The following is a 72,089-nucleotide window of genomic DNA, read 5'->3' on the forward strand; positions in this document are numbered from 1 at the left end:
CTGAAACATGTCAAAAATGCACCGAAAATGCATCAGAAACGTTTTTTCGTCCAGTGGTGCGTTTTTCTGCATAGGGTGCGTTTTTTGCTGAAGAAGCAAAACTGCAGTGTGTGCACATAGCCTTAATGCACCCCTAATCTTAGCTTCATAAACCCAGGATGTATTACAAAAGAAAATAATCGACACAAAGCAGAAAAATTAAGAATTTCAAATGTGATTTAGAAAGTTGCATTTGTTTTCATTTTATAAACAGCACAAGGACTACTTATATTTCCAAGATGACATAGCGGGATTACTAGAATCCTAACATTTCAGTAGTGTCCCGCATCATCCAGCGCAGCAGAGTAATCTACGGTTTTATCCTGTGTCTGTTTATAGTATAGTAAATCCGCGCCGGAAATACCAGAGGAAAACTTGTACTTATTTTATATAACAGCTATTTTTCATTGCATAAGGGTATAGTGTGAGGTTCCCACAAAAATGTCGTCTAAACTAAGGTTTACTTTAGAGCGAGAGTAACCCATTCATTATATCATGTATCATTCCATTTCTCGGTGTGGTCGGTAATTAAAAATACACATTGAGGTATATTCTGAGAAATGGCAGATACTCAGACATCATAAATATAGCTTGATATTTTAGGTTGCCATGAAAATACTGACTTACTGAAGTGATGCATGTGTAATGATAGAGGAAGCACTTGATAGCTATGTGAAGTAAATCCCAAGGATCTAGAAGCCTCTTCATGTATCCATTGTCATTACTTGTGTACAGATTTTGTATACGTTTTTACTGTTTTGTGTATACTGTTTTATGTATACTGTTTTATACTTGTTTTATACCGTCTGCTGTACCAACGAGTTCCCTCCTCTCTATGGTGCACACATACAAGTAGTGAGACCCCTAGAGGCCAAACAGCATATAACATATTGCAACAACCTCTTCTACACAGATATACTATATGTAGCATGTAAATACACCAGAGTTTGCATAGTGCCCAGCTGGTCCAACAGGATGAACTGTAATCTAAAACTGGTTGATGTCATTGATTATTATGGCCTGAATACCTGGATCACTAATGGGTCTATGAACCCAATCTTAGCCAAAAATCTAAAGTCGAGAAGTAGATTTACTGTTAAAATCACTATTTTCTAGTGTTCTTCTAGTCCATTAATCAAAAACTCTTCTCTGGTTTATAGCATAGTACATAACTTAAAGATTGCAGAGTGGTCTGATATCTGTGATCCCAGAGAATGGTTGTCTAGGAATTGGCCTACATACAGACATGTCTTGAGTAGAGCAGATGTGCCCATCCTGGATCTCTGCTCCATTAAATGTCTGAAGCACTTTTGATGGTAACTGAATACAGTGCTCTGATATTTTTGCCAGTCTCATAGACAATGAATGGAACAACGGTCGAACATAGGCTTCACTCTAGAAAGGTGTCACATGCTCCTGCGATGTCTGCTTCTGTCATCAGGCGCTACTGTATTCATTCTGCAGGCAGTGCAAACCAGAAGCACTCTTCAGCCACTAAGATTAGGGTGTCTGAGGCCTGTAGCTTACTTCAGTCTTTCAGTTTGAGTGTGTAAGTGTGGTGTCCGAGGCTTCCGTCACCACAGAGATGCTGCACCTCATCCAGAGGTGTGGTGTCCCATCCTAGGGTAAGGAGGGGGTCATCCACTGGTTCACACGACACAAGCACACTGACAGAATAATCACAGCTTTCCACTAAACCGTTGTTAGGGTCTAGGTCAGCTGGACTTGTATAGTGGCTAGCACCGTCCCTGAAGCTAGTCTTGGGGTGGAGCTTAGTGGGTGAGGTGTCTGAGGTGAGTGGGCGGATTTGAGTTGACAATTGACAGTAGTGTGGTGAGGAAGTGACTGGAGAGTAGAGACCCGCTTGGTGACACAGAAGAAGGGGATCCTAGAGACATAGGAGTGCGGGAAGCACCCGTAGCCTTGCTCCACAGATCACCTGGTGAAAGGATCTGGCCACAAAAATGGGGACCCGTTCCCTAGACTAAAAGAAACCTAACATACTTTTTAGTAAAACCGGGGGCCTGGGTGGCTGCAAGCATCCAGGGCCGAAAATCAGCATACAAATCCACTGGAAGGGGGCCACAGAGGATCAGGGGGCCAAGCAGGCAGAAAACCCATTGATAGTCCGCAGTCCCAGGCTCAGGGCACTGTGTGCAGAGACGCAGGACAGGAGGGCGCGAGTCAGCGCAGTAGAGATGACCAGGAAAGGCACATCTGAAGGGTGCACTGGTATTGACCTCTGAGCTGCCCGGGATCGGCGGGATCCCATCACGGTGGATCCCAGCATACTGCGGGTGATTGCCAGCTTACTGTACACCTGTGGAACTGGTGTGGCGCCCTGGATAAGCCAGGGACCACAGAGAACAACACCACGACACCCCACACTTCCGGTCAGGCCCACCGAAGTCAGACACAAACCCTTGTTGCCTTCCTCCAGGGGCTGATGTTCACACCAGGGGGTGGGCCAGGCGGTTGGTCCCGCCCACCGAGGAGTTCACAGTCCTGGAGGCGGGAAAACCAGGCAGATTAGTTTTGGAGGTGAAAGTGAGAGGAAGGAAAGTGGTAGTGGAGCAACTAACTGACAGCGTCCGGGTGTGTGGCCCGGGCGGTACAGCAAGGTTGGCAGACGGTGGTGACCGTCTGCAGGAGTGGCCTATCGAAGTCTACCGTAAGGACCGTGGACGGGCGGTGGCCAGGTGGTACCGGACCGGTACGCAAAGAGAAGCCAGCACCATCTGGCAGGGGCTTACGGACCCCGGCAAGGCTAGGAGTCGCCGTGAATTTGCCGAATTCGTTAGTGAAGGGAACCTCCTGGGTTTCCCAACAGCCAAGTCCCGACAGAAGGCAACAGTGCAACCAAGAGAGGGAGACACCGCCACCACCAAGGCAACCGTTTCCCAGGGCCAGAGCCTGCGGGCAAAAGGGGCTCCTCCAGACCATATCCAAGCTGGGTAGCGGGTTACCGGTGGGAACCCATTGGAACCATCTACCGTACATAGGTGCAGGGAAAGGCAGTCACCACCAACCTGCCGGGAGAAACAACACCGCAGCCGCCTGTGGGACCCGTCCATCCAGCCGTTTGTTTTACCGAGAACTGTGTCCTCATCATTGGCTGAGTGAGTATCACTGTGCCATGCGGCACAGCGCTGCCCCTGCGACCCTGCACCTCACCAGGCCCCGTAGCCCGCCTGCAATCCATCCCTACCCCATCACCGGGCCCCGGGACAACCAACCCCCTACCCACGAAGGGGAGAACTAACAACAAAGCTGCTCCCTGTCACCGCTCCCGAGATCCCCGTCTAGAGCAGCGGTGGTGTCACCAATATCACCACAACCGTGGGTGGCGTCACAGACAATAATCAAAACCCCCACAATCAAAATTCCCTTTTCACTCACGGGCGAGGAGCGCCGCTAGAGTCCCCGGGATCCGGCCCACCACTCGAGCCACCACCGAGCAGCAGCGGCAGCCGCAGCAGCAGCAGTGGCCGGACCCGAGCAGTGGGAGAGAGCAGAGTCCCCTCCTCCGCCCGCGACACTGGTACCATGAGTAAAGACTTTCACTGCAACCCCCAGTGTCATCTATGTCCTTCCTGCGCCCTCTCATTATGCCTGGGCCTCAAGCTCTATCTGGGGGGAGCAATATCACCTCAGCTGTGCCATCAACATCTGCCCCAGGGAATACACAGCGCAGTGGAAGCCCACATAGCCACGGTACCACAGGTGGCGTCATAAACTTGTACTTTCAACTACAGCTCCCATCATCACAATCATCATCCCTTTGTTATTGAAAGACACCACCAGTGTCACGGAACCGAGCCACGCTGGCGTAACATCACCAGACTAGTCCGGCCCGGTAACGAGTACCCCCCGGCCCTGGAGCTGGGCGTGTCATATGCTGTCCAGTTGTAGTAATCAGCTCCCTGCTTCAGTCAATTGGAAAGCGCCACAACCTACTAAAGTTCCCAGCATATTGCTGGAAGCTGCCACATATAGCCACATATAGCCTCCTTCTCCACTGGTTCAGTCCTGCGTGTTTTGCTCTTGTGTATTTGTCTACTGTTTTGTCCTTGGCCTGTCTACTGATTTTTCTTGCAACTTCAAATTTTGAACCTTCTCTGCCCTCATGTTCTCAATCCAGCTACTTGACCACTCCTACCAGCCTACACCACTGGCCAGCAGTCCCCTCTGTGGCCCAAGCCTAGGATCCTCTGCGTAAGTCCAGATACCTGAACAGGGATTAAAAGGTGAAAGCCAAGACAACCCTTGGGATCTGGTAAACAGAGTGGCTTGTGCTAAACCTGTCTATGGTAGCCATTATATGAGCTATCAGGCAACCACTGACAGAGTCACATTACGTGTTTCGGCAGGCCAGAATTCTCAGGAGCCAGATCTTGGAATCGCTGGGGTTCCCAACAGTCGGACCTCCAATAATCAAATCATCCCCTATCCATATTCAAATCTTATGATTTTGGTAATAACCCTTCAATAAATCACCATACCCAATTTTGTTTTAAATTTTGGTAGGCTCAAGGTAAAAAGTTAAATTTTTACACAATATTGGCCCTACCATTTGAACCTGAAACATCTGCTGCTTGTAGCCTTATCCTAGAATCCCCACTAGCAATCATTACAAGAAAGAAACTTGGCTAATAATCATAGATAAGGAATATAATCTCTTTCAAGATCAGTGATATGTAGCATTAACATGGACTAGAGCCAGTACATTAATTCACTCCTTTTTTTATACATTTCTATTAAATATTAAGGTGTCAATCATCCATACTGTATAACTGCACTGTGTTTTGAAAGCTTTAAACATCAAAGTATGAACTGGGGGAACATGGGTGTGTTCTCATGGTCTTGTCTCCAAGGTTCCACAACATATGTCTAATTTATTGAGTAAATGATACTTTATCTCCTGGAATGTTGGCCTGTAACATCTCTGCTAATTATTGTGAAATTTCAAGGCTATGTTCTAGATGTTGTGAATTGAATTAAGTATATAAAAAAAATTAAATTCATGAGATATTATAGGACTTTATTCTATGACACGTAATGAAGTCAAGAATTTACTTAGTCCCAAGTCTTGACTGTTTAGACTTGCAAATTCTGGATAACCACATACAGTAGAGGGACAGGGTAGGCTGATTAATGGATAGGCTGATTAATGGATAGGCTGATGAATTGAGCCACTAAACACTGAATCCAGGTGAGTATAAAGGAAATAAATAATGCTACTATTAAAATGTTCACTAAACTTCACCCCTTTCTTCAGTGGTAACCTAGTTTATCTCCTGTGTATCTAATTCTAAAATCACTGTGCCCCCAGGGTCATTAGTACATGTCCTAGAGTGGCCTGGATCTGCAGTTTAAAGTGTTTTTGCCCCATGATCCATTATATGTGCTTCAGCCTTCAGTAATCTTGGTTTTGATAAAGCTTTAATGTGATATCTCAGGTGTCACAGTGGCAGGTGATTATAAGTTCAGATCCTTAGAGGGTCTCTCCATGGGTTCAGGAGCCTCATATGGACAACTGGTCTACTGGTTGAGACACATTGCCCTGAAAATGATTCAGATTATTCTGAAAACATCTGTAGATAATGGAACAATAATTTAATTCAGGCTTTTATGGGGAACACAACTTTTCCCTTTTGGTCTTGAAGTGACACATCAGCCTATGCTTCTGATTTGTCTCCTGATTGTACAGGGAAAACATAAAATGTCTTGAAAGAGAAGCCCGTTTCGGGAGTTCAGTCTTGATGGATGATGGTAAATATCATTAACACTTGTGTTTGCAGAACTAACGCTGCGGTGTGAACGATGCAATAAAACAGCAATACTTGTTAAACTGTTGACACAAAGTTGGACCTCCTTTACAAATACTGAGATGAATGATGTTTCGCCAATTACATGTGTTTACAGTTTCATTATTGAAGCACAAGCCAGCTCTTTTTCCCACGACAGCCATTCTTGTAACTTGGTTACTCTCCATACAACCTTTGTTACAACGTCCAGTATTACCCCCTATGCAGCTTAACACACAAATAATCTGAATAGGGATTATACATATAGTTGTATGAGAGATTTGTACAACACCCATAGCCTGTTACACTGGTGGATACAGTCAGAAAAGGGCCCCTGTACAAGAATAAGACATACAGATACGGACTCTAGATTGTGAGCCCCAATGGGGACAGTGTTGCCAATGTATGTAAAGCGCTGTGGAATTAATAGCGCTATATAAATGAATAAATTATTATTATTATGGGCCCTTTTCAGTCCAACAGCTCATCAAAATGCACAATTCCACCTGCTTTGGAGGTATAAATGGGCTCCTTTTCCTCTTAAGGGCGCTTTACACACACGACATCGCTAGCGATGTCGCTACCGAAAGCACCCGCCCCAGTCATTTGTGCGTCATGGGTAAATCGCTGCCCGTGGCGCACAATATCGCTAGGACTCATCACACATACTTACCTTCCTAGCGACGTCACTGTGGGCGGCGAACAACCTTTTTTTTAAGGGGGAAGTTCGTGCGCCGTCACAGTGATGTCACACAGCAGCCTGCAAATAGAAGTGGAGGGTTGGAGACCAGCCACATTAATGACACGCCCACCTCGTTGCCGGCAGGACGCAGGTACGTTGTTGTTCGTCGTTCCCGGGGTGTCACACAGAGCGATGTGTGCTGCATCAGCAACGACAAACAACCTGCTCCCAGCACCAACAACGATTTTTTGAAAATGAACGACGTTTCAACGATCAACGATTAGGTGAGTATTTTTGATTGTTAACACTCGCTCATAGGTTTCACATGCAACGACGTCACTAACGACGCCGGATGTGCGTCACGAATTCCATGACCCCAACGACATATAGTTACCGATATCGTTGCATGTAAAGCCCCCTTTAGGCACCTGTGTGGCTGCTCAAGCTGCACCAATGATATGTCCGCCACTGACCTGTTATGCTCCTATACCATCGGAGTAGATATAGGGGCTGAAGAGGCTCTGACAATTATAAGGGCTACAGAGACCCTGGTGAATTAAACACCTATTACCCACATAAGAAGACTCAAATATAAATGATTGGATTGAAAATGGCCAAATACATAACTAAATGTGGGCCGAACATGGAAAAATATGACTAAAACTACTGTGATATAATGGCAAACATTAACAAACACTGTTAAAATCTCAAAAGTGCTACATGTTACAGTCTTACAGTGATAAACTCCATTTTTAGACACATAATGATTTAATATTAGAAGTGTCCATGAAAGAACGGGCCCTGGTACTGATTTTGCATTGGAGTATAGTGGCTTAAAATTGTGCCATGCTGTAATTCCATTTGCCTCTCATTTTACTCATAGATTTATTTTTCTTATAGGCAATACTGAGGATTTCTGCCCTAGAAACAATAATGCACCATACTGCAGTAAGTGTTTTTCCTATGGCACCATGCTTTAAGAATTTAGGGACGCTGCTTTCTGCTGCTTAGGCTTAGCCCACAAGACGTTGCAGTGAACTTGGGGCCTTCATAAAATAAGGAAATTAAGACAAGTTTCACACATCAGTGACATTGGTACATGTGCTATCTACCTGTCCCCACACTACTCCCCGACCTCTCCTCTCTGCCAATCCCTTGATTGGCTTCCCATTGCCCAACGACTCCAGTTCAAAACCCTAACCATGACCTTCAAAGCCATCTACAACTTGTCTCCTCCCTACATCTCTGACCTAGTCTCCCGGTACTTACCTGCACGTAACCTTTGATCCTCACAAGATCTCCTTCTCCACTCCCCTCTCATCTCCTCTTCCCACCATCGCATCCAAGATTTCTCCCGTGCCTCCCACATACACTGGAATGCTCTGCCACAACACATCAGACTCTCGCCTACCTTGACAAGCTTCAAAAGGAACCTAAAGACCCACTTCTTCCGACAAGCCTACAACCTGCCGCAACCCTCAGTCTGATATAGTGCCGTACAACCAGTTCTACCATAACCTACTGTATCCTCACCTATCCCTTGTAGACTGTGAGCCCTCGCGGGCAGGGTCCTCTATCCTCCTGTACCAGTCTGTGCCTTGTATTGTTTATGATTATTGTACTTGCCCCTATTATGTATACCCCTTTCACATGTAAAGCGCCATGGAATTGATGGCGCTATGATAATAAATAATAATAATGTGCTAGTGTGGTGTCCTGGACTAGCCAGGTCGTCACAGGTAACACACATACACCCCCACCCCCACTAGACAGTAACATTAGCCAAACACAAAACCCTTGTTGCCTCCCTCCAGGGTCTGATGTCCACACCAGGTGGGGCGGAGCCAGGGGGTTGGCCCCACCCACCGAGGAGTTCACAGGCCTGGAGGCGGGGAAGCAGTCGGCAGAGACACTGCAGCCGGCTGCGGGACCCGTCCATCCAGCCGTTTGGTTTACCGGAGACTTTGTGCATCTCTTGCTGAGTGAGTACACCCGTGCCATCCGGCACCGAGCCGCGCTGTCCCTGTAACCCCTCACCTCACCTATTCTGCCTCCCCATCACACCACCGGGCCCCGGGACCACCAACCCCTACCCACAGAGGGGGAAAACAACATCCCAGCTGCTCCCTACCATCGCTCCCGGGATCCCCGTCATCAGCAGCGGTGGTGCCCATCTTCACCACAACCCGTGGGTGGCGTCACGGACTAAATCCCCAAAACAACCCAACCCCCTTTTCACTCACGGGCGAGGAGTGCCGCTCGAGTCCCCGGATCCGGCCCACCGCTCGAGCCACCGAGCAGCAGCCACAGCAGCGCTAGACCCGATCGTTAGCGAGCGCAGCGCCCCGCCGCCCGCGACAACTTGGCGTCACGAACAGGATAGAACCGATCTACTTACCAGTAGAAGTGCGCCTTGTGGTCTCTGCCGGCGGCGTCCGGCCGAAAAATTTGAAGCGCCGCCATCTTTGGCTCTAAGTTTTCCCGCTTGAGCGTCTTCCCCGAGCAGGGAAGGTGCGAAAAGCGAAGCCCCGCCCCCAAAAAGCAGAAGTGCTAAAGAGAACCAAGGGGGGGCGGGTGAAAGCCTGCTAACGTAACCGAGGCCATAAAAGCAGGGACGCCAGGACTCTGCAAGCCATTTGGTTCCTGGAATACCGCTGCACAAGATGTCCCGTCCGTCCGGCACCGCTGAAACCCCAGAGCCCACGCCAGGAACAGTGGCGTGGGTGGAGGTCCGGACCGCACAAATGTGCAGCCACCTGCAGGCCCAAGTGCAGTCCCTCGTGGAAGAATGGATAGCCGACATGGCGGAAGTGGTGGCGGCCGTGCGGAGACGCGAGGTGGAGACAGAGTTGGAGGAGCGGGTAGGTGACTCATGCCTTTGTGTCCCTGAGGGACCAGTCGCTGCGGCTGAGGGACCCGGTCTGTGCCCGCTCACCCTGCTGCCTCACCCGCTATCCGTTTCGGCTGCTGCTGCCCCGCCACTAGGCCCGCTACCCCCACCACCGGCAGCGGAGCTCCGGCCGTCTGCCCTGGAGGACCAGCCTGCAAGCGATGTCCGCAGACGACCCGCACCGCTGCCATGGAAGATCCAGCGGGAGGTGCCCGTCCGCAAAGAAGAGCCGACGGCACCGGAAGTGGCCGCACCTAAGCCCGTCCCAGCTCCGGTAGTCCGTCCGGTCCAGAAGGAGGCGGAGGTCCAGCCAGTAAGGACCCCTGTTCCCAAAACCCAAACCTTGACTGAGGCTACGCCGGGTCGCCGCTGCGAGGCAGCACCCCAGGCCACATCACCGCGGGACCTTCCAAAAAGGGCGCCAGTTGTGGGCAGCATGAAGGAAGTCCCGCGGGGCCTAACCTGCGCGCGGGGGCAGGCAGAAGCCCCGTACTGGGATAGGGAACCGAACCCGCTGGGCCGAGAAATCGCCGAGAGAGAGCGCCAGAGGGCCGAAATGGTGGCACGTACTATCCGTGAAAAGGACCACCTCCGAAATGCCACCTTCCGGGTACGAGGCCCAGTGTACGAGGGGCAGGTCCGGAGAGTTGACCCTCACCGGGGGTACGGCTTCATATACGAACCGGGCCTGGAGGCCGAAGTATTTGTAGCCCACAGGGATGTACATGCCCATCTGCCGACAGGCCTCCCGGGCCGAGGCCTACTTCCAGGAGACCTGGTGGTCTACACCCGACACTGCGGGGAGAGGGGCTGGTATGCTCCCTCGATGTGAAGGTGAGGGAAGGCCGCAGTTTTCAGGTGCAGTCCCAGTGCCCTACCCCACCTTGCTGCCAGGATGTCGAGGTGGAGGAAGTCTATGAGGAGGTCGACCTAAAGTAGAGGCAGCGGTCCACCGTTGCACCCTGTTGTCCCCCGTTGGGATCCTCAGCAAAATGCATCAATCCGAATCAACCGAGTTTTCATCCGATTATCCACTGTGATTACCCCGGCCGTTGCCGGCAAGTTGTCCCCGGAGGGACCCTGTGTGTTTACTACCAGCATGATTAACTGCTCATGGACACGGCCGAGAACTTGCAGGCCACCCACGAACTAGTGGGTTTGTAAATAATGTTGTGGGATGGATACCGTTGCCACCTCCGGAGAGGCAGATTGGAGGAAGGGCCCGCAGCAGAGCAGGCTGGGGCCCAGCCACCACCTGGACCGTTGGCCATCCTCCGGGGGTCAGGGGTCCCCCTTTGATGTGGGGCCCCCTGAAGTGACTGTCAAGTGCGAGTTACCGTACCCGTTCCCGCTCGGGCAGCCTGAACCTGGACTGGGGTAAAGGGGTGCTGCCCACTTCTTAGGAGCAGCATCAAGGCTAGGTTGCTTGGGTGGGAGAGCGGAAGACATCCGTCTGTCCGTAATAAAAATGTTATATGTGCAACGTTTAAGGTGACCTGAAAAAAAATGCTTATGTTTTAAATGTTTACCATTTTACCTGTTATTTATATTTTTGCAGTTGAAAACTAAAACCGGTGATGGACGGGCAGCCCGCGGACGGTCTGCATTTCACCAAGGGGGAATGTGGTGCCCTGGACTAGCCAGGTCGTCACAGGTAACACACATACACCCCCACCCCCACTAGACAGTAACATTAGCCAAACACAAAACCCTTGTTGCCTCCCTCCAGGGTCTGATGTCCACACCAGGTGGGGCGCAGTTGGCGCGGTTGGCCCCACCCACCGAGGAGTTCACAGGCCTGGAGGCGGGAAAGCAGTCAGATAGAGTTTGGAGGTGAAAGTGAGAGGTATTGTACTGCGAGTGTCTGGGTTGGAGCCCAGGCACTGAGAGCAAGGTTGGCAGACGGTGATGGCTGTCTGCAGGAGTTGGTGGAACTCCACAGAGCCGTAAGGACCGGGGCTGGGCGGTGGCCCACCGATACCGAACTGGGGAACGGAGTGAAGCTAAGCACACACAGGCAGGGCCATCGGACCCCGACCAGGCTTGGAGCCACCGTCAATAGTCAAATCCGAATGTGACAGGAACCCCCGAGGTTACCTAACAACCAAGTCCCGATTGAAGGCAACCGCTCACCTTGAGGATATACAGCCACCGCCACCGGCTAGAAATCCAAGGGCCAGCGCCTGCGGGCAAAACGGGCTCCTCCGGTATCTATACACTGGGGAGCGGACTACCGTTGGGAAGCCATTGGAGTCAACACAGTACACAAAGGTGCAGGGAGAGACAGCCACCATCACCTGTCCGGGGAGAGACACTGCAGCCGGCTGCGGGACCCGTCCATCCAGCCGTTTGGTTTACCGGAGACTTTGTGCATCTCTTGCTGAGTGAGTACACCCGTGCCATCCGGCACCACGCCGCGCTGTCCCTGCAACCCTGCACCTCACCTACCCTGCCTCCCCGTCACACCATCGGGCCCCGGGACCACCAACCCCTACCCACGGAGGGGGAAAACAACATCCCAGCTGCTCCCTACCATCGCTCCCGGGATCCCCGTCATAAGCAGCGATGGTGCCCATCTTCACGACAACCCATGGGTGGCGTCATGGACTAAATCCCCAAAACAACCCAACCCCCTTTTCACTCATGGGCGAGGAGTGCCGCTCGAGTCCCCGGATCCGGCCCACCGCTCGAGCCACCAAGCAGCAGCCGCAGCAGCGCCGGACCCGAGCGTTAGCGAGCGCAGCGCCCCGCCGCCCGCGACACTAGCCATTATTTTTGCATATAGATCCCATTTCCCATTACAATAAATTGTACGTTTTCACGTGTGCTTTTTTTTTTACATACCAATTGTTTGTAAAAAACACTGTTGTGTTCTGCTTTAATCTGTATTGCAGAACAAGGTCACCAATGCAAAATGTCTCTGGGAAAAAGAAAATCACGTCATCCATGTGCTGTTCCTATTTAACTGTTTAATGGGCATGGGAAGCTAAGAATTTTTCATCTTCATGGGAAAAAAACAGATAGCGCAAAGATTGTCAAACGTGACACATTGACCAAAAATGGATACAGCACATTGAAAAAACCCCCCCACAAACTGTTTTTCACATAAGAGAAAAAAACTAATGTGTGAAACTGAACTAATTGGTAGTAATGTTCAAATAGAAGCTAGAAACAATGGCACAAAGTGTGATTTATTTATCATAATGGCCTGTGTGGCATAAAACATTTTGAGGATCCCTCCACAAATGTTACACATATTTCACCATTATGGGAACCAATATAACCAATATTTTGAAAAATGGCCATTTCTAGAAAAATACGTTTTTATAATACATCCCTGTTTTTCTTGATACTGGTCTAAACTGTAGGTTAAAAAGTATCAGACTTTGGTTATCAAAATATAAGCAAATAGAACCAAATTATTAAAATGACAGAGGAAGCATTGCATTTTTGGCACAACTCACTAACCAAAAGGAAGACATGTATATCAGCTCACCCTTAAAGACTTGTAGTAGTACAAATTATGTTGCCTTATTGGACCAAATGGAGGCAGGTGCACAGATCCATGTGTCTGGTGTCCACAGAAAGAAGATGTAGAAAGGCAAAATCCAGCACCAAGCATAATTTAAACACTTGTCTTTATTAGGTAAGGTTAAAACATAGTGCAGTTAAAATGAGATGACACCTGACACGTTTCGACCAGGGTTCTTAATCATATGTCATAGATCCTATGATTAAGGAGCCTGTCCAAAACTTCTCAGGTGTCATCTCATTTTAACTGCATTATGTTTGAATCTTACCTAATAAAGACAAAGGTTTTAATTAAGCTTGGTGCTGGATTTCGGCTTTCTACATCACAAGTCACTATCAATGTTAAACAATTTATTGCATCACCATTTGTCTTTTTTTTAAATCCATAGTCACATTGCATGAAAGAAAAAAGACATACATTACTCACAAAAAGTTAGGGATACTTTGAATTTTGGGTGAAACTTATTTAAACTGTACAATGTTCATAATACAGTGATATTTTATCATGTAAGTAGAGCATTTAAATAGAAGCATGCAATGGTGATTTCCTCATCTAAAACAATGTATTGAAGCAAAAGTCAAGAACAGTGGTGAATATAACACCCAAAAATGTAATTGACTCAATAACTTATTATGTGGCCTTGAGCATCAATTCCAGCTTGCCAATGACATGTCCTGCTGTTCACAAGTGAAGATATTGTCTGTTGAGGCATGGTATCCCACTGTTCTTGAAGGGTGGCCCTCAGGTCATTGAGGTTCTGGGGTACAGAGTTACGAGCCTCTACATGGCAACTGAGCTGATCCCAGAGGTTTTCTATGGGATTCAAGTCTGAAAAAAGTGCAGGCGGCTACACCATTTGAGGTACCCCAGTCTCCAACAGCCATTCCCTAATGATATGACCTAGATGAGCTGCAGCATTGTCATCCATGAAGATGAAATTAGGCCTGTGTTGCTCATGAAGAGGCACAATCACTGGATTAATTATGTTATTCAAGTAGTAGGGACTTGTCTTTGGACCATTTACAAAGTGTAGGGCCGTTCTGTACTGACTAGACACACCTGCTAACACTGTAACATCACCACCACCAAAGGCTTGTCTGGTGACAACAGTGTCTGATGCATAGCGCTCTCTTTGACATCTTTAACATTTTTGCCAGCCATCATTTCTGCTCAGCATGAATTGACTTTCATTAGTGAACAGTACTGAGGCTCACTGGTCCCTCATCCAGCAAGATGATGATGTCTGCGCCTGGTAGTGTGATCAGATACCCTTAAATGTGCCTGGAGCTCTGTGGCTTTCATTATCCGGTTCCGAAGAACATTGTTCACAATGTGGTCATCAGTGTGAGATGTGGAGAAAAGGATGTCCACTTTTATGCCTTTCTATGACTCTTCCAGTCTCTCTGTATCTTTCCTGCAACCTGCTGACGACACTCTAGTCTCAGTAACCACTTCCATCTCAGAACATCTTGCTTGAAGCCTTGCAATGGTGAGGTACTGTTGATCAACCTTTAGGTGTCATCTTGGTCTCATGATGTCAAAATGTGAACAGCATGATGAAGACTGTTTAAATACCAATTTTATTTGAACCCCAAAATTTATTGGGCGATTCGTAGATTAACACCTGTTGTGAATTTTGCCAATAAGCTCCTTGCTAAAGAACAGCAAGTTGTGTAAAAAGTACTGAAACATTGAACAGTTGGACATGTACATTCAATACATTAGAGAAGGTCACATTAAGTTCACCTGAAACGGTTAGGGGGCATTTTAGGATCATCATGAAATTTAACTGAATGGCAAATATCCCTAACTTTTTGTGGGTAGTGTGTGTCCATCAACTTCAACCAATAGACTGGACAGAATATTGAATGAAAGGAAAAGAGCATTGATACAGCCATGATGCATGCACCAATCTGTCATAAACAAAACTTTAAAATTCTCTCCTCTCCACAAGGATTTGCACCGAAATGATGACACGTTTAATACATTTGTTGAATTTTATGACCAGTAATGGTCAAAACCTGTACTTAGACAAAAAGTGTTGAAAATACATAATACATTTATTTGTGCATTTTGCAAAAGAATTTGATACAATTTTGCTTAGTAAAGGCCCTGTCACACACAGAGATAAATTTGCGGCAGATCTGTGGTTGCAGTGAAATTGTGGACAATCAGTGCCAGGTTTGTGGCTGTGTACAAATGGAACAATATGTCCATCATTTTACTGCAACCACAGATCTGCCAAAGATTTATCTCTCTGTGTGACAGGCCCTTAACTCTCCTGTTAAATCTGGCACATACTATGTATTCAGAAGTCTGGAATGAGTTGGATAGAAAGTGATAAAGTTGAGTGAGGCTTGACTTGTCTGCATCCTATTTAATCCATGTGATGTTTTTCTCTCTATTACAAAGAACTACTTTTTACATCCAAATTCTTGGGCTCCTCCATTTCATTTTGTGCTCGGTCTTTTTTATGGACACTATGCCAGCGCACTTAGCAACGCCTTTTAATCACTAAACAATTTATCTTGGGAAGTGTGAGCCACTAAGGGCGCCAAGCTTCATTCTGCCACATCATTAATTTTCCTAATATACGCCATTCATTTTGTATGAATCTTTCTTGGAGTGAATAGAGGAACGAGAAAGCATGATTCCTTTTTTTTTTTCTCCTCCTCACAACTTTCAACATCTTTAATAGAAGGAACATAGTGGTTGCTTCAGTTCACTGAAAAACAGCACTTGTCAAAGTCTTCTGTAGCAAATTCTAAACGATGAATAGCAAATGTTGAAATACCGTGGCAGAGACCTCTTAACGAGAGCTGGTGATCTGTCATGGTGGTTTGAATTTTCAGTCAGCTAATGTCTATTTTTTTTACTAGTTCATAGAAAAAGAGATCGTCTTACAAAAGATTGAATAATTGTTTTCACCTCTTATGCTAATCAGCAAAACCTTGGAATGTCATACCAGCTTTTTTTGGCCTTATTTACACCCATCAACAATAAAAACATAATAGCGCAGGAGCAAAATTTAATATCCAGATGTCAAGATGAACATGTGTCCACGCCCAAACAAGTAGCCTAAAAGAACAGATTTCTATGACACTATTCAAGGTAAAGAATATATATATATATATATATATATATATATATATATATATATATATATATATACATACATATGTGTATATATATATATATTTATTATATATCTATGTATAAAAATAAATATAAATATATACTGTATATGAGTTCAAAATTAGAGAACAACACACAATTTCCTAAATGTTAAGGTCATTGTGTTATCCTATGTGCTTATATCCTAACATGAGTAATCTAGCAGTATTTTAAGCTTATTTCAAAAATGTAAAAGTACATGAGTCAAAATTAGAGAACACTTTCAGATACCTGCAAGTTATTGGTGTTACTCTGGCACCTGGTGCTAATTTCCTTAATTATTTGACAAACCCTATTTAACTGGCAGCCTAACTTTAAAGTTTGCACTGACTGCAAAAATGCCGTGCCGTTCCAAAGTGACTGAAACCCTCCAGTAGCAGGTTGTCCAGATGAAGGCCAAAGGGGTGACCCTATCAGCCATAGCAAGAGAAGTTGGTTGTTCCAAGTCTGTGATTTTGAGAATATTACATCTTTAGAACATCACAAACTGTTAGAAGTCCCCCAAGAAGGCTGGTTGATAAATGCATGAGAGGAAAGGATAATGTGGAGAATCTCCATGGTTAATTGTTTCAACACTGCAGCTGGAATTGCTTTCCAGTTCAGCACTGATCAGGGTAAGGATCTGTCTCATCATACAGTGTTACAACGTTTAAAAGCATTTGGATTGAAAGTCCACTCTGCAGTGACCAAACCTCTCATTAGCAGAAAGAATAAAAAGGCTAGACTCACCATTCGTGAGGAGCATGTTGTGTGGACAGAGGAGAAGTGGTCCACAGTTCATTTTAGAGCTGAAAGCAAGTTTAATTTACTTGGGTCTGATGAGAAACATTATGTTCGTCAACAAACTGGGGAAAGACTGAACCTAAAGTGTGTTAAGAAGTCAGTGAAAGGTGGTGGAGGAAGTTTCATGGTTAGGGGAATGTTTTCTGCAGCAGGAGATAGACCTCTCATACAGCTGCATGACAGAGTGTATACAAGTGTGTATCAGAACCTTCGTCAACAACACGTGATTCCTTATTTGCATTCCTCACTCAATCAGCCACACACAATCTTCATGCAGGACAATGCTCCATGTCACACAGCAAAACCAGTAAAGTAATTAATTCAAACATAAAACTTTGTAACAATGAAATGGCCAGCCCATAGCCATGATCTAAACCCAATAGAAAACCTCTGGAAAATCCTTGGTGAGAAAATTATGGCCAAGAAACCCACAACAGTCAAAGAACTGTGGAAGAGACTGGAAGAAGAGTGGACCAAAATCACACCAGAGCAGTGTTAGAGACTAGTGATGTCCTGTGGCCGCAGATGTGCTGAAATCATTCAAAGTAAAGGCCTGTACATGTCCTACTAATTGGTGACTGTTACATGCAGAAAATGTAGCTATAATCTTTCTCTGTGTTACAGTCATTGTTGTTCTCTAATTATGATCATCATTTTGGGCACAAAAGTGATCATACATTGTTCTCACCATGTGCGCACCAAAAAAAACGCACCTTGTGGCAAAAACATGCACCAAAAAAACGCAAGCATTATTTGGTGCAGTTTTGTAAGATGTGTTTTTTGTGAAATCATTGGCTAGAAAGGTTGAAAAATGCAGGAAAAAAATGCACCAACGATTGACATGCTGCTTCTCTTTGTTGTACCCAAAACAGCAAGACAAAAAGAAGCAACGTGGCAGAGCACTTCAGAATTATCATTGACTGATGGGATAAGGATAGACATGCAGATTTGGGCGACAATCTGCACGATAAACTGCACCAAATCTGCATAAAAATCCACACCGTGCGCACATACCCTTTATCTTTTGTGGGTTTTGTTTAGCTGATGTTTACTGTGTGTTTAAAGTTATGTTTGTTTGTTTTTTTACTTTAGTCTCTAGTTCAGCATAATTACAGCAATAACAAATATATGTTGTTTTTCTCTACTTTTACAAAATAAAAACTATTTTGGTTTGTGCAACTATGTTACTAGACCCAGAACTTTTTATTTTCCATCAATTGAGCTGTGTGAGGACTTGTCTTTTGCAGGAAGAGCTGTAATTTCTCTTTGTTTACTGCTACATTAATGCACATGCAATTTTTTGACCATTCTCTATTCTATATTTTTGGGAGGTAAGGTGATCAAAAAACAATGGTGGTTTTTTTAACGTGCTTTCCTCTCTTGTTGGTACAGTACATTGCAATACACAGCATACTCCTACTGAATATTCTCCTATTGATTAGGATTCTCCACGAGGCAGACACAAAAGCTGTCATTAGGCTCCCAACTGCCATGATACTGCATAAACCGTGTGACGACTCAGTGTCTGGCCACTTGTGTGGGGTTGAACTCTTCTTAGTTAAGCCAGATGTAATGTTCCTTTTTTTGATAAATCAAGAGAAATTAGCCCTATTGTCTGTAAATGTGGATTGCCTCATCACTTTTGACTACATATTTCAGAAGAAAATTTTGCAGTTGATTGAACTTGTGACCAATGAAGGGACAGCCATCTTTCACCAATCCTATAAGACTCAATACCCTGAAATCAGGACTGAGAAGTATAAAAAGGGCATTGTTCCTGTCACCAAGAGGATATTCTACAACATTTCAGCCAGGAGCTACGGTTCCAACTGGAGGGTCACAGAACTGCTTCCAGATTCATTCTACAGGATTCCAGCCTAGGATCTATGGTTCCAGCAGCAGAATAATAAAACTTCTTCATTGCTTAACGCTGAAATCCTGAATTTGCTTGGAGAACTCAGTTTGGAACAATTTGGTCACCTGGCTACATACTTTGCTGTGGTCAGTCAGCTTTCTAAGCTTGCTTTCTCCACTCAGTGGGTGCTTGCCAAAAGTGAGGTGCTGCTGGCTGGGATAGTTGGCCCTGGAAGCCACGAAGTCACAAAGATTCTAATCCTTGGCAGGCCAGCAGAAGGGTGAGACTGTCACTTTCATCATCTTGTGTTCTTGCTGGGAATACACAATATGTTTTTGCCTGTTGGTGAACCAATAAAGTTTTACCAATGTGTGAATCCCTCACCCTGTGTTGTGTGAGTAGTATTCTGCCCATGGGGAAAGAGTTCAAATGTTTAGTGGGATGAGCCCTGGTCCATTTGGTCTTTCTGCAGACAACCAGGCCAGCGGACAAGAGCACCCACTGACCTTTGTGTCTCCACACCCCATTATTCTATTCTTACTTCACTTTTTATTACTATAAGTATGGGGTTAAAGATATCTCGGATTATGGCAATTGCAGACAAGTTACAAGTGTACAACATAGTGCGCTCGGTCCATACTGACTTTCACCATATCTATAGGACAGATATTGAAGGGGTTAAAATATTAAAATAAAAGTATGGTATATATCTAGAGCAGAATTCCAGGCAAAATAATTCAAGAGGTTTTCTAGTTTCAAATGTTTAAAAAAGCAAAGTGCGCTATACCCAATCTCCCAAAGAGTCTCCACTGCTGCTTACAGTGACTTTTATTGTTTGTAAAGGTGATGTCATGTTGACAGCACTGCAGCCTACCCGTGAGTTCAGCTGCTCTAAACGGCTTGTGCTGTCAACTAGACAGAGCCACTAAGCTCAGTTACTGGCTGCAGCACTATCGATGTAACGCCAACACAAAAAAAACAGACATCAGAAGCAGCAGCTGAGACTCAAATGTTGGACCTGGGAAGGGTGAGTAAAGAACAGATTCTTTGTTTTTAAAATAAACTGCAGTTAAGGAGAAGAGATTTCTGGTTTCTGAACACCCCTTTAATAGATACTGTATATTACTTGTATATCAAAAGTTCACAGTAATACAATCTATGATCTCAGACTACCACCAGTTAACAGAACAAATGCTTTCTTTAGAGAGTTGAGAAACCTAAAAATCCAGAAATCTGATGTTGGCAGATACTGTAATTTTACCTTTAGTCTCACAATGATCAAATATGTGGGAGGCCAGGTAGTCCTTAGGGTCAACTATAGGTGATTTGAAGGTGTAGAAATTTTGACTTAAGGAGTCTTTTTTACCTCCAAAGAAAACAGTCTCAGGGATAAGTTTCCATTTACCTTTAAAGGCTTTGTGGGTCATAGTTTTTTGAAGAGGTGAATGACAAAATTGATGCAATATGCTTTATAAAAAATATAACTGCCGAATATTTTATTTAATTTTTTTAAAGGGAACTTGTCACCAGTTTTTTCACTATGAAACCAAAAGTGTCACCTTCTGCAGCTCCTGGGCTGCATTCTATGAAGATGCACCTTGTGCACTGACTCCCCTTGCAGACCCCGCATATAACTGTATAAAACCTGACCGTTAGGTATGCTAATGACCTCTGGGGCTCAGATGGACGTGCTCATTGTTGTGTCCTGTCCCTCCTTGTGGCCTTCTTCGCCATCCTCCTTTCATGATTGACGTGATGACGCCACCGTCATCATGCATGCTGCTCGGCCAAATCTCGCATCTGTGCAGTCATTCCCCATAGTTCACCCTCGTGCAAGCCATTGTGGTGTTTGCACATGCACGAAATTATGGTTGGGTACGAGGATGGCGTCCCTTGCATCAATCTCATACCCGACCATAATTTCGCGCATGCGCAAACACCGCACCGGCATGCACGAGGGCGAATTGCGCCTGTGTGAGCCGGGGAATGACTGCACAGACGCGAGATTTGGCCGAGCATCGTGCAGGATGATGGTGGCGTCATCACATCAATCATGAAAGGAGGATGGCGAAGAAGGCCACAAGGAGGGACAGGAGACGAAAATGAGCACGCCCATCTGAGCCCCACAGGTGATTAGCATACCAGGTTTTATAAAGTTATATTCGGGGTCTGCAAGGGGAGTCAGTGCACAAGGTACACCTTCATAGAATGCAGCCCAGGAGCTGCAGAAGGTGACACTTTTGGTTTCATAGTGAAAAAACTGGTGACAGGTTCCCTTTAAGTAATTGTTATATGAGTTTCAAGTATAAATAGTGTTTTTAGTTAGTTCTAACAGGCTTGGCCTGGCCCATAGAAGTACAAATGAATCCCCCAGTAGGGTCCTTTATGCAATAGCAAGTGCAATATACTTAAAGGGGTATTCTCACAGCAATGCAGTCTCCTTTCAGACTCCTTCACTTACTACCGTGTTTCCCCGAAAGTAAGACAGTGTCTTACTTTCTTTTTACCCCCAAAAGTGCCACTATGTCTTACTTTCGGGGTATGTCTTATATTGGAAAAAATCCCACAGCAATCGCAGCAAGTCTCCATGCAATGTACCGTATGGGGACTTGCCGCGATTGCGCCCTAAGTGTACCGCAAGTTAAGGAAACTTAACCACCAGCGGCTGCACATGAGGGCACTGAGGCTGTGTGATTTTGTATGTTGTCCATGGTCCTGATGGACCACGGACAACATTACTGCAACATTTCAACATTTCTCGGTAGCCGAGCGCTCAGCTGAGCGCCCGACCGCCGGCATGTGTCAGCTCTCAGCTGAGCGCTAAGCCGCCGCCATGTCAGGGCGTTCAGCTGAGCGCCAGACCGCCAGCATGTGTCAGCTCTCAGCTGAGCGCTTTGCCGGCGGCATGTCAGGGCTCTCAGCTGAGAGCTGTCACATGCCGGCGGCATGTCAGGGCGTTCAGCTGAGCGCTCGGCCGCCGGCATGTTAGGGCGCTCAGCTGAGCGCTTTGCCGGCGGCATGTCAGGGCTCTCAGCTGAGAGCTGTCACATGCCGGCGGCATGTCAGGGTGCTCAGCTGAGCGCTCGGCCGCCGACATGTTAGGGCGCTCAGCTGAGCGCTTTGCCGGCGGCATGTCAGGGCTCTCAGCTGAGAGCTGTCACATGCCGGCGGCATGTCAGGGTGCTCAGCTGAGCGCTCGGCCGCCGGCATGTTAGGGCGCTCAGCTGAGCGCTTTGCCGGCGGCATGTCAGGGCTCTCAGCTGAGAGCTGTCACATGCCGGCGGCATGTCAGGGTGCTCAGCTGAGCGCTCGGCCGCCGGCATGTTAGGGCGCACAGCTGAGCGCTTTGCCGGCGGCATGTCAGGGCTCTCAGCTGAGAGCTGTCACATGCCGGCGGCATGTCAGGGTGCTCAGCTGAGCGCTCGGCCGCCGACATGTTAGGGCGCTCAGCTGAGCGCTTTGCCGGCGGCATGTCAGGGCTCTCAGCTGAGAGCTGTCACATGCCGGCGGCATGTCAGGGTGCTCAGCTGAGCGCTCGGCCGCCGGCATGTTAGGGCGCTCAGCTGAGCGCTCGGCCGCTGTAAGTGTACTGTAAAGAGGAAAAAAAAATAAATAAATACATTTTTACTACGTCTTACTTTCGGGGTACGTCTTACATTAGCCGACCCCCCCAAAACCCCCACTACGTCTTACTATCGGGGGTGTCTTACTATCGGGGAAACACGGTAGTTTTTGGGTGGGTTCTCTTACTTGAGAGACAGCTCTGATGAGCAGCTCAGCTGTATAATTTGTAGAACTATATAGGCCAGCACAAGGCCTACTGTAACACATTCAGCCATCAGTGGTTGTTCTGAGTGTACATTATTATCCATATATTTACATGAGTGGCTGCTGATAAGTCTTTGGCTTTACCCAGAAAGAAACGAGATAGGATGATGAAACTTTACATTTATTCCACATACTCTCCACTGATGTCAACACACTTCTTATAATACATCGGTATTCCAAGTTCTGTAAGCCTAGCAAAAACAAGGATTTTGGTTGTGCCTCAAACCAGACTTCTGTAGCAGCCATGGCATCAACAATGGTGTGAAATTAGGTACCCTTGAGGTGTTTCTACAAGTTTGAAAACTGAGGATCCGTGACGTGGATTGTGGGCTTTCCGTACTATGGCCATATTACCTACCAATACCTCACATATTTATTCTTTTGCACAGAAAATTTTATACAGGATGCAGCCAGGCCTCTTTATGTTAGGCCTTGCATATTATACTCACTGTCCCTGCATGGAGTACATATTTAGTACTGGCGCAGCCCGCTTGCATCTACTGTGATGGGCATAACTAATAGGCTGCATACCAGATACTGTGAACCTGCATGTGTGAACAGTGACCTATGCAAGCCACAAGTGTGCAATTTTACCATCTTCCTTTGCACCTGTTATGTCTCCATTTAATGGCGGTCTTGCTGCATCCTGGTAGTGCATTAGTCTTTTTGGCCTTGGGCAGTTTACATCTTCTGCCATTAGGGTACCTTCACACTTTAGCGATGCAGCAGCCTGGTCAGGATCGCTGCTGCATCGCTACATGGTCGCTGGTGAGCTGTCAAACAGGCAGATCTCACCAGCGACCAGTGACCAGCCCCCAGCCAGCAGTGACGTGCAAACGACGCTGCGCTTGCACGGAGCCGGCGTCTGGAAGCTGCGGACACTGGTAACTAAGGTAAACATCGGGTATGGTTACCCGATGTTTACCTTAGTTACCAGCTCACACCGCTTAACTTAGCGTGTGCAGGGAGCAGGACCTGGCACTGGCAGCGTGAGAGCTGCGGAGGCTGGTAACGAAGGTAAATATCGGGTAACCACCTTGGTTACCCGATGTTTACCTTGGTTACAGCTTACCGCAGGCTGTCAGACGCCGGCTCCTGCTCCCTTCACATTCAGGATTGTTGCTCTCTCGCTGTCACACACAGCGATGTGTGCTTATCAGCGGGAGAGCAACAATAAAAAAACGAACCAGCACTGTGTGTAACGAGCAGCGATCTCACAGCAGGGGCCAGATCGCTGCTCAGTGTCACACACAGCGAGATCGCTAATGAGGTCACAAAAAACGTGACTCACCAGCGATCTCAGTAGCGATCTCGCTGTGTGTGAAGTACCCCTTAGTCTGTGAGTTTTTGTTTTCAGGGTCATACAAATAAGTCCAGGTCTCATCCATAGTGACCAGTCGATCCAGGAAGTTCTTATCAGTCCGGAAGCGCTGACAAATGGTCTGGGAAGTTTTCAATTGCATGCTTCTCTAATCTGTTGTCAAACATTTGCGGACCCACTTTGCAAATAGCTTCTTCATGTCCAAATGTTCATGGGAAATCCCAATGATGTCTGCTATTGCTTTAGCTGAAATTCGTCGATTCTCCAGTATGAGGTTGTGCACAGCATCGACGATTTCCGGAACAACAACCACTCTCTGTCATCCAGGACGTTCCTCATCATTGGTGCTGAAGTGGCCCATTTTAAATTTGGTAACCCAGTTCTTAACTGTGGAATATGAAGGGCATTGATCCCCCAATGTCTGCGACATATCACCATGAATATTCTTTGCAGACTTTCCTTGCAGAAACAAGAATTTTATCACTCCTCTGCTCTCAGTTGCTGTGAATATCGCATTAGACTCCGCCATTTTGTTTTCCCACGTGCGTAGAACACTGTTATCATAAGCAACAAACACAGTTTTGAAAACATGTATTAGACACATAAGGCTTTCATGTGATGTAACATTCGTTACCATAGAAACAAAAAAAGATCACAAAAGCAAAGACTTATCAGCAGACCCTTGTATAGAGATAACATAGATAACATGGCATTTGAACAAGCACACAGCTCCAGGACTTAGCTACTGCGCACACTTGGGTCTGGTCAGGCACTAGTAATCGAGCTCCATGGAAACAAGCTTTACACTATGATGAATAAAAGTTCTCACTGCAGGAGAACGACAGCAGATAGAAAATGCAAGTCAATTGCAAATTTGCTTATTGTTATGCTGAGTAATTAAAACAATTTAGGAACTTGAGAATATTCCTTTAATACAAAATTTACAGAAAAATCAGCATCTGATCATTCATTACACAAATAAACTTTTTTTTTCAATGCTGAACAGTTTATCCCCAGAATTGATGTCATTGGTTGGCCCCCAGTCTGTCATTAGGTTCCAACACAGGCAATACACTGTCCATCAGTAAATATTTTTTTTTAGAAAAATATCTTTGATAGCTGAACATTTTTTGGAATGAAATAATATCGTAGAGTTAACAAAGATTATTTTTTTTAATGTCTTTCAACTTCTATTAAAGAATTTGCCACCACATTTGAGATATCTAACCTATTAATATGGGTATACAGGTTATAGAATATTGAGTAATCTTCCAAACAACATCTTCTCTATAGCTTAGAAGATCTCATTTACATAAATGGATAAAAGAGGATTTATTCACAAGGCATCCGATATGAGGATACAGGTATGACTTTTTTCAGCATTCTACAACCTGTATGCCCATTTTAACAGGTTACATAGCTCAAAAGTGGTGACAGATTCTATTTAAGACCAATTTTAATACAATGCTAGGAGTAATTATCATGGAATTTTTTGAGACTTCAGGGCAAAAACAGAAGAAAGAAAATACTAATCCGCACAGAGTTATTCTGCCAGCCATATTGGCAAAACATAACAGAACTATATAAACCAACATAGTAGTACCCACAGCTGAATTGTGGGTGGTTTACTAAATTATCTCACAATGAAATACCATAGGCCAAAGGATTAATTATACTGCGACAAAGACAAATTATACTGCGACAAAGACAAATTATACTGCGACAAAGACAAATTATACTGCGACAAAGACAAATTATACTGCAGTAACGAACAAATAGACATATCAGGCAGCACGATGGCTCAGTGGTTAGCACTGCAGTCTTGCAGCGCTGAGGTCCTGGGTTCAATTCCCACCAAGGACACCATCTACAAGGAGTTTGCGTGGGTTTCCTCCGGGTACTCCGGTTTCCTCCCACACTCCAAAGACATACAGATAGGGAATTTAGATTGTGAGCCCCAATGGGGACAGTGTTCCCAATGTATGCAAAGCGCTATGGAATTAATAACGCTATATAAATGAATAAAATAGTATTATTATTATTATTATCTCAAATGTTAAAAACTAATGACAACAAAATAAATTTCACCCTTTCCTACAGTTCTGTAAAATTAGGTAAATTCCTTAAAGAATGGTAGACTTCATTACTAAAAAAAGGTTTGTACTGTGTGGCTACTAGTATAGAAGAAAATTCAAGCTGCAAATGCCAACAGAAATGGTGCGGATGGGAGAACTGATTTCTTTAAAGAGACCACCTGTGCATGTGAAGGAAGGTGCCGGCCCCAAACCACACAGGCGCTGCATTCCTTCGCCAACGAAACTTTGTGTAAAGATGTGACTTTGGTTGTGGTGCGTGATACTTTCTGGTTTCTTCAGGCCGGTATCCATCACCTGCACGCAACACCAGAATTCGCTTAGCCAACCAGAATCATTAATTTCATTTCTTACATCATTATGACAGACATGGCCTTTCTTTCCTTCCTCTCCGTGTGAGTTACTGCTCCTCAACCTCTTCCCCCACTATCTTGGATCTCATCTTCACGCTCTGGGGTCTATGACTCCTTCCCTCTAACTCTATTCACCTTCGTCCTATTCTTGACCCCGATGTTGCTCTAGCCGGATAACTCATTAAGCCCGTCGGGTTGAGGCATATGCTTTTATGAACGCAGCGATGCGCGTTCTAATGCGGTGCTAACATTTTGACCCAAATCCATGCGTTCATAAAATTAGCATGTCAATTATTCCGTGCGCTTTGGATGCAGCTCCCACTCTTTCTATGGTGGGGGCAGCAGCCAGAGCGCATCAAATCGGCTTTTTTTGTACAGAAAACTGCATCCATTATGCAGTGTTTCTGCAGCGATTTGACAAGCACATTTGCAGTCAAATTGCTGCAGAATATTCAGCAGGTACGTGCACATGAGCCCTAACAGTTCATTGATTGATAACTGTAATTGGGGTTTCTTTTCCCCTGGTTATTTCTCCTATGTGAATTCTCTTTGGCACACTGCCTGTTTCATTACAGGCTTATTTGTTTGTTTGTCAGTGTGCTTTTTATTTTTATCATTAATAAAAGTTATATTTTACTTAGTTTTTGGCACGCACATATCATAAATTTTTATTTCTATCATAAATTTTGGGTAATCTTACACCATCTTAATTTTTCTTGGCATACAAATGACATGCACTGTAATTTATGACTTTTTTTATGCCAGGTTTTGGAGTAAACTCATTAATGAATATCCTCCATTATATTTATCTACACCACTTTCATAGCTGTCATAGCCTACTGTTGTCAAATAGCAGAAAAAATAGTATCACCTAAACCATTGCTCTCACAATACATCTGCAAAAATGTTACCTCACAAATTAAGTAATTTCTAAGAGCTTCAAATTGCTGAAAGGCGTTAACCCAACTTTACAAAAGCAACTTCAAACAAAAGTATCGCATCAGTCTGACAATGACAAAGTATCAGGTCAATTTACAATACACTATACAAAACATTTTCAGTCATACGAATTATACGGTGTTATTCTATATCCATATCTGATAGTTATCATAGATGTCCTTGTCTTATGTCTACATAACTCTTGTAAACTTTTTTATAGGAATTGTGACGCCCTGGCAAAACCAGGTAGTCACAAATAGGTCCCTGTGTGGCGCCCTGGACTAGCCAGGTAGCCACAGACAAAGCACACACCCACCCCCACCCCCTAGACAGTTACATTAGTCAGACAAAAACCCTTGTTGCCTCCCTCCAGGGTCTGATGTCCACACCAGGTGGGGAGGAGCCAGGCGGTTGGCCCCACCCACCGAGGAGATCACAGGCCTGGAGGCGGAAAAAGCAGTAGATGAGTTCAGGAGGTGAAAGTGAGAGGTCACGTACTGCGAGTGTCTGGGTTGGAGCCCAGGCACTGAGAGCAAGGTTGGCAGATGGTTTTGGCCGTCTGCAGGAGTTAGTGGAACTCCGCAGAGCCGTAAGGACTGGGGTCGGGCGTCGGCCCGCCGGTACCGGACCGGGGAACGGAGTGAAGCTAAGCACACAGGCAGGGCCTTCGGACCCCGACCAGGCTTGGAGCCGCCGTCAATAGTCAAATCCGAATGTGACAGGAACCCCAGGGGTTCCCTAACTACCAAGTCCCGATTGAAGGCAACCGTCCACCCAGAGAGGATATACAGCCACCGCCACAGGCTAGAGATCCAAGGGCCAGCGCCTGCGGGCAAAACGGGCTCCTACGGCACCTATACGCCGGGGAGCGGACTACCGGTGGGCAACCACAGGAGTCAGAACATTCTAAAAGGTGCAGGGAAAGACAGCCACCATCACCTGTCCGGGGAGAGCACAACAACAACATTGCAGCCGGCTGCGGGACCCATCCATCCGGCCGTTTTGGTTTACCAGAGACTCTGTCAGTGATTGTCTGAGTGAGTACACCAGTGCCATCCGGCACCGCGCCGCGCTGTCCCTGCAACCCTGCACCCCAGCCATCCAGCCTCCCCGTTACATCACCGGGCGCCGGGATCACCGACCCCTGCCCACGGAGGGGACAACATCTCAGCTGCACCCTACCATCTCTCCCGGGATCCTCGTCACCAGCAGCGGTGGTGCCATCATCACCACGACCCGTGGGTGACGTCACGAACAATCTCCCTAACCAATCCACCCCCTTTTCACTCACGGGTGAGGAGCGCTGCTCGAGTCCCCGGGTTCCGGTCCATTGCTTGAGCCACCGAGCAGCAGCAGAAGCCCCGGACCCGAGCGTGGCGAGCGCGTCCCCTCCGCCCGCGACACCTGCATAACACCTTCCCTCATTAGGAAACACACAGCCAACCAGTAATTCCTAGTCACCCCCCTTAGGGAAAGACAGACACACCAGTGGGCAAGACCAGGTGGTTGGGACACGCCTACCCAGGGGTCCAGACAGCCCGGGGCGGGAAAAACAGTAGATCAGTTTTAGAGTTCAAGGCCAGAGGAGTGTGGAGTGCAGGTCAGACCTGTGTGTCAGGCCTGAAACTAACTGACAGGTACCAGGGTAGGAGCCCTGGTGCCACTGGCTCGGAGGCAGACGGTAGCCTCTGTCAGCAGGAGACGGAAAGACGGCTCGGTGGAACCGAGGTGGACCGGGACAGGGTTGGAGCCCGCCGGTACCGACACGGGGAACCGACCCGGAAACCATAGCACAAAGGGGGGTACTCGGACCCTGAAGCCAGGAACCAGAAACAAGTGGAACTGGTTAATTAACTGATTGAGGCCCGGACTAGAGGTCCTGTCCCACCCAAAGTCCCTCATAGAAGACCACAGCCCACCGATTAGGGATAAGAGGTCACCACCAAGGCCCATAGATCCCACGAGCCAGCATCTGTGGGCACCACTCCTTAGGCCATATCCATCCGGGAGTGGACTCCTGAGTTTTATACTGGGAAAGACCACCTTACACATCAGTGCAGGAAAAGGATAGCGACCATCAGCTGGGTGGGGGACCAGAACGCAACCGGCCATGCCACCGGCCACCATCACCTTGGTTTACTAGAGACTTGTGTGTTTTACTAACAGTGAGTACACCAGCACCCCCTGCGGTCGTCATCCTCCCCTCCACGCACCAACCGGGTCCCGGGGCCAACATCCCTGCCCACGGAGGGGTTAACAACTTGCTGCACAACATCTACCCTGGGTGCCCCGTAACAGCAGCGGTGATGTCCCACCTCACCACACACCGTGGGTGGCGTCACGAACTTACTACGGCCTAGCCCGTACATCTACGTCCCCCCTATTTATTCGACGTGTCCGCGAGACCCCCGGGTCCGGAGACCCTCAAGCCACCACCCCTGAAGGTCCGGGCCCGAGCAGCGACTCGCTGCTGGCACGGGGGCGGCACAGAATCATCCTTATTCTTTAGAGTATTGCAAATGGAATTCTCAAGTTTTGACGTTACTGTAAGAGCAGCTGCTGTGTATCTTAGCAGATCCAAATAATGTACTTTCCATATACATGTTTGTAGAAAATCTGAAAGTAATGAAAAAAAATCTAAATATCCATGATAAACTGCAATGACAACCACAGTGAAAAAACTAGTGTAAAACTCACATGGAGAGATGGTCTTTCTCAACAGCTTTCCTCCATCTCACTCTACAAACAAACCCTATGAGTGGCCTGATCCTGCTGTCTCTTGTCTAATTTCACTATCTTCCTAGTTAACTCAAGATAGTAGAAGAGGAAGCAGATATAATAATAATAATAATAATTTTTATTTCTATATCACCAACATATTCCGCAGCGCTTTACAATTAAGAGGGGACATGTACAGACAATATGAGACAATACAAAATAACAAAATTAAGATACCAGGAGGAGTGAGGTCCCTGCTCGTAAGCTTACAGTCTATGAGGAGGGGAGGCACAAAAGGTGAATGGGGGGGAGAAAAGCTTGTTATATATGGTCCAGCCATCGATTTAATAGGGTATTCAAAGCAGCTGCATGAACCTGTCATCGGCCAGAATTTATACAGGTACAGGGGACAAGAATTGGAAGTAAATTTTTTGAAGGGCAGAAAGGGACTAGATTAGATCAGGGCAGTGAGGTGATAGGCTAGTCTAAAGAAATGCGTTTTTAGGGGCCGCTTAAAGGTGTGGATGTTGGGAATTCATCAGATTGCTCTTGGTAGTGTGTTCCAGAGCATAGGCGCAGCTCATGAGAAATAGAGAGGAGTAACACATAACTGCAAGATCAGACTGCACGTAAGTTTTGTTTGTAGTCTGTAACCATGGAGACATAGCTTTGCATAGTTGAATTACACAGCAAATGTTATTTATTTTTTTTTAAATAGCTTTTGAATAAGAAACAACTTCACCTATAAATTGGAATATGTAAAACTCACAATATTAAAGGGCTCTGTCAGCACAGGATGACTGCAAACCAAGTACAGGTGCTCGTTCATTATGGCACGGCTAATCATTTAAATTCACCTTCCCATAAAGCTTGTTTTCCCTCAAACTCCAACCTTCCCTCTCTGGCTTCAAAGAGCAGAGAACGAAGGCGATAAATGGAAAACAAGTAGGTGGGAAGGTGTATTTAAATGATTAGCCCTGACATGATGCACCGACCGCCTGTACTTGGTTTAAACAATCATCCTGTGCTGACAGTCCATTTAGAACAAAACTATGCCAGCACCCAAACAAAGAAACTTCAGATTACATTTCCTTAATTTTAATTTTTACATAATTCAGAGTTTAGACAACCACTTACATTACTTTCAGCCTTGGCTGATCCTTAAAGGGGTTGTCAATTACTCAGACAATCCCATCTCAATCATCATGTTTGTCCTTGTTAAAATAAAAACACCTATTCTCCCCTCTGCTGCAGAATCCGTTCAAGCAGTGCTAGAAGTCACTCACCCCGGAGCTCATATGATGTGATTATATCACACAAGACCTACACTCAATTCCCCCACCTTCGAATGAATCGGACATCACGAGAAAGTCAGAGCTGTGGTTGGCCAGTTACCGCCTGTTCATTTTTTGATACATCCAAAGACAGGGACAGTGAAGCTACTACAGGGGCAAATATGGTGATTGAAAAGGGGTTGTCTGAGTAGTGGACAACCCCTTTAATTATAATAATGCTATGACTAGGTAAGATTTTCAACCTGCTGAAAATGATTTTTGATAAATTTGAGTCTAATGTAGGCTTCACACGGTACGATCTATCATGTGATTGCACGAGCGATCGTACCCGCCCCCGTCGCTTGTGCATCATGGGCAATTAGTTGCCCGTGGCGCACAAAGTCATTAAACCCCTGTCACATGTAATTACCTGCTGAGCGACCTCGCTGTGGGCAGCGAACATCCACTTCCTGAAGGGGGAGGGACGTTCGGCGTCACAGCGACGTCACACAGCGGCCGGCCAATAGAAGCAGAGGGGCGGAGATGAGCGGGATGTAAACATCCCGCCCACCTCCTTCCTTCCACATAGCCGGCGGGAGCTGCAGGACGCAGGCAAGCTGTGCTCAGCGTTCCTGGGGTGTCACACGGAGCGATGTGTGCTGCCCTGGGTACGATGAACTACCGGCGCCATTAAAAAGAAACAATTTTTTAAAAATAAGCGACGAGTACACGACTCACGATTTGTGAGCGATTCTGCGTCGCTCGGAGGTGTCACACCAGACGACGTCGCAAGCGATGCCGGATGTGCATCACGAAAACCGTGACCCCGACAATTCATCGCACGATACCTCGTCTCGTGTGACGCCCGCATTAGATTCAGTTGCCTTTGTTCGCTCACTATGGAGGACATTACATGGGCAGCCAACTGATTTCAGGGAATTTTACAATTCTAAATTTCCCATGTGATGGGGCTGCGAGGGATTTGAATGTGGTATAACGTGTTATTAGCTCATTGTTAGATAACCCTTTTAAAAATAAGGAATTGCCCTATGTGGACAACTCTTTTATGTAAATTTAGCATATTATACCTTAAAACACCTATCACTCCATGGAGCAATTTGGCAAAACTTTGGTCTTCATGTAGTTTTATAGTTATCTAAGTGTGTTGGGTGTTTTGTTTGTAATAGAGGTACTAAAATGTAAACTTAATACGGCTTTATAATACCAGCCTATTGGTACTGCAAAGTGTGTGCAAATTAGCACTCTATGCTATAAGTCAGTATTCAACCCTATAATGAGCCTTGGAATGCAATTGATATTTGGCTAAACTAAATCTGCAATCCGTTTTTCCTTTGATTGTATTGGAGGATTGGTCTCTTTCCTTTAGAATAACATAATAGATAGCTGTTGGTTGAACTATATGGTTCAGCTGATTGTTCAGCCGACAGTTGCCTCTCACGACTCCACCATACATACACTAGTAACAATAGACCCTTCCAAGCGCTCCTGTATTCTCCATGAGAGAGTTGCTGCCAGACTCTTTTAGTGGCAGATTATCTCAACAAGAACAATAGGAAATCAGACATGCCAGACCTTTATCTTTCCCGACATCATCTGTTGGTGAGAGTCAGGAGGTCCCCATACACATTTGACAATCAGCTCAGCCTGCAGATAACAGCAGATTTGGACAACTTTAGTTTAATGTTTGTAGGGAATAAAGGGAATCTGTCAATATGTTTTTGCTACCTCATCTGAGAGAAGCATTATATAGGCAGACAGACACTGAATCCTTATTTTGCTGCGTGCAGTGATTCTAACACAATCAGAGTTTTTAGATATAGCAATGCATCAGAGCTGAAAAACCTTTCTCTGCACACACCAGGCTCTCTATATACAAGCTCTATAGACAGTGAGCTGCTAATCACAGTAGTAGTGATCAGGACTAGCTGACCTTTAGCTAACCTAGAACAGCAATTATAAACTCTTGAAGCTAAAACAAACATTACAGATAAACAATAGTACACAATGTGATAAGAGACACATCATTGAAATCTGTCTCTTAACCCTTACAGCCTGCTGTCTTCAGATTACGTAGCAAAATCCTGCTGACATATTCCCTTTAAATGGAACCTGTAACATATAAAAATGCTATTACACTTCAGATTAAAGCCATTTTTGCAGGTTAATAGCGTTTTTACACATGACATCTTCCCTTTAAAGGGAATCTGTCAGCAGGTTTTTGCTATGTAATCTAAAGACTAGCAGTTAACACACAGATGTGGGAGGAATGCTTGCAGTCACCGCTCTTCATACACAGAGCAGTGACCAAACCAGTGCTGGCAACGCCCCAGTGATTGATATCCGAATGCTGAAAGAAAAATAAAGTTCATTGTCTCCCGGCAGTGGGGTTGAATATACAGGCTCCGGGCAAGTTTCAAGCGCTATTAACCTGAAGATTAACCATGCATCTTCAGGTTAATAGCATTTTTGCATGTGACAGGTTTTCTTTAAGACTCTGCTTCTGCTAAGGAGCTGAAGGGCTAATTTGCATACCTTTTCCCAGAAACCATTGCTTGTTCCATAATTCTTCAGATGCCAGCTGGAGCTCTCCACAAACAGAAACATTACCCTAATATCGTCTAAAGGGAACATGTTTTGAGGGTTGTTTAAGCTACAATTAAATTAACCATATACATATATCATTAGATATGCCATACAGATCAGATATATCGCAGTAAATGACATTTCACGGTTGTCACCTGACATGCACTTCCCTCAGAAGTTTGGTTACACCTATATGAATCACAGCCCTAATTATTTCTTGAACGTTAACAGTTGTCTATAGCCCTCTTCCATTAGGTCATTGAAGCATGAAATACATGGAATGTGAAGATGATTCCACTTGAAAAGTGATTATGAGTTGGCGTGTGCATCTGAAGTTAAGTGTCAAAAGCAAAGAGGAATAATAGTAGATGTCAGACTACAGACGACTGCACAGTAATATCAGATTAGCTTTACCTGTGGAGCCACAACAGAATCTGCCCATGGCATCACATGTATGAATATTATATCTAGAATGTTATGTCATCTCTCATAAATCAGCAGCAAAACTGTTCATTAACTCAACATTGAAATGTTAATTGTGATAAAATCCTTAGTTTTGAGTCCAGGCACATCAAAATTACATGTGCTTTTCACTATAATATAGGGTTAAAAGAAAATGATTATATATAATATATAGACAAAACGGCGCCCATAACAAAGATAAAAAAATACCTTTCCTGGAGCTAAGGGATACCAACCAGGATAGAAAGGTTGGTACTTGTTCTTCCTCCCTATGTCCTTTCCATTGCTTCTTGTATGTTAATGTTGAAGTATCTATTGATGAACAAGTCCTTCATAGGTTCCTAAAGGCCCCTTTACACACTGAGACTTTCTAGCGATCCCACCAGCGATCCCAACCTACAAAGTCTCTGAGTCTCTGGTGAGCTGTCAAACAGGCAAACCTGGAAAATGACGCAACAGCGATACGGACCTGCAGAACGACCTAGCTAGTTATTGGGGACGTTGTAAAGCAGCTTTTTAAAAGGGAAGTCGCTAATGAAGTCGCTGTAAAGTCCCCTTTACACACTGAGACTTTCTAGCGATCATGCTGCACAGCAGGAAACAAAGGACCAAATAATGGTCCTGAGAGATGTGTAGTGATCAGTAACCTCACAGCAGGGGCCAAGTCGCTGATGTGTTTTCACTGCAATGTCGCTGGGGAGGTCGCTATTACGTCACAAAACCGGTGACGTTACAGCAATGTCGTTTGCGATGTTGCAGTGTGTAAAGCGGCCTTAACATTCAAAAGCAAAGGGGGATGGGACCAACGTTCCCTTGGTCCTGTTTCTCAAACAGCCACAAGTTGCAGATAAAAATCTTTTATTTTTATCCTAATCTCAATTTTCATTAAATATTATGATATGGTTTGGTTTAAGATCAGAGGTATCTGTAGGAATTCAGAATTCTCATCCTTGCCGACAGCAGCAAGTGGTAGATTGCTCTTGGGGATTGGGCTGAAGACTGGTGTTCTATCTGTAGCTGCCAGAACCAAGGTCAACTTTTTCTATCATGTACTGCTTGGATCTACAGTTGTTATTCTGCACCATTAACAATCGATGACTGAAAAGCCTCATATATATATAGGGCCGTTCTTTCAGATTACACAGACACGAGTGTATGTCAACTGCATTCTACTAAAACATATTTATGGATTCCTGGAGGCTTGAGGTGGAGATCTGCCAACTTTTCTTGGAGTACTGGAGATTTCAGGGGTTTTTTTCTGCAAGGCTCTTCGATGTTGGCACAAATACCTTTGAATATATTTTTAGTGTTGGAGGAATTTAAACTACCCAAGAAAAAGTCATACAAGAATGCAAACTCGAATTGAGCCTCACGATTGTATGTTAGGACCCCAATTTGCCTCACTACTCGTGAGGGTAACTTTGTCTTAAATATATTGTTAAATGTATTGTTATCATGAGAATGATTTTCTTTGGCAGTAAAAGTTTTCCAACCATATAAATTGCTGTCATTCTGAGTCTGTACCAGCACACTATAGACTGCTGTCAAGAAATCTGTTTGAGCTGACAATTACAATTATATTTCACAAAGTTTGGGTCCTGCAGCCAAGACTTTGTGACAAGCCCAAAATTTCAGATGCCATTGCAAAAGGCGGTATTGCTTCATAATTCTTCTTCCACACTCTTCTTCTTTGAGATGAGTGAATAAATTTGATTGGATTTAATTATATTTGAATTTTACAAAAAAATCTGCCTTGGATTCAACCTGCATTTTCTGAAGCATTAAAGGTCTTAAAATGTTAAAAAACTGAAAAAAAAAGCAAAAACCTTATACTCACCTCTTCTGCGTCTCCTCTACTCACTGCCACCAGCACCTGTCCAGTCCTGATTGCATCTTTGGATCAATCTCAGCAAAGCTGAAATCTTCGGGGTCCCAGTCACTAAGCCAAGGTTTTCAGGCTTGATAGACCCGAGAGTCCTACAAAGGTTGCAACTTATGATGTCACGGTGTGTGGTGTTACTTTTGTGGATGCATAACCCTCCTGGGCCGAGGAAACATGAAAACCTTGGCCTAGCGATTGGGGCCCTGGGGATTTCAGCTTTGCTGACATTGATCCAGAAATGTGATTAGGACTGGATGGGTAATGGTGAGGAACAGAGAGACTGGAGAGGTAGATCGTGAGGGGAGTATACATTTTGTTTAATTCATGATTACATATTATAATTATTATGCTTTGTGGTTTGGAGAGTCCTAAGCGCATAATAACAGACACTAAATTCTAAAATACCGTATTTTTTGTTTTATAAGACGCACCAGATTATAATACGCACCCTAAATTTAGAGGAGGAAAATAGGAAAAATAACTTTTAATGTTAAAATGAAGGTCCATCTTATAATCCTAGTGCGTCTTAATCATAATGCTCGAAAGGGGGGTGCGGCGGGGATGTCGGTGAAGGTCACCACAGGAGCAAGAGCGATGTTTTGGGCTCAGAGGAGGGGGTGTTGCGGCTCAGGAGGGTCGGTGATACTGCGAGCTTGGTGGTGTCATGGCGGCAGGAGCGATTGATCTGCCAGCGGGCTGCAGGGATGTTGTGGCGGTGGGCGCCATTGATCTGCCGGCAGTGTCACTGCAGTGGAAAGTCACGGGACAGGTTGTCTCGGCGGCAAGTGCCATTGATCTGACTGTGGGCTCCTTTGAATTGCTCACAGTTGACGAGTTGACTTCAAGAAAATAGCCGCAGAGGTAACGATAGATAGGACTCCACGACCATTTTCTTGAAGTCCATCGCGTCAATCTGCGCACTCACTGGCTGCGCGGCCATTTTATTACAGTTCAGCACGCTAACTGCGGGATATTCAATGGAGCCCTCAGTCACCTCAATGCACCCATCGCCGAGACACCCCATCCTGTGACACCCCACAGTCTGCCGTAACACCACTGAACCCATCCTGTGGCCTTGCCTCCTATGACCCCGCTCCACCACCGCCACCCCCGTAAGCCATATCCATTTTGTAAGATGCACCCCCATTTTACCCCCCAGTTTTGGGGGAAAAAGTGTGTATTACAATCTGGAAAATACGGTAACTTCCTAATTTCCTGGGAAAAAAAGTGACAACAGACGAATTTGAATTTTGCCTGATCCGCTCATTTCTAATTACACCGTATAACAAAAATGCTTTATCTTCCCATTGGTTATATTTAGGATGATCGAATACCTCAAATATTCAGCTTTGCGAATATCCGACGAATAGGTCACCGCTATGTGAACATTTGATGCACAATGTAAGTCAATGGGAAGCCCGAATAGTTCCGAATAGTTGTTATTCGGGTTTCCCATAAACTTACATTGTGCATCGAATATTTGCGAATAGTCGATTAGCGGCGACCAATTCGGCAAATATTCGCAAAGCCGAATATTTGAAGTATTTGATCATCCCTAGTTATATTATATCTCATTTTGCTATCTAGTGATCACCTCTTCTTAAGTAGAATTAATATCAATACTACTAAAATTCTTTGCCTTTCACGTTTCTCTTTTTTGGTTTCTTTGAAAGTACAATTCTAAAGAGCCAGTCACGACAAGACAATGTTTATGATGCAGTTGTATGAGGGTGAGGTATTAGATACAAGTCAGTGTGCAGACTTTAAGAGCCTGCAGGTATGTTTTCTATGTGGGGGCAAAAGAATGTATGTCCCCGTCTCCTGCTTTGCACAGACACTTTATATTACCTGGGGGATGCATTTGTGCATTTTTTTCAATGCACTGTGCATGTCTACACAAAACTTCAAATACACCTTTGCTTGTTTTTATTTTTTTTTACAGTATGCAAAGGATCAGTTTCCTCCCGGAGCTATGTGTAACCTTATCATGCTAGCCACTAAAGCACAATACTTATGTTACCTTGTAAGAAAAGCTGTGATTTTTTTTAATGTGGTTGGAATAATAAAAGTACCTACATTTGTAAGAATTGAAACATATTAAAGTTTAAATAATGAAATGTAAAAATTCAAATTAAATTACTTTTTACAGATATAAAGTCAACTATGTTTTGTATTAGTTAAAATAAAACACAATTTATCAAAATTGATCTGTAAACTCGGGAACACATTAGGAGTTTCCTCTGACATTTCTATCAGTGAACCTAATAAGGGTTTTCTGGACTGCATCAACATTTTATTTGTTGGGGTACTCTTGAGAGGTCATCAAGTTCTGTACAACCAATGTTTTAATGTATTGCTTTTGTATTAGTACTATTTTTTAAATGGCAGATACCAAGCAAAGGAAGAAAGGCGGCATCTCACCATGAGGTTTTTCAGCTTTATTTAAAGCATGTGAATTACAGCATGTGGGGGAGAGGGGAGTGCGGACACGGCAAGCGGATGGCGGCCGTTTTGCGCTGTAACAAGTGCTTTGACTAGTTTGAGGACTAGTCAAAGTGCTTGTTACAGCGCAAAATGGCTGTCGTCCGCTTGCTGCTCCCGCACTCCCCTCTCCCCCACATGCTGTAATTCCCATGTTTTGAATAAAGCTGAAAAACCTCATGGTGAGATGCCGCCTTTCTTCCTTTGCTTGGATTCTTCAAACCAGTGACTCTGCTGTAGGTTGAGCACCACCTGGAGTTGCTAATCTAATCCATTGACGGCTGTATACCAGGTCTGTAAGTACAGATCCACTCCACAGCTTTTGCGCTGCAGTGCCCGATTTATTCTTCCTTTTTTTTTAATGGCAGATACAGTGCTGCTGGACAAAAGCAAACATCTGGCAATGACAAAATATCATTCCATGTGCTAGCCAGCAGTTTATTCTTGTAATGTATATAATTAAATTATGCATTAGTATGCTAAAAGCTTATTAGTGATATACAAACTATATGTTTAAATAGGAAAAAAAAATATTTATATTTTGGTAATCCATGTATGAATCAATAATGATCGGATGTGTATTCTTCCAGAATTTCAGGAATTACAACCATTCACACTGATATAAACTTGCCTAGATATTAAGAATACATGTAAATATTGAAAGTTATATAACTAACATTAAAGGTCACAACTTCTTTTCTTCAGGGGTAGAGATGAGAGAACCTGTTTGATAAAGGTTCATCAATTTCAAATTCGGTATGATCCTTAGCATATTCTTTCAGGCTCGGTAACCCCGATCACTTTCCCCAAATGTCGGCGATCTTCTGTTTTGTTTGGTTTTGCCCACGAACACTGTCCGCATTTCCAAAAATGCTTTTGTAATATCTTTTTTTGCTTTTCTATAGGATTGTGGTGCTGTCTGATGAATGGGGAATGTGTAAAATCAGTGGAGGGGGTGGGGATTCGGGAGAAGGCTTTTTGGTGTGTGGCACCATTTTTTTTTGGTACAGAGCCATCCACAAGGTTGACATACACGGGCTTCTGTGTTTGGCTGCCTAAGTCACGTGCTTCAGCGCCATTTTGTGAGGGAGGGAGAAGAAGGCTTGTGGGGAGGAAATAAGGCACGTGTTGTGGGCGGATAGCAGGTTGCTACCATAGCAAGCAAGTAAGGCTGCATTACAACATAATGTACTCTTTACTTGTCTAATGTGTATATATGTGTACATTTTTTCCTTCTTGTATATCTTTTGTATATTTTTTGTACATATTTTTTGTATGTTTCTGTGATTTATGTACATATTGTATATGTTACACACATTCTGATTCCTATCCTCTATATACAACAGATATCCTTGACAAAGACCTTGAACAGGTCGAAAAGTCGACTTTGGATGTTTTCTGTGGTGCCGAATTTGACTAAAAAATACTTTTTGCAGCATTCATGAACTCTATTTGTCTTATTTGGTGCTGAGGTTATATTTGATGGCCTAAAAAGTTGCTAGGGAAGTATCTAAAAAGTGGTTCTTGACAATTTTAATTGCCTGTTCAAATTTAAACAAATCCATTTATACGTATTGCTAGTTAGCAGTACCTGACCCAAAATGCTGCTAGAGAAGTTGTAAAAACTGTTTTTTTGCCAATTTTAATTGCTTGCTCAAAATGACGCAAATACATTTATAGGTATTGCTAGTTAGCAGTGCCAGGCTAAAAGTTGCTAGGGAGGTATGTAGAAAGTGGTTCTTGCCAATATTAATTGCCTGTTCAAAATTATGCAAATACATTTATAGGTATTGCTAGTTAGCAGTGCGTGGCCTAAAATGTTGCTAGTAAAGTATGTAAAAAACAGTTCTTGCCTATTTTAATTGCCTACTCAAAATTTTCACAGTGAAAAACATTTATAGGTATTGTTAGTTAGCAATGCCTGGGCTGCTGTTAATTTTCTAGGCAACTAGCTTAAAACTTGTTTTGTTATTAGTGCCCGCTGAAAATTTGCTATTCAACAAGCTAAAAAGGTCTTCTTGGCACTTTTCAGTGTCTGCTCCAAATAACGCAGTTTTGTCTTGTGGGTAATGCCAGTCTTCTGGGAGCAAGAGGCCTACACCAGTCACTCAACATGTCTTACTTTTTAAAATTGAAATGCTGGGCCACAGCGTGTGTGTTGCATGGAACATTCCTCCCTGCTGTTTGAAGGCTCTATGCGGAGGGGGCAATTGATGCTACTGTACTGCTGTCTGCTGAAAGGATTTTGAGTGTAGAGACTACAACATAGGACTTCAAGTTTTATCTTGTGGGTAGTACCAGTCTTCTGGGAGCAAGAGGCCTATACCGGTCACTGTCGCATGTCTTCCTTTTTCTAATTCTAATGCCAGAACACAACCTGTGTGTTGCATGGACAGTACCGCCCTGCTCTTTTAAGGCTCTATGGGGAGGGGGGTAATTGATGCTACTGTACTGTTGGCTGCCTGAAAGGATTTTCAATGTTGAGACTACTAGATAGGTCTCAAAGTTGTTTCTTGTCTGTACTGGCAGGGTTATGGGAGCACCGGCCCTACACCTGTCTCTCATCTGCCTCTATATTTCTTATGTCAATAGTCTAGGAATCTAATGGCCATGCCAAAACAGTGGTGCTGCACTGTTAAACGTATTTTTGCTGTTTTGGAAGCTTTCAATCCCCTAAGGGTGTTTTTTCTGCTTTACATTTGACCTTCCATTGAATTCAGTTGGGTTCGGAAAGGTTTAATAAAGGATCGGGTTTGGTTCGGTGAATGTAGCATATGTTCAGGTGGGCTTGACGAACCGAACCTTCAGAGGTTTGCTCATCTCTGTTCACACTGCTCCTAGTCCTGGGGAGAAGAGAGCAGGACACTCCTAAAGACTGACATTTTTGAGCAGCAGCATGGTTACGCTGTTGGTCAAAACTCCCAGGCTGCCTCTGCAGGTTGAGAGAAGCACAGAGTCACTAAAGCTAGTCGGATCTAGCAATCCAGTCAAGCATGTTGCAAGCACACTCTAAAACATAGACCCTGCAGTAGACCATTAACCAAAGCCAAAAGCTATACACTCTAGAATTCAAAATCACTCCATTCTTAAAAAGGTTGTCCACTACTTTCACATTGATGGTCTATCCTTAGGAGAGGTCATCAATGTCTGATCAGCCAGAGTCCTACACCCCTCACCCGGCCGATGAGCTGATCTTGGTCAGCAGACAGCTATTAATGCTCAGATCCAGAGCTGCCCCGTCTTCTGATAGCGTCCGCGGCCGAGTACTACACATGTGCTTCCTATTGATCTGATTAGGAGGCAGATGTGTAGTACCCGGCCGCGGCTGCTATCAGTTGAAGGGCAGTTCGGGAACTAAGCATTTCCAGCTGTCTATTGCCGCCACTGACATCAAGAGTAACTGACTGGCATTGGTGTTAATAATTGATAACCCAATATGTTTGTATTATTCTACTATTACCTTTTGCCAGGGTAATTTTATTTGTTGTTACTCTCCTTATTTCATTGTTTTTATTCTTATTCTAAATAAAATGTAATCTTTTAAATGTATTTCGACCTAACGTTGTGCATCTCTGATATAGGCTGTGTTTATATTTTTCAAATGTATGGAGGAAAATAATTATGTTTATTGGTATTTCTAACTTTACGTGGTGCGTGTCTCCATAAGCAAAAGCTGGGCTCAATGTATGGTGGAGCTACAATATATGGGTGAACAATGTATGGGCACTAAATGTATGGGCACTAAACAGGTATATTTGAAATTCACCAAAAAAAAAAAAGAGTGTGGCGTGGATGCTACAAAATAATCTCTTCATTCATAGATAAATTAATTGAGAGGTGCAATTTCTACAATGGGGGAACCTTTGGGTGTTTTATACTTTTCTGGCACCTTAGGGGCTCTGTAAATGTCGCTGGCAATCTATTCCATGTCCCAATGTTATAAAATTCTGTGAAGCACCTCTGGGTTCAAAATACTCACTATACCACCAGATGAATTCCTTACGCATTGAAGTTTCTAATATGGGGTCACTTGTGGGATTTCTTATGATTTGGCATATCTAGGCTCAGCTAATGCTGTGTACTCAAATAGTAGTATACAACCACGAATGGGGTACTGTCAGGTTTGGAAAACTTGCATAACAAATTGTCCTATCCTGTTACCCTTTGTATGAATTAAAATTTTGAGGCTAAAGTAAAATGGTAATGGAAAAGCCTACATTTTTTGTTTTCATGTTCCAATTTAGCAAAATTAAGTATAGTTTGTGGGTTAAAAATACTCACCATACAAATGGATGAATTCATTATAGGGTTTTGTTTGCCAAATGCAGTCATAAGTGGATGTTCTTGCATTTTTTGCACCTCAGAGGATCTGCAAATGCAACACTTTATCAAATTTGTGTTCCAAAAATCAAGTTTTTGACCTTGTATGGAGTGTCACTACTATATTCGTAAGAAATTGTGTAACAAATCATGGGGTCCATTTTTTCCTATTATCCATTGCCAAAATTGCCAATTTGGGGCTAAAATATAATTTTAGAGGAAAAAAACATTAATTTTCTCATCCACATTTTAAAAAGTTCTGTAAGCACCTATGGATTCAAAATGCTCAACACTAGAGATGAGTGAACCTTTGGAAGTTCAGTTCAGAGGGCACATTAGAACCTTAGATAAGGTTTGGTTTGTGACCCTGACTTGACCTGAACCTCAATGGAAGTCATTAATTTGTCAGTTCAAGTCTCCGGCCACATGCAGCCAGCCATAAGCAGAACACTTCCAGGAGAGGGTGAGCAGGGCTTTTCAAATTTTTTTTGTGTGTGTGCATATTACATCTTATCATGCTAATTTTACCCCAGTGTGAGACGTTCAAACACTGCATGCGGCTTGCACAGGGCTAAGCATCAATTATTTCCAAGCACAGTGCGACTCGCTTGAGTGATTTCCACTCGTAACTCACTCGAACTTATAGTCTGTGTTCGAACCCGAACCAGGATCTTCGAACATCAGGTTCGCTCATCTCTACTCAACACACCCTTACATAAATTCCTTCATGAGCCTCATTTTCAAAACCGGGTTACTTGTGGGGGTTTCTGATGTTTTGGCCTTTCAGGGGCTCTGCAAATGCCACATGGTGCCCGCAGTCTAGTTCAGACAAATTTGCTTTCCAAAATTAAAATATTGCTCCTACTTTTCCGAGCCCTCTTGTTGTCCAAATAGAACTTTTTAGCTACATGTGGGGTATCCCTGCATTCATAAGAAAATGGGTAACAGATTGTGGAGTCCACTCTTTGGTGTTACCTCTTGTAATAATTGCATGTCCAAATGAAGTGGCCAGTGTGCGCTCAATCAAATGTCCAGGAAGAATCAGGGCACTTTAATACCTCTGTCAATAAATGACAGTAGCATTTAAAAAGTTATCAGCAGCATTTACCACTGATGGCTGCTGTTAAGGACAGATTACAACTTTGTAATATAGCTGACATCTGCCCCATGTGGAGTTGGCTCAGCTCCTGAGACTGCTTCAAATACTTTGACATGCTCAATTATGTAATAGTGCATTATGGAGTGTTAAGGGGTTACAGCTACAGTATAGTTCATATGGCATATTATATAGGAGACACTGCATCCCAAAGTATACATATCGATGTAAGAGACAGCCACTGCAGGTCAGGGAAGTTTTAATCTCTGCAGCTAATCATTCTATTTAGAAGAAAATAAAGGACAGAGAGGATTAGAGAACAAAAAATGACACCTTTCGGATAATGCTTCTTGACATCATTGGTCCCAATTATGTTGTAAGATTCAACAAGCACGTTGTTTTTAGAACCTTATACCCCTTCCATCAGTGAAACATCAAAACCAGTGCTTATAGCGTAAAAATTATTTTAATTTTTATTTCATGAATCAATAGTATACATGAAAATAGGTAACTAGTTAATATATCTTAGCAGACAAAATTGCTTTTTGCTGTGAATTGATCAGTCATTATCACCATTCTCAATTCTGAGGTAAAATCTGTATTCAGTGAAGACTTTCCCATTACTGAGATAGGAGATGACAGCTGTTACTGGAACAGAAGGAGGACGGAGCTAGATTTAGAAGGAGGAGCTAGATGCAGAGGGAGGAGCTAAAGGCTGAGCTCCACCCTCTCCTATCTACATAGAATCTCCTCAGTAACAGCTGTCATCTCCTATCTCAGTAATGGGAAAGTCTTCACTGAATACAGATTTTACTTCAGAACTGAGAATGTTGATAATGACTGATCAATTCTGACAGAGAAAAAAACAAATTTGTCTGATAAGATATATTACAAAGTTGCTTATTTTCATGTACACTATTGATTTATTATTATTGAAACAAAAATTTAAATTATGCTTATGCACTAAAAACACAAATCATAAGCCTGGAAAGTACTTACACTATTGGGCTTCAGAAAGATACCAACTTGGCATAGACAGTAGCCTTCAGGAAGCACCTGCCTGTCATGGCAATTAATTAGTACCAAAATCATGTCAGCGATGGGCATCTAAACAGTAACACCACCAGCACCTTCCCAGTATCTATCTATCTATCTATCTATCTATCTATCAATCTATCTATCTATCTATCTATCTATCTATCAATCTATCTATCTATCTAAAAAGACACATCTGCATGTTTTTCTCACTATCTGACATGAAATCAGAATAAACCTTTCCCGTTTTAGGTCAATTAGGAACCAAAATTATTTATATTTGCCAAATGCCTGAATAATGAGAGAGAGAATGTTTTAAGGCATTTTTATTACTTTTTGCAAAGTCAAACGTTTACATACACTAAGAGTGCTATGCCTTTAAACAATACGGGACAGGCCATGTGATGACGTCATGTCATTGTAAGCTTCTGATAGGTGTATTGGCAACATCTGAGTTAATTAGAGACACACCTGTAGATGTATTTTAATGCGCACCTCAAACACACTGCTTCTTTGTGTAGCATCATTGGAAAGTCAAAAGAAATCAGCCAAGATCTCAGGAAGAGAATTGTGGACTTGCACAAGTCTGGTTCATCCTTGGGTGCAATTTACAGATACATGAAGGTGTCTCGTTCATCTGTACAAACATTTATACGCAAGTTCAAACAAGATGGGAATGTCCAGCCATCATATCACTCAGAAATGAGATGGGTTTTGTGTACCAGAGATGAACATGCTTTGGTCAGACATGAAAACCCAAACTCAAAAACAAATGCATAAGACCTTGTGAAGATGCCGACGAAGCTGGTAAGATTGTGTCATTATGCACAGTGAAACAAGTACTGTATCAACATGGGCTGAAAGGCCATTTTTGGAGACATGTCCTGTGGTCTGACGAAACTAAAATTGAACTGTTTAGACATAATTACCATTGTTACGTTTCAGGAAAAAGGGAGAAGCTTTGACACCTAAGAACACCATCCCAACTGTGAAACACGGGGGTGGCAGCATCATGTTGTGGGGTTGTTTTGCTGCAGGAGGGACTGGTGCACTTCACAAAATAGATGGCATTATGAGGAAAGAAGCTTATGTGGCAATACTGAAGCAACATCTCAAGACATTACCAGCCAGGAACTTAAAGCTTATGCAGAAATAGGTCTTCCAAATGGACAATGACTTGAAGCATACTGCCAAACTGGTTACAAAGTGGCTTAAGGATAGCAAAGTCAATGTTTTGGAGTGGCCATCACAAAATCCTGATCTCAATCCTATTGAGAATTTGCGTGCAGAGCTGAAAAGGCATGTGTAAGCACGGTAACCTACAAACATGTCTCAGTTACATCAGTTCTGTCAGGAGAAATGGGCCCAAATTCCTACCAACTGTTGTGAGACGCTTGTGGAAGAATATCCAAAATGTGTGTCCCAAGTCATACAGTTTAAGGGCATTTGTACCAAATACTAATGAAATGTACGTAAACTTTTGACTTTGCAGAAAGTAATAAAAATGCCTTAAAATATTCTCTCTCTCACATTACACATTATTCTGGCATTTGGCAAATATAAATAATTTTAATTCATAATTGACCTAAAAAGGGAAAGGTTTATTCTGATTTCATGCCAGATAGCGAGAAAGACATGCATATGTGTCTTTTTAGAGAATGTATGCAAACTGGTTTCAACTGTATCTATCTATCTATCTATCTATCTATCTATCTATCTGCACTACTCACAAAAAGGTAGGGATATTTGGCTTTTGGGTGAAATATCATGATAATGCAAAAATGCCCTCTAACATCTTCAAGTGAATTTAATGTGACTTTCTGTAAACATTTGAATGCACATGTCCAACTGTTCAATGTTTCAGTCCTTTTTGCAAAACTTGCTGTTTTCTAAGGCCGGTTTCACACTTGCGTTGGACGGCTTCTGTTGCTATCCGCCGCCTTGAGGAATTACGGTAACCATTGCAGGAAACCGTTTTATTCCTCATAGACTTCTATTAGCTACGGATAGCAACGGATGGTCTTGCATTGCATCCGCCCCGCGGCGCATCAGTTGTTTTGACGCTGACCGTCAGTGACCGTCGGGCGGATGGAACGCTGCATGTAGCGTTTTTCTGCACTTGGCGGAGTGTCAAGAAAACGCAACCTGAAGGAAGACGTTGGCATTTGTTGTTTTTATAATGGACGCCTATGGTGGCGGATTCCGTTAGAATCCGTCATTTGACGGATTCCGTTAAGGCATCCATCTTTACACAACTGCACATGACCAGATATGTAAAGTCAAGGCAAAAAAACTAACGGATTGCGTTATTTTGTATGATCCGTAGCATCCATTGTGCCACTATATGCAACGCATCCGTTGCATGCGTCCCACAACACAATGCTACGGATCCCGTCCAACGCAAGTGTGAAACCGGTCTTACAAGGAGCTTAATGGCCAATTCACAATAGGTGTTTGATCCATGAATAGCCCAATAAATTTCAGGGTTTAAATAGAACAATGCTCCAACTCAACAAGGTCGCATCATTAGAGAACTGTTGCTGGAGACTGGGGTACCTCAAATGGAGTGGCCTGCACATTATACAGACTTGAATCCCACAGAAAACCTATGGGATCAGCTGAGTAGAGGCTCATAACTCTGTACCCTTGAACTTCTATGACCTGAGGGCCTCCCTTCCAGAAGAGTGGGGTGCTGTGCCTCAGTAGACAATAACACGACTTGTGAACTGCATGAGATGTCATTGTGAAGCTGTAATTGATGCTCAAGGCCACATGAAAAGTTATTTAAACAGTCAAATTTGTTTGGTGGTATATCCTCCACTGTTGTTGACTATTGTTTCAATATATTGCTTGAGATTAGAAAATCACCACTGCATGCTTCTACTTAAATGCTCTACTTTCATGATAATATATTTGTCTCACATGGGTAAGGGAACGTCTGTCATGCAGAGCAACCCTGAGGTAAAACCAGGGAAGATATAAAGGAATGCCCTGGTGCTAAGGAAAGGGGTTACCACCTTACACTCACCTGTGGCTGATCCCTGCACTCCATAATGTCTCTAGATGCGTCTTTCCCCCTTTGCACATGCCTGGGCTCTCACTGACCATGAACATACCCTGACTGCGATGTTGGCCAGTGGGACACTAGTTGCACTACGACAATAAAACAACACAAGGAAGGTAAGACACAACAAAAACCCAAACTTTGTTTCTTCACAAGGAAACTTTACAGTTGAAACTGAAACAACACCACAGCTACTCCAGAGACAGGCTCCTACAAAGTGGTCAGTATAGAAGGTCTATGATGAAGTAAAGCCAGCAGTAGTTATATATAGCAGAGGGGTGTGATGACAAAATGCTGTAGCTGTGATTAAGACTTAGAGTAATCTCAGCCAGCAGGGAAAACTTCTTAACCCTTTCAGCATCAGAAGAAAGTAAATCCACTCAAATACAAGATGTAACAGGCGAACGCGACACATTCATGACATTATCACTATAGCATGAGATTTTAATGTTTTCCATATATTTTACCCAAAAGCCAAATATCCCTAACTTTTTGTCAGTAGTGTATCATTATTATTATAGTGCCATTTATTCCATGGCGCTTTACATGTGAAAAGGGGTACACATAGTAGGGACAAGTACAATAATCATAAACAAAACAAGGCACAGACTGGTACAGGAGGAGAGCGGTCCCTGCCTGCAAGGGATCACAGTTCTACAAGTGATGGGTGAGGATACAGTAGGTGAGGGTAGAGATGGTCGTGCGGTGCTATATCAGACTGAGGGTTACTGCAGGTTGTAGGCTTGTCGGAAGAGGTGGGACTTTAGGTTCCTTTTGAAGCTTGACAAGGTAGGAGAGAGTCTGATATGTTGCGGCAGAGCTCTCCAGAGTATGGGGGATGCACGGGAGAAATCTTGGATGCGATGGAGGCAAGAGGAGATGAGAGGGGAATAGAGAAGAAGATCTTGTGAGGATCGAAGGTTACGTGCGGGTAACTACCGGGAGACTAGGTCACAGATGTAGGGAGGAGGCAGGTTGTGGATGGCTTTGTAGGTCATGATTAGGGTTTTGAACTGGAATCGTTGACAATGGGAAGCCAGTAAAGGGATTGGCAGAGAGGAGAGGTCGGGGAGTAGCGGGGTGACAGGTGGATTAGTTGGGCAGCGCAGCATAGTTTAGAATAGATTGTAGGGGTGCCAGACTGTTAGAAGGGAGGTCACAGAGCAGGAGGTTGCAATAGTCCAAGCAGGAGATAATATAATATATATATATATATATATATATATACATACAGCTGAAAGCAGAAGTTTACATACACTATCAAGTGTACATACACTGTCACATACATCTAAAAAGACACGTACGCATGTTTTTCTCACTAATGCCAGAATAACGAGAGAGAGAGAATGTTTTAAGGCATTTGTATTACTTTCCACAGAGTCAAAAGTTTCCATACACTAAAAGTACTATGCCTTTAAACAATCTGGGACAGCCCATATGATGATGTCATATCTTTGGATGCTTATGATAGATTTATTGGCAACACCTGAGTTAATTAGAGATACACTTGTGGATGAATTTTAATGCACACCTGAAACACACTGCTTATTTGTGTAGCATCATGGGAAAGTCAAAAGAAAGCAGCCAAGATCTCAGGATTCGGGACAGAATTGTGGACTGGCACAAGTCTGGTTCATCCTTGGGTGCAAATTCTAGATAGTTCAGAGAAACACTCACCACTGCATTGCCTGTGATCCCGATCTTGCATTCCTTTTGCAGGGAGACCGGAAAGCCCATCAGCCACAGCTGGACAATAGTAGCAATTCAAAAACAAGAAAATTCCACTAATCCATTAAAATCTTCAATTTATTGTAACCATCGTAAGAACGATTAAGACTACAATGGTTGAAACGCATCAACATTGACTGCTTTCCCTGACAATGACTATGGATTTTATGAATTTACAATAAATTGAAGATTTTATGGGATTACCAGAGTTTTCTTGTTTTTGAATTACTGCAATTTTCAGATACATAAAGGTGCCTCATTCATCTGTACAAACAATTATACACAAGTACAAACAAGATGGCAATGTTCAGTCATTATACCACTCAGTAATGAGATAGGTTCTGTGTAACATAGATGAACCTGCTTTGGTCAGACATGTGCACATAAATCCAAGAACAAAAGCATAAGACATTGTGAAGATGCTGGCGGAAGCTGGTAAGATTCTGTCATTATCTACAGTGAAACGAGTACTGTATCAACATGGGCTGAAAGGCAATTTTGCCAGGAAGAAGCCATTACTCCAAAAGAGACATAAAAAAGCCATATTATTGTTTGCAAATGCACACAGGAACAAAGACCTTAATTTTTGGAGACTTGTCCTGTGGTCTGACGAAACTAAAATTGAACTGTTTGACCATAATGACCATCGTTATGTTTGCAGGAAAAAGAGAAAAGGTTTGAGGCCTAAGAACACCATCCCAACTGTGAAACACCGGGGTAGCAGAATCATGCTGTGGAGTTGTTTTGCTGCAGTAGGGACTGGTGCACTTCACAAAATCTTAAGACATCAGCCAGGATCTTAAAGCTTGGGCGGAAATGGGTCTTCAAAAAGGACAATGATACAAAGCATACTGCCAAACTGGTTACAAAGTGGCTTAAGGACAACAAAGTCAATGTTTTGGAGTGGCAATCACAAAACCCTGATCTCAGTCTATTGAAAATGTATTGGCAAAGCTGAAAAGGAAGGTAAGAGCAAGGCGACCTACAAACATGGCTCAATTATACCAGTTCTGTCAGTATGAATGGGCCCATATATCTACCAACTATTGAGAGAAGCTTCTAGAAGGATATCCAAAACGTTTGACCCAAGTCACACAGTTTAAGGGCAATACCAAATACCATTGAAATGTATGTAAACTTTTGACTTTGCAGAAAGCAATAAAAATACCTTAAAACATTCTCTCTCATTATTCTGGCATTTAGCAAATATAAATAATTTTAGAAATAATAATTGACCTAAAATGGGAAATGTTTATTCTGATTTCATATCAGATAGTGAGAAAAGCATGCATATGTGTCTTTTTAGATAGAGTGTATAAACTTTTAGACATTTACTATACATATAGTGGGTACGAAAAATATTCAGACCCCTTTAAATTTTTCACTCTTTGTTTCATTGCAGCCATTTGGTAAGGTTTGGAACCACCAGAACTCTTCCTAGACCTGGCCGTTCAGCCAAACTGAGCAATTGTGGGAGAAGAGCCTTTGTGAGAGATGTAAAGAAGAACCCCAAGATCACTGTGGCTGAGCTCCAGAGATGCTGTAGGGAGATGGGAGAAACTTCCACAAAGTCAACTATCACTGCAGCCCTCCACAGAAGCCTCTCCTCAGTGCAAGACAAATGAAAGCCCACATAGAGTTTGCAAAAAAACACATGAAGGACGCCCAGATTATTAGAAATAAGAATCTCTGGTCGGATGAGATGAAGATAGAACTTTTTGGTGATAATTCCAAGTGGTATGTTTAGAGAAAACCAGGCACTGCTCATCACATGCCCAATACAATTCCAACAGTGAAACATGGTGGTGGCAGTGTCATGCTATGGAGGTGTTTTTCATCTGCAGGGTCAGGATGTCTGGTTGAAATTGAAGGAACGATGAATGCAGCCAAGTACAGAGTTATCCTGGAAGAAAACCTCTTCTAGAGTGCTCTGGACCTCAGACTTGGCCGAAGGTTCATCTTCCAAACAAGCCAATAACTCTAAGCACACAGCTAAAATAACAAAGGAGTGGCTTCAAAACAACTCTGTGACCATTCTTGACTGGCCCAGTCAGAGCTCTGACCTAAACCCAATTGAGCATATCTGTGAGACCTGAAAATGGCTGTCCACCAACATTCACCATCCAACCTGACGAAACTGGAGAGGATCTGAAAGGAAGAATGGCAGAGGATCCCCAAATCTAGATGTGAAAAACTTGTTGCATCATTCCCAAGAAGACCGATGGCTGTACTAGCTCAAAAGGGTGCTTCTACTGAATACTGAGCAAAGGGTTTAAATACTTATGACCATGTGATATTTTAGTATTTGATCCCCTACCAACCATTAAGAGTTCTGGCTCCTACAGACTAGTTAGACACTCCTAATCAACTCATCACCTAATTAAAGACAGCTGTCTTAAATTGTCACCTGTATGAAAGAGTCCTGTCCAGACTCAATTAATCAGTCAGACTCTAACTTCTACAACATGTGCAAGACCAAAGAGCTTTCTAAGGATGTCAGGGACAAGATCATAGACCTGAACGAGGCTGGAGTGGGCTACAAAACTATAAGTTGCTGGGTGAGAAGTAGACAACTGTTGGTGCAATAGGAAGAAAATGCAAGAAATACGAAATGAGTGTCAATCGACATCGATCTGGGGCTCCATTGAAAATCTCACCTTGTGTGCTATCCAAGATCATAAGAAAGGTGAGAGATGAGCCTAAAAATACATGGGGGAACTTGTTAATGATCTCAAGGCAGCTGGGACCACTGTCACCAAAAAAACTATTGGAAACACATTACACCTTAATGGCTTAAAATCCTGCAGTGTCTGCAAAGTTCTACTGATCAAGAAGGCACATTTGCAGGCCTATCTGAAGTGTGCCAATGAACACCTGGATGATTCTGAGAGTGATCGGGAGATGGTGGTGTGGTCAGATGAGACAAAAATTGAGCTCTTTGGCCTTAAGTCAACTCGCCATGTTTGTAGGAAGAGAAATGCTACCTATGACTCAAAGAACACCATCCCCACTGTTGAGCATGAAGGTGGAAATATTATGTTTTGGTAGTATTTCTCTGCTAAGGGCACAGGACTACTTCACCGCATCAATGGAACAATGGATGGAGCCATATACCGTAAAATCCTGAGTGACAGCCTCCTTTCCTCCACCAGGACATTAAAAATGGGTCGTGGCTGTGTCTTTCAGCATGAGAATGACCCAAAACATATAGCCAAGACAACAAAGGAGTGGCTTAAGAGGAAGCACATTAAGGTCATGACGTGGCCTAGCCAGTCTCCAGACCTTAATCCCATAGAAAACCTATGGAGGGAGCTGGAGCTCCGAGTTGCCAAACGGCAGCCTCAAAATCTAAATGATTTAGAGATGATTTGCAAAGAGGAGTGGACCAAAATTCCTCCTGACATGTGCGCAAACCTCATCATAAACTACAAAAAAGTTTGACTGCTGTGCTTGCCAACAAGGGTTTTACCACCAAGTATTAAGTCTTGTTTGCCAGAGGGATCAAATACTTATTTCTCTTTGTAAAATGCAAATAAATTTATAGAATTTAAACAATGTCATTTTCTGGATTTTATTTTGGATATTCTATCTCTCACTGTTAAAATTAACCTACCCTTAAAATTCTAGACTGTTCATGTCTTTGTCAGTGGGCAAACTTACAAAATCAGCAAGGGATCAAATATTTATTTCCTTCATTATATATATGTATTCAATATGTATATTGGGGATAATAACTATGTGATACTCTACCAATTTTGTAAGTTTTCTCTCCTATAAAGAATGGAGAAGTCTGTAATTTTTATTGTTGGTACACTTCAACTGTGACAGACAGAATCACCCCCAAAAATCCTGAAAATCACATTGTAGGATTTTTAAATATTTAATTTGGATTTTCTTGAAATAGGTATTTGATCACCTACCAACCAACAAGAATTCTGGCACTCACAGTCCTGTTATTGTTTCTCTAAGAAGGCCTTGTACTCTGCACTCATTACCTGTGTTAATTGCACCTGTTACCTGTATATAAGGCACCTGTCCACACACTCAATCAATCACACTCCAACCCTTCCACCATGGCCAAGACGAAAGAGCTGTCTAAGGACACTAGGGACAAAATTGTAGACCTGTAGAAGCTGGGATAGGTTTTAGGACAATACACAAGCCACTTGACGAGAAGGCAAAAACTGTTGGCGCAATTACTAGAAAATGGAAGAAACACAAGATGACTGTCAGTCTAACTTGGTCTGAGGGTCTATACAAGATCTTGCCTCATAGGGTTAGGAAGAGTCTTAGAAAGGTCAGGAATCAGCCCAGAACTACATTGGGGGACCTGGTCAATGACCTGAATAGAGATAGGACCACAGTCTCAAAGATTACAGTTAGTAAAACACTATGGTGTCATGGAGTAAAATCCTGCAGGGCAAGCAAAGTCTCCCTGCTGAAGCCAGCACATGCCCAGGCCCTCCAGAGGAGGCTTGTTGTCAGATGAGACCAAAATAAAACTTTTTTGAATCAACTCCACTCACCGTGTTTGAAGGAATAAGGATGAGTACAACCTCAAGAACACCGTCCCAACCATGAAACATGAGGGTGGAAACTTCACACGTGTCGAGTGCTTTTCTGCAAAAGAGACTGAATGACTGCACCGTATTGAAGGGAGGATGGATGGGATCATGTATTGCAAGATTTTGGCCAATAACCTCCTTCCCTCAGTAAGAGCTTTGAAGATGGGTTGTGGCTGGGTCTTCCAGTATGACAATGGCTCAAAAAACACAGCGAGGGCAACTAACAAATTGCTCCATAAGAAGCATTTCAAGATCCTGGAGTGACCAAGCCAGTCTCCAGATCTGTGTAGCATCATGGGAAAGTCAAAAGAAAGCAGCCAAGATCTCAGGATTCGGGACAGAATTGTGGACTGGCACAAGTCTGGTTCATCCTTGGGTGCAAATTCTAGATAGTTCAGAGAAACACTCACCACTGCATTGCCTGTGATCCCGATCTTGCATTCCTTTTGCAGGGAGACCGGAAAGCCCATCAGCCACAGCTGGACAATAGTAGCAATTCAAAAACAAGAAAATTCCACTAATCCATTAAAATCTTCAATTTATTGTAACCATCGTAAGAACGATTAAGACTACAATGGTTGAAACGCATCAACATTGACTGCTTTCCCTGACAATGACTATGGATTTTATGAATTTACAATAAATTGAAGATTTTATGGGATTACCAGAGTTTTCTTGTTTTTGAATTACTGCAATTTTCAGATACATAAAGGTGCCTCATTCATCTGTACAAACAATTATACACAAGTACAAACAAGATGGCAATGTTCAGTCATTATACCACTCAGTAATGAGATAGGTTCTGTGTAACATAGATGAACCTGCTTTGGTCAGACATGTGCACATAAATCCAAGAACAAAAGCATAAGACATTGTGAAGATGCTGGCGGAAGCTGGTAAGATTCTGTCATTATCTACAGTGAAACGAGTACTGTATCAACATGGGCTGAAAGGCAATTTTGCCAGGAAGAAGCCATTACTCCAAAAGAGACATAAAAAAGCCATATTATTGTTTGCAAATGCACACAGGAACAAAGACCTTAATTTTTGGAGACTTGTCCTGTGGTCTGACGAAACTAAAATTGAACTGTTTGACCATAATGACCATCGTTATGTTTGCAGGAAAAAGAGAAAAGGTTTGAGGCCTAAGAACACCATCCCAACTGTGAAACACCGGGGTAGCAGAATCATGCTGTGGAGTTGTTTTGCTGCAGTAGGGACTGGTGCACTTCACAAAATCTTAAGACATCAGCCAGGATCTTAAAGCTTGGGCGGAAATGGGTCTTCAAAAAGGACAATGATACAAAGCATACTGCCAAACTGGTTACAAAGTGGCTTAAGGACAACAAAGTCAATGTTTTGGAGTGGCAATCACAAAACCCTGATCTCAGTCTATTGAAAATGTATTGGCAAAGCTGAAAAGGAAGGTAAGAGCAAGGCGACCTACAAACATGGCTCAATTATACCAGTTCTGTCAGTATGAATGGGCCCATATATCTACCAACTATTGAGAGAAGCTTCTAGAAGGATATCCAAAACGTTTGACCCAAGTCACACAGTTTAAGGGCAATACCAAATACCATTGAAATGTATGTAAACTTTTGACTTTGCAGAAAGCAATAAAAATACCTTAAAACATTCTCTCTCATTATTCTGGCATTTAGCAAATATAAATAATTTTAGAAATAATAATTGACCTAAAATGGGAAATGTTTATTCTGATTTCATATCAGATAGTGAGAAAAGCATGCATATGTGTCTTTTTAGATAGAGTGTATAAACTTTTAGACATTTACTATACATATAGTGGGTACGAAAAATATTCAGACCCCTTTAAATTTTTCACTCTTTGTTTCATTGCAGCCATTTGGTAAGGTTTGGAACCACCAGAACTCTTCCTAGACCTGGCCGTTCAGCCAAACTGAGCAATTGTGGGAGAAGAGCCTTTGTGAGAGATGTAAAGAAGAACCCCAAGATCACTGTGGCTGAGCTCCAGAGATGCTGTAGGGAGATGGGAGAAACTTCCACAAAGTCAACTATCACTGCAGCCCTCCACAGAAGCCTCTCCTCAGTGCAAGACAAATGAAAGCCCACATAGAGTTTGCAAAAAAACACATGAAGGACGCCCAGATTATTAGAAATAAGAATCTCTGGTCGGATGAGATGAAGATAGAACTTTTTGGTGATAATTCCAAGTGGTATGTTTAGAGAAAACCAGGCACTGCTCATCACATGCCCAATACAATTCCAACAGTGAAACATGGTGGTGGCAGTGTCATGCTATGGAGGTGTTTTTCATCTGCAGGGTCAGGATGTCTGGTTGAAATTGAAGGAACGATGAATGCAGCCAAGTACAGAGTTATCCTGGAAGAAAACCTCTTCTAGAGTGCTCTGGACCTCAGACTTGGCCGAAGGTTCATCTTCCAAACAAGCCAATAACTCTAAGCACACAGCTAAAATAACAAAGGAGTGGCTTCAAAACAACTCTGTGACCATTCTTGACTGGCCCAGTCAGAGCTCTGACCTAAACCCAATTGAGCATATCTGTGAGACCTGAAAATGGCTGTCCACCAACATTCACCATCCAACCTGACGAAACTGGAGAGGATCTGAAAGGAAGAATGGCAGAGGATCCCCAAATCTAGATGTGAAAAACTTGTTGCATCATTCCCAAGAAGACCGATGGCTGTACTAGCTCAAAAGGGTGCTTCTACTGAATACTGAGCAAAGGGTTTAAATACTTATGACCATGTGATATTTTAGTATTTGATCCCCTACCAACCATTAAGAGTTCTGGCTCCTACAGACTAGTTAGACACTCCTAATCAACTCATCACCTAATTAAAGACAGCTGTCTTAAATTGTCACCTGTATGAAAGAGTCCTGTCCAGACTCAATTAATCAGTCAGACTCTAACTTCTACAACATGTGCAAGACCAAAGAGCTTTCTAAGGATGTCAGGGACAAGATCATAGACCTGAACGAGGCTGGAGTGGGCTACAAAACTATAAGTTGCTGGGTGAGAAGTAGACAACTGTTGGTGCAATAGGAAGAAAATGCAAGAAATACGAAATGAGTGTCAATCGACATCGATCTGGGGCTCCATTGAAAATCTCACCTTGTGTGCTATCCAAGATCATAAGAAAGGTGAGAGATGAGCCTAAAAATACATGGGGGAACTTGTTAATGATCTCAAGGCAGCTGGGACCACTGTCACCAAAAAAACTATTGGAAACACATTACACCTTAATGGCTTAAAATCCTGCAGTGTCTGCAAAGTTCTACTGATCAAGAAGGCACATTTGCAGGCCTATCTGAAGTGTGCCAATGAACACCTGGATGATTCTGAGAGTGATCGGGAGATGGTGGTGTGGTCAGATGAGACAAAAATTGAGCTCTTTGGCCTTAAGTCAACTCGCCATGTTTGTAGGAAGAGAAATGCTACCTATGACTCAAAGAACACCATCCCCACTGTTGAGCATGAAGGTGGAAATATTATGTTTTGGTAGTATTTCTCTGCTAAGGGCACAGGACTACTTCACCGCATCAATGGAACAATGGATGGAGCCATATACCGTAAAATCCTGAGTGACAGCCTCCTTTCCTCCACCAGGACATTAAAAATGGGTCGTGGCTGTGTCTTTCAGCATGAGAATGACCCAAAACATATAGCCAAGACAACAAAGGAGTGGCTTAAGAGGAAGCACATTAAGGTCATGACGTGGCCTAGCCAGTCTCCAGACCTTAATCCCATAGAAAACCTATGGAGGGAGCTGGAGCTCCGAGTTGCCAAACGGCAGCCTCAAAATCTAAATGATTTAGAGATGATTTGCAAAGAGGAGTGGACCAAAATTCCTCCTGACATGTGCGCAAACCTCATCATAAACTACAAAAAAGTTTGACTGCTGTGCTTGCCAACAAGGGTTTTACCACCAAGTATTAAGTCTTGTTTGCCAGAGGGATCAAATACTTATTTCTCTTTGTAAAATGCAAATAAATTTATAGAATTTAAACAATGTCATTTTCTGGATTTTATTTTGGATATTCTATCTCTCACTGTTAAAATTAACCTACCCTTAAAATTCTAGACTGTTCATGTCTTTGTCAGTGGGCAAACTTACAAAATCAGCAAGGGATCAAATATTTATTTCCTTCATTATATATATGTATTCAATATGTATATTGGGGATAATAACTATGTGATACTCTACCAATTTTGTAAGTTTTCTCTCCTATAAAGAATGGAGAAGTCTGTAATTTTTATTGTTGGTACACTTCAACTGTGACAGACAGAATCACCCCCAAAAATCCTGAAAATCACATTGTAGGATTTTTAAATATTTAATTTGGATTTTCTTGAAATAGGTATTTGATCACCTACCAACCAACAAGAATTCTGGCACTCACAGTCCTGTTATTGTTTCTCTAAGAAGGCCTTGTACTCTGCACTCATTACCTGTGTTAATTGCACCTGTTACCTGTATATAAGGCACCTGTCCACACACTCAATCAATCACACTCCAACCCTTCCACCATGGCCAAGACGAAAGAGCTGTCTAAGGACACTAGGGACAAAATTGTAGACCTGTAGAAGCTGGGATAGGTTTTAGGACAATACACAAGCCACTTGACGAGAAGGCAAAAACTGTTGGCGCAATTACTAGAAAATGGAAGAAACACAAGATGACTGTCAGTCTAACTTGGTCTGAGGGTCTATACAAGATCTTGCCTCATAGGGTTAGGAAGAGTCTTAGAAAGGTCAGGAATCAGCCCAGAACTACATTGGGGGACCTGGTCAATGACCTGAATAGAGATAGGACCACAGTCTCAAAGATTACAGTTAGTAAAACACTATGGTGTCATGGAGTAAAATCCTGCAGGGCAAGCAAAGTCTCCCTGCTGAAGCCAGCACATGCCCAGGCCCTCCAGAGGAGGCTTGTTGTCAGATGAGACCAAAATAAAACTTTTTTGAATCAACTCCACTCACCGTGTTTGAAGGAATAAGGATGAGTACAACCTCAAGAACACCGTCCCAACCATGAAACATGAGGGTGGAAACTTCACACGTGTCGAGTGCTTTTCTGCAAAAGAGACTGAATGACTGCACCGTATTGAAGGGAGGATGGATGGGATCATGTATTGCAAGATTTTGGCCAATAACCTCCTTCCCTCAGTAAGAGCTTTGAAGATGGGTTGTGGCTGGGTCTTCCAGTATGACAATGGCTCAAAAAACACAGCGAGGGCAACTAACAAATTGCTCCATAAGAAGCATTTCAAGATCCTGGAGTGACCAAGCCAGTCTCCAGATCTGTGTAGCATCATGGGAAAGTCAAAAGAAAGCAGCCAAGATCTCAGGATTCGGGACAGAATTGTGGACTGGCACAAGTCTGGTTCATCCTTGGGTGCAAATTCTAGATAGTTCAGAGAAACACTCACCACTGCATTGCCTGTGATCCCGATCTTGCATTCCTTTTGCAGGGAGACCGGAAAGCCCATCAGCCACAGCTGGACAATAGTAGCAATTCAAAAACAAGAAAATTCCACTAATCCATTAAAATCTTCAATTTATTGTAACCATCGTAAGAACGATTAAGACTACAATGGTTGAAACGCATCAACATTGACTGCTTTCCCTGACAATGACTATGGATTTTATGAATTTACAATAAATTGAAGATTTTATGGGATTACCAGAGTTTTCTTGTTTTTGAATTACTGCAATTTTCAGATACATAAAGGTGCCTCATTCATCTGTACAAACAATTATACACAAGTACAAACAAGATGGCAATGTTCAGTCATTATACCACTCAGTAATGAGATAGGTTCTGTGTAACATAGATGAACCTGCTTTGGTCAGACATGTGCACATAAATCCAAGAACAAAAGCATAAGACATTGTGAAGATGCTGGCGGAAGCTGGTAAGATTCTGTCATTATCTACAGTGAAACGAGTACTGTATCAACATGGGCTGAAAGGCAATTTTGCCAGGAAGAAGCCATTACTCCAAAAGAGACATAAAAAAGACATATTATTGTTTGCAAATGCACACAGGAACAAAGACCTTAATTTTTGGAGACTTGTCCTGTGGTCTGACGAAACTAAAATTGAACTGTTTGACCATAATGACCATCGTTATGTTTGCAGGAAAAAGAGAAAAGGTTTGAGGCCTAAGAACACCATCCCAACTGTGAAACACCGGGGTAGCAGATTCATGCTGTGGAGTTGTTTTGCTGCAGTAGGGACTGGTGCACTTCACAAAATCTTAAGACATCAGCCAGGATCTTAAAGCTTGGGCGGAAATGGGTCTTCAAAAAGGACAATGATACAAAGCATACTGCCAAACTGGTTACAAAGTGGCTTAAGGACAACAAAGTCAATGTTTTGGAGTGGCAATCACAAAACCCTGATCTCAGTCTATTGAAAATGTATTGGCAAAGCTGAAAAGGAAGGTAAGAGCAAGGCGACCTACAAACATGGCTCAATTATACCAGTTCTGTCAGTATGAATGGGCCCATATATCTACCAACTATTGAGAGAAGCTTCTAGAAGGATATCCAAAACGTTTGACCCAAGTCACACAGTTTAAGGGCAATACCAAATACCATTGAAATGTATGTAAACTTTTGACTTTGCAGAAAGCAATAAAAATACCTTAAAACATTCTCTCTCATTATTCTGGCATTTAGCAAATATAAATAATTTTAGAAATAATAATTGACCTAAAATGGGAAATGTTTATTCTGATTTCATATCAGATAGTGAGAAAAGCATGCATATGTGTCTTTTTAGATAGAGTGTATAAACTTTTAGACATTTACTATACATATAGTGGGTACGAAAAATATTCAGACCCCTTTAAATTTTTCACTCTTTGTTTCATTGCAGCCATTTGGTAAGGTTTGGAACCACCAGAACTCTTCCTAGACCTGGCCGTTCAGCCAAACTGAGCAATTGTGGGAGAAGAGCCTTTGTGAGAGATGTAAAGAAGAACCCCAAGATCACTGTGGCTGAGCTCCAGAGATGCTGTAGGGAGATGGGAGAAACTTCCACAAAGTCAACTATCACTGCAGCCCTCCACAGAAGCCTCTCCTCAGTGCAAGACAAATGAAAGCCCACATAGAGTTTGCAAAAAAACACATGAAGGACGCCCAGATTATTAGAAATAAGAATCTCTGGTCGGATGAGATGAAGATAGAACTTTTTGGTGATAATTCCAAGTGGTATGTTTAGAGAAAACCAGGCACTGCTCATCACATGCCCAATACAATTCCAACAGTGAAACATGGTGGTGGCAGTGTCATGCTATGGAGGTGTTTTTCATCTGCAGGGTCAGGATGTCTGGTTGAAATTGAAGGAACGATGAATGCAGCCAAGTACAGAGTTATCCTGGAAGAAAACCTCTTCTAGAGTGCTCTGGACCTCAGACTTGGCCAAAGGTTCATCTTCCAAACAAGCCAATAACTCTAAGCACACAGCTAAAATAACAAAGGAGTGGCTTCAAAACAACTCTGTGACCATTCTTGACTGGCCCAGTCAGAGCTCTGACCTAAACCCAATTGAGCATATCTGTGAGACCTGAAAATGGCTGTCCACCAACATTCACCATCCAACCTGACGAAACTGGAGAGGATCTGAAAGGAAGAATGGCAGAGGATCCCCAAATCTAGATGTGAAAAACTTGTTGCATCATTCCCAAGAAGACCGATGGCTGTACTAGCTCAAAAGGGTGCTTCTACTGAATACTGAGCAAAGGGTTTAAATACTTATGACCATGTGATATTTTAGTATTTGATCCCCTACCAACCATTAAGAGTTCTGGCTCCTACAGACTAGTTAGACACTCCTAATCAACTCATCACCTAATTAAAGACAGCTGTCTTAAATTGTCACCTGTATGAAAGAGTCCTGTCCAGACTCAATTAATCAGTCAGACTCTAACTTCTACAACATGTGCAAGACCAAAGAGCTTTCTAAGGATGTCAGGGACAAGATCATAGACCTGAACGAGGCTGGAGTGGGCTACAAAACTATAAGTTGCTGGGTGAGAAGTAGACAACTGTTGGTGCAATAGGAAGAAAATGCAAGAAATACGAAATGAGTGTCAATCGACATCGATCTGGGGCTCCATTGAAAATCTCACCTTGTGTGCTATCCAAGATCATAAGAAAGGTGAGAGATGAGCCTAAAAATACATGGGGGAACTTGTTAATGATCTCAAGGCAGCTGGGACCACTGTCACCAAAAAAACTATTGGAAACACATTACACCTTAATGGCTTAAAATCCTGCAGTGTCTGCAAAGTTCTACTGATCAAGAAGGCACATTTGCAGGCCTATCTGAAGTGTGCCAATGAACACCTGGATGATTCTGAGAGTGATCGGGAGATGGTGGTGTGGTCAGATGAGACAAAAATTGAGCTCTTTGGCCTTAAGTCAACTCGCCATGTTTGTAGGAAGAGAAATGCTACCTATGACTCAAAGAACACCATCCCCACTGTTGAGCATGAAGGTGGAAATATTATGTTTTGGTAGTATTTCTCTGCTAAGGGCACAGGACTACTTCACCGCATCAATGGAACAATGGATGGAGCCATATACCGTAAAATCCTGAGTGACAGCCTCCTTTCCTCCACCAGGACATTAAAAATGGGTCGTGGCTGTGTCTTTCAGCATGAGAATGACCCAAAACATATAGCCAAGACAACAAAGGAGTGGCTTAAGAGGAAGCACATTAAGGTCATGACGTGGCCTAGCCAGTCTCCAGACCTTAATCCCATAGAAAACCTATGGAGGGAGCTGGAGCTCCGAGTTGCCAAACGGCAGCCTCAAAATCTAAATGATTTAGAGATGATTTGCAAAGAGGAGTGGACCAAAATTCCTCCTGACATGTGCGCAAACCTCATCATAAACTACAAAAAAGTTTGACTGCTGTGCTTGCCAACAAGGGTTTTACCACCAAGTATTAAGTCTTGTTTGCCAGAGGGATCAAATACTTATTTCTCTTTGTAAAATGCAAATAAATTTATAGAATTTAAACAATGTCATTTTCTGGATTTTATTTTGGATATTCTATCTCTCACTGTTAAAATTAACCTACCCTTAAAATTCTAGACTGTTCATGTCTTTGTCAGTGGGCAAACTTACAAAATCAGCAAGGGATCAAATATTTATTTCCTTCATTATATATATGTATTCAATATGTATATTGGGGATAATAACTATGTGATACTCTACCAATTTTGTAAGTTTTCTCTCCTATAAAGAATGGAGAAGTCTGTAATTTTTATTGTTGGTACACTTCAACTGTGACAGACAGAATCACCCCCAAAAATCCTGAAAATCACATTGTAGGATTTTTAAATATTTAATTTGGATTTTCTTGAAATAGGTATTTGATCACCTACCAACCAACAAGAATTCTGGCACTCACAGTCCTGTTATTGTTTCTCTAAGAAGGCCTCGTACTCTGCACTCATTACCTGTGTTAATTGCACCTGTTACCTGTATATAAGGCACCTGTCCACACACTCAATCAATCACACTCCAACCCTTCCACCATGGCCAAGACGAAAGAGCTGTCTAAGGACACTAGGGACAAAATTGTAGACCTGTAGAAGCTGGGATAGGTTTTAGGACAATACACAAGCCACTTGACGAGAAGGCAAAAACTGTTGGCGCAATTACTAGAAAATGGAAGAAACACAAGATGACTGTCAGTCTAACTTGGTCTGAGGGTCTATACAAGATCTTGCCTCATAGGGTTAGGAAGAGTCTTAGAAAGGTCAGGAATCAGCCCAGAACTACATTGGGGGACCTGGTCAATGACCTGAATAGAGATAGGACCACAGTCTCAAAGATTACAGTTAGTAAAACACTATGGTGTCATGGAGTAAAATCCTGCAGGGCAAGCAAAGTCTCCCTGCTGAAGCCAGCACATGCCCAGGCCCTCCAGAGGAGGCTTGTTGTCAGATGAGACCAAAATAAAACTTTTTTGAATCAACTCCACTCACCGTGTTTGAAGGAATAAGGATGAGTACAACCTCAAGAACACCGTCCCAACCATGAAACATGAGGGTGGAAACTTCACACGTGTCGAGTGCTTTTCTGCAAAAGAGACTGAATGACTGCACCGTATTGAAGGGAGGATGGATGGGATCATGTATTGCAAGATTTTGGCCAATAACCTCCTTCCCTCAGTAAGAGCTTTGAAGATGGGTTGTGGCTGGGTCTTCCAGTATGACAATGGCTCAAAAAACACAGCGAGGGCAACTAACAAATTGCTCCATAAGAAGCATTTCAAGATCCTGGAGTGACCAAGCCAGTCTCCAGATCTGAACGCAAAATAAAATGTTTAGCGGGAGCTGAAACTCAATGTTTCCCAAAACCTGAAAGATCTGTTTTAATCCCTGCTGCAGTGTGTGCAAACCTTGGTCAAGAACTATTTGAAATGTCTGACCTCTGTAATTGCAAACAAAGGTTTCTGTACCAAATATTAAGTTATATTTTTCTATTGTATTAAATACTTATTTCATGCAATTAAATGCAAAATAATTAATTAATTATTTAGAAATCATACAATTTGATCTTCTGTACTCTTGTTTTGGGGATTCCGTTTGTCACAGTTGAAGTGTGCCTACAATAAAAATTACAGACCTCTCCATTCTTTCTTGGAGGGAAAACTTGCAAAATCGGCAGTGTATCAAATACTTATTTTCCTCCCTAAAATATATATATATATATATATATATATATATATATATATATATATATATATATATATGTATATATATATATATATATATATATATATATATATATATATATATATATGTATATATATATATAGTACAGACCAAAAGTTTGGACACACCTTCTCATCTCTAGAATAACTATTAAAAGGAGACTTTGTGCAGCAGGCCTTCATGGTAAAATAGCTGCTAGGAAACCACTGCTAAGGACAGGCAACAAGCAGAAGAGACTTGTTTGGGCTAAAGAACACAAGGAATGGACATTAGACCAGTGGAAATCTGTGCTTTGGTCTGATGAGTCAAAATTTGAGATCTTTGGATCCAACCACCGTGTCTTTGTAGAAAAGTCGAACGGATGGACTCTACATGCCTGGTTCCCACCGTGAAGCATGGAGGAGGAGGTGTGATGGTGTGGGGGTGCTTTGCTGATGACACTGTTGGGGATTTATTCAAAATTGAAGGCATACTGAAGCAGCATGGCTACCACAGCATCTTGCAGCGGCATGCTATTCAATCCGGTTTGTGTTTAGTTGGACCATCATTTATTTTTCAACAGGACAATGACCCCAAACACACCTCCAGGCTGTGTAAGGGCTATTTGACTAAGAAGGAGAGTGATGGGGTGCTACGCCAGCTGACCTGGCCTCCACAGTTACCAGACCTGAACCCAATCGAGATGGTTTTGGGTGAACTGGACTACAGAGAGAAGGCAAAAGGGCCAACAAGTGCTAAGCATCTCTGGGAACTCCTTCAAGACTGTTGGAAGACCATTTCCGGTGACTACTTCTTGAAGCTCATCAAGAGAATGCCAAGAGTGTGCAAAGAAGTAATCAAAGCAAAAGGTGGCTACTATGAAGAACCTAGAATATAAGACATATTTTCAGTTGTTTCACACTTTTTTAAGTATTTCATTCCACATGTTTTCATTCATAGTTTTGATGCCTTCAATGTGAATCTACAATTTTTAGAGTCATGAAAAAAAAGAGTGCACTGGTGAGCTTGGGAATTCAAAAAACCCTGAACATCCACATAAGACAACAGTGGTGGATGAAGCAAAAATTTGGTGGAAGATGATTGCAGAATCCTTTCCATGTTGAAGAAAAACCCCTTCACAGCATGCATGCATGTAAAGAATAATTTCCAGGAAGTAGGTGTTTCATTGTCTAAGGGGTGCTTTACACGCTGCGACATCGCTAGCAATTGCTAGCGATGTCGAGCACGATAGCACCCGCCCCCGTCGCTCGTGCGACATTTGGTGATCGCTGCCATAGCGAACATTATCGCTACGGCAACGTCACACTCACATACCTGTTCAGCGACGTCGCTGTGACCGCCGAACAATCCCTCCCTCAAGGGGGAGGTGCGTTCGGAGTCATAGCGACGTCACTGTGGCGTCACTAAGCAGCCGTCCAATAGAAGCGGAGGGGCGGAGATGAGCGGGACGTAACATCCCGCCCACCTCCTTCCTTCCGCATTGCCGGTGGACGCAGGTAAGGAGATGTTTGTCGCTCCTGTGGTGTCACACATAGCGATGTGTGATGCCGCAGGAACGACGAACAACATCGTACCGGTGGCAGCAGCGATATTAAGGAAATGAATGACCTGTCAACGATCACTGTTTTGGAACGATTTTGCGATTGTTGATCGTCGCTCATTAGTGTTACAAGCTGTGATGTTGCTACCGGCGCCAGATGTGCGTCATTAATGACGTGACCCTGACGATATATCGGTAGCGATGTCGCAGTGTGTAAAGTGAAAAGCACACCATATCCTCACACCATAATGGTTGTAGGGAGTGTGATGGGATGGGCATGTACTGCATAGCTTATGTGACGCCCTGACAAAATCAGGGTGTTACAGATGACTGCACCCCTCTTCCAGGTGCAGGCGTCCCTCCTCTTTGGTTCTCCATCACAACCCCCACATCCATGGTACACAACACCAGCCAGCAAAGCCTAGTCACCCCCCATGACAATAGGGACACACCATTGTGTGGGGCCAAGCAGATGGTGACGCCCACCTAGGGGTTCTGAGGTATTCTGGGAGGGAACAAGTCAGTTAAGCTTAGAGAGGAGTGAGGAGAGGAGTGTGAAGTAACAGGGTAGTCCGGAGTTGGAGCTCCTGGATTACCGGACTACTGACTAGGTGGCAGTCGGCAGACAGGGCCACAGGCGACGGAGATCCGGTCATGGGAAACCTTAATTGGACCGGGGCAGGGTTGTAGCCCGCCGGTACCGACAGCTGGAATCTGGTCCAGAGGCGGTGCACGACAGGGTACCTGGACTCTAGAGCAAGGACAGCTTCAAGCACCTTTCTAATTGACCAGCCGGCGACAAAATTTCATGTCTTGTCCCACAGGAGGCCCAGAGAGAGCGAGACGGAAGCCCAACGAGGGAGATAGGGCTCCGCAATTGCCTGCTAAGATCCCATGGGTCAGTTCTCGCGGACCAAAGGTCCCAACACATAGTAACACCGGGAGTGGACTTCCCCATTTCATGCGGAGTAGTCAACAAAGACACAACACTAAGTGCAGGAGGAAGGGACCCCTGTTTGCTGTATCAGGGTGTGGGACCCAAACACACCCGCCGGAGGTCACCAGTCACTGGCAATTTTGTTTACCATCTGGACTCTGTGTGAAGTTACTGAGGAACTGTGAGTACACCAATACCACCCGGTGCAATCTGCAGATTGCGCTCCGCAGCACCATCCCACCTGCACCTGTGTCCCGGGACTACACCTCCCCTACCCGTGGAGGGGATAATATCCAGCTGTTCCACTCCATTGGTCCCGGGCCTTACCTCCAGCGGTAGCGGCGGTGCCACCAAAATCATCGCACACCACGTGTGGCGTCACTGATAAAACCTTCCCTATAACAAAGTCCCCCTTTTCACTTTCGGGCGATGGACCTGTGCTCAGGCCCAGACCCGGCTTCCCCTCAAGCCACCGCCACGACCCCGGATCTGAGCGTCTTGAGCAGCCCCTCCTGCCGTGGTCTGTCCCCTGCCCGCAACACTAAGGGGCACTTTGCACACTGCGACATCGCAGGTGCGATGTCGGTGGGGTCAAATTGAAAATGACGCACTTCCGGCATCGCATGCGACATCGCAGTGTGTAAAGGCTGGATGATACGATTAACGAGCGCAAAAGCGTCGTAATCGTATCATCGGTGCAGCGTCGGCGTAATCCATGATTACGCTGACGCGACGGTCCGATGTTGTTCCTCGCTCCTGCGGCAGCACACATCGCTGTGTGTGAAGTCGCAGGAGCGAGGAACGTCTCCTACCGGGCTCACTGCGGCTTCCGTAGGATATGCGGAAGGAAGGAGGTGGGCAGGATGTTTACATCCTGCTCATCTCCGCCCCTCCGCTCTGATTGGCCGCCTGCCGTGTGACGTCGCAGTGACGCCGCACGACCCGCCCCCTTAACAAGGAGGCGGGTCGCCGGCCACAGGGACGTCGCACGGCAGGTGAGTGTGTGTGTGAAGCTGGCGTAGCGATAACTTTCGCTACGCCAGCTATCACCACATATCGCTGCTGCGACGGGGGCGGGCACTATCGCACTCGGCATCGCAGCATCGGCCCGCGATGTCGTAGTGTGCAAAGCCCGCCTTACAATGGCACTGGGATAAAAGGCAGAAGCAGCTAGATGAATTCTGATGTGTACGGAGTGATACTTTCTGATACCAGACGTACAAAGCTTGATTAGATGGTGTTTCACAGAACAGACGGAGAATGACCCAAAACATTCTGTGAAAGCAACCCAGGAGGTTTTTTTTAGGGCAGAGAAGTAGAATATTCTGCAATAGGTGAGTCAATCAACAGATCTCAACTCAATCAAACATGCATTTCACATGCTTAAGGCAAAACCTAAAGGGTTATTCCCATGAAGGTCTTGCAATGCCCTGCACATGAGGTAAGCAACATAGTGAATCAGAAGAACTATACTACATTTCTAATTGGAGGTATTTGCTAATATTATTATACCTACTGCATATTGGGATATGATCTTGGAGATGGGAATACCCCTTTAACGAAGAAACATAAAAAAGAGAGAAAAAGTTCAGCTCACTGGTCAGCTGTTCACTGATTCCTGCTGGGATCCTATGCACGGAAAGGTAGGGCTGCCTTATAGATCCACATAGAAAAAGAAAAATCCATGCATTCAGAATCTCATGGAACATGAATAAGACAGAACGTTGAAACGTGTTGTCCCATGTTGTAACTGTGTGGTCACTTTCACATCTGCTGTTTACTGATAAATATTTTTAAAGGTTGCTACCAATAAATTGGATTTTAATACATCCTGAGCAACTGCGCTGGATTTTTCTTTTTCTATTTAAAGAAGAAAGACCCACAAACATGCAACAAGTAAAGTCAACTGCAGTAAAGGCCTGGTAAAACTTCACAAAGGAGGAAACCCAGCTTTTGTGACATTCATCACTTTCAGACTTCATAATTTCATCATAGGACTACAGGATAGCGAGGGACAGGGAGTTCCTATGCTGTCCCTCAAACTAAGGGACCCTAGGCACTTTCTAACCTCAGGTTTGCCACTAAATGTGGAGTTGTCTGAGTCGGGTGCCTGCACTTTTGTTTGTTCAGAAACACTTTTTTTCATGCCCTCGTTTCAATTAAAATTTTATGTGAGCTACTGACACCTCCCTGTCAGCTTTATTAAGTTGGTTAGCGATGAGTGGATCAATTGAAATTCATTTTCGCCAAAAATATCACAAAAAATGTAATTTGCAAAGAATAAATTTGTGAGATTCTAAATTCTGGAAAGTTTTTCAACTCTTTGAATATACATGTGGAGGAGATGAGAAAGAACCCCGCTGACCATAAGAGCTTACATTTTACAGACGACAGAGAGAAAGAGACAAAGAGAAAATCCTGCAATCGATAGGAACTTATGCTCTATTGGAGAGAGAGAAAAAGGACCCCATAAATACTTACACACTACAAATGAAAAAAGATTTAGCCAATGACTCTGGAGATGGAAAATTCTGCCATACAAACTGTGCTCCACTGGGAACCACCGATCTGTGATGGTCCAGGTACTGACCACAACTGTACAAAGTATATTAATCCGCTAGATGTCAGAGCTGCAGGTCATTATGGGGAACCCTGCACAGCAACGCAACCTGACATTGGAAAAGCTTTCCAACACTTCAATCGTGTGGAAAATGCTGCTGGCAATTTGTCTTCTTTTCTTTTCAAACCGCCAATCAAATGTCAGAATTTCAGAAAATTTGACTCAAACTTGATCCTACACAGATCAAACTGCTCATCTCTAAATTATGCCTCCTTCTTCTCTTACTTCTCTCTTTATCTAAATGTCTGTCTTCAGAGTTTGTGCTCTCTAATATATTTGAATCAGCAGAGTTTAGTTTGTTTTTACTCTTTTAGTATACAAGCTGCATTGAAAAATAGGTACATATATATACAGTATATATATATATATATATATATATATATATATATTTTTATATATATATATATATATATATATATATATATATATATACATACAAAAACTACTACAAATTCATAATAAAATGTAATCTTTATTGGAACATACCAAAATAATAAATTCATACAAATAATCTGCAGAACAATGCGTAGTAATTAGGAATGATATAAAAGGAACAGCGAGTCCGGTAAAATTACTAGTGTACCAAACTGATGTGGCTAAAATTATGAAAAAATAATTAGTGAATACCAGGGGATACAGAACATCCCTCCCTAAGAAATAAACAGTGTATCAAAATGTAATAAAATATAATATAATAAAGCAATCAACCTTAGTGATAAATAGTACCCACAAGAGCAACCAAAAATAAAATGGTAATTGAAAAAGAAAGAGATGATGAATATACCAAGTTAAACCACTTCACCTAAATAAATCTGCCATATACAGTGTAAACTAATGGAAGAACCGGTACATATGCTGAGAATCCTTACCAATAAAACACTCTGACGCGTTTCGCTGTGACTTTCTCCAAGGGCCCTTTCTCATATGCCCTTGGAGAAATCCATGGCAAAACGCGTCACATTGTATAATTGGTAGGGATTCTCAGCATATGTACCAGTTCTTCCATTAGTTTACACTGTATATGGCAGATTTATTTTGGTGAAGTGGTTTATCTTGGTATATTCATAATCTCTTCCTTTTTCAATCACCGTTTTATTTGGTTGCTCTTGTGGCTACTATTTATCACTAAGGTTGATTTCTTTATTATATTATATTTTATTAAATTTTGATACACTATTTCTTAGGGAGGGATGTTTTGTGTCCCTTGATATTCACTACTTATTATTTTTTCATAATATTTTGTCACATCAGTTTGTTACACTAGTAATTTTACTGGACTTGCTGTTCCTTTTATATCATTCCCAATTACTGTGCATTTTTCTGTAGATTATTTGTATGAATTTATTATTTTGGTAGGTTCCAATAAAGATTACATTTTATTATGAATTTTGGAGTAGTTTTTGTAGGTTTATATTCTTGTCACTGATGAATTATTTCTTCTTGATTAGTTAGGTGGCTCATTTTTGGAGTAGTGAAGTGACCAAATTTGTAGGTTTTTTAATTTTTATTTTTGAAAAATTGGTACACAAAATATGAGTCATGAACATACAATATACAGTATTAGGAACATGTTGGAAAGCATAGACAAGTGTCTTAGGTTTTTTAGTTACAGTGTCAAGGAATGTTTGATCTAAGTAAGGGTCCAAACTTGAGAAGCTCAGGATTGATTCATGTTAGCAGTAGGGATTCCATTTTTCTGATCCATTACAGAATCTGAAAAAT

The sequence above is a fragment of the Anomaloglossus baeobatrachus genome, chromosome 3, assembly GCF_048569485.1.
Source record: "Anomaloglossus baeobatrachus isolate aAnoBae1 chromosome 3, aAnoBae1.hap1, whole genome shotgun sequence".
Classification (NCBI taxonomy): domain Eukaryota; kingdom Metazoa; phylum Chordata; class Amphibia; order Anura; family Aromobatidae; genus Anomaloglossus; species Anomaloglossus baeobatrachus.